This window comes from Leucopleurus acutus (genome assembly GCF_964270905.1).
Source record: "Leucopleurus acutus genome assembly, chromosome: 3".
In the NCBI taxonomy this organism is placed as follows: Eukaryota; Metazoa; Chordata; class Mammalia; order Artiodactyla; family Delphinidae; genus Leucopleurus; species Leucopleurus acutus.
In genome coordinates this window covers 43,003,294-43,064,241 of record NC_139145.1, presented here as the reverse complement: position 1 = coordinate 43,064,241, position 60,948 = coordinate 43,003,294, and the positions used below count along the sequence as shown (strand labels likewise).

General features: G+C 37.7%; 1 protein-coding gene across 1 annotated transcript; it reads right to left on the bottom strand.

Annotated features, from left to right (window-relative positions):
• Positions 1 to 1,938: 1,938 nt before the first annotated feature.
• On the bottom strand, positions 1,939 to 34,506 carry SOX30 (SRY-box transcription factor 30; the record flags this gene model as incomplete). The annotated part of the gene is made up of 5 exons (XM_082835119.1): positions 1,939 to 2,320; positions 23,194 to 23,686; positions 29,862 to 30,041; positions 31,258 to 31,497; positions 33,489 to 34,506. 5 exons carry the CDS (start codon positions 34,504 to 34,506, stop codon positions 1,939 to 1,941), a joined length of 2,313 nt encoding a protein of 770 aa, XP_082691245.1.
• Between the last annotated feature and the right edge of the window lie 26,442 nt (positions 34,507 to 60,948).

Here is a 60,948-nt window from a genome sequence, read left to right as displayed (position 1 = left end):
ATACTGTATGTTTTCACTTATATGAGGAATCTAAAAAATAAAACAAACAACTATAGCAAAACAGAAACAGACTCACAGGATAAAGAACAAACTAGTGATTACCAGTGAGTAGAGGGAATGGGAGAGGGGCAAGATAGGGATAGGGGATTAAGAGGTACAAACTACTATGTGTAAAACAAGCTACGAGGATATAGTGTACAGCACAGGGAATATAGCCAGTATTTCATAATAACTTTAAATGGAGTATAATCTATAAAAACATTGAATCACTGTTTACACCTGAAACTAATATAAATTGTAAATGAGCTATACTTCAGTAAAAAAAAGAATAAGGTCTGTGATCAAAACCCAGTTCAGTCACTAAGGTGCGATTAAAATGAAATGGGATAAGATGGCTCAAACTGTCACATACAATGGTGTAGACATCTGTCATGGTGTAGACATCAAATGTGCTGTAGCTCCAATGTGAAGTTACATGTTTATTCTCTACCAAGAAATTCAAGTTTTGGTCTTTAACCACATTCAGATGATATTGCACAGAGTAATAATAAATATAAAATGTGAAAATAAAAATTTTATTGGGAAGAGGAAATGTTACATACAATTAAGTATATGGTTGATGAAATGTATCATACAGTAACAGCCTTTGCTTAAGGAACAGGTTTAGTAAAGGAAGAAGTTGGAAGCTTAGTATAGGTTTCCATACATAATTGCCAAGCAGTTTTAAGTAAAAGAGCTCAATTTGCATAAATTATACAGATCATTGAGAGAAAAGTGTATTGGTTTGTGGTGATTTCTGATCATCAATTCACTTTGTGTCTTGTAGATCTCTTTTACCCTGATCCCAACTCTGGTGGTTCTGATCCTGTTCTAATATGGTTCTCTCCATCCATAAGTGGGCATTTACCCAGAGGCCACATCGCAAATAGGATTTTTTTGCTCATTATGAATTAAACAAATTCCAGGTGCTCTTAAATGAACTCCATGGTTTTAAAGACAGCTGCTTGAACCAAATCTGGAAGAGCTCTTCCATTTAGGGAGTGTTTAAGTCATAGGTACACATCTGTAAAGAGTTTGGAAATGGCATCATAATATGTGTACACCATCTTTGTTGATACAGTTTCAAGTAAGCTAATAGGATCTGTACAATTCTAGAGACTATTAAGTTAAAATGAGTATCGCATGTGGTATGGAACCCATTCTCATTTGAGCAATACTCATTTTGCTTATTTCTGTCTCCCAAACAGAAAACATCCAACAAGAACAATTTTCTCTATGTTTATTTAATTATAAAAAAAGTAGAACAATGCATACCAAATGTAAAAAGATATCCAAAAAAGATGATGAAAATGTTTAGGAACAGAAATGACTAATTTAGCTGAAGGAATTACTCAGGTTCCATTAAAACATATTTGCAACTTATAATTAGTTATTAGTGTAAATTAAATTTAGTAACTGAGTCCCAATTTACTACTAAAAGTTATCAAAATATTTTCAAAATGTTACATAAAAAGTGAAACATCCATAAGTATTACATAAACACCAAACAAAACATCATATAAGGAAAAATAAATGTATCCTGAGATAAAATACAAATCACACTTGTCATGCCAGATTACACACCCCCTTTCCCCTCACATATAATTGTGAGGATTCAGCGTTTTGCACGTTCCAAGATAAAGTAATGATAATATACGCTGATGCAAGTTTCAGCCATAAAAATAAACTACTTCATATCTTAAATATTCCTACGATGAAACATCAGGATTCCAGTTTCACTAATCAAAAGTTTATGAAGGCGTAAATTGCATTTGGTTTTGACTCCTCAGATCACAGCTGAAAACTCTCAGCAAAGCATTCTAGGCTCTTTTTTTCACATCAAGTGACCCAGAATATATTTTAAGAAATATTTATTTTCTGCACATATTTGTTTTATAATTATAAATTCTTGAGCACTTTTTCTTCTTCCTCATCATCACTGTCAGTGACATTGACTTGCTGGATGTTAGAGGGAGTTGATGTCGGGGCTGTGAAGACACTTTCCAAGGCTCCAGTGTCCAGCTGAGGCACGAGATTTAAGTATTCTTCCCCACTGTGGCTATGGCTGTTACAGTAAGAGGTCCCATCCATGCTCTCACAACTCCAAAAATCTTCGCTGTGAGCACGTTCATCTGGGTAGTCTCCATAAGGATAGTCTCTATTTAAAGCTGAAAACATAGCCTCATGGTTCTGGCATCTGTCTTCATAATAACCAAGGCATTCTGGCACTGCACTTGGAAAATTTCCATAGCCAAAAGGAGGCCGACTATAAGGGCACGTGCTGTATCAGAAAGACAAAAAAGGAATTCGATCATAACTTGTCCACATGTTGCCTTGTATACAGACTAACTGAGCAAGTTTAACTGGGGCCTAGAGAGCTCCCAAGATAACTTTCTGCAACTACTTCATGTACTCATCCACATGTTGCCTAGTCCCAACATAAAACAAAGTAAACAACATAAAGCAAAGTAAGCTTATAACTATTACCTATTATCAGCCTCAGGTTTCTTACCTTTGGCAGCCTTAAAGAAAAATTACTTATCTGGGCCTTTCTCTCATGATGCCTTATGCCATGCAAGGTTTTAGAAATGCAGACACCTGCTGTGCTGTGCTAAATATTGACACTTAGTAAGCAGTGTAACAATTGTTCTTACTAGTATTTGAAGCAAAATTTACAGGAGGTGGGGGGAAATGTGTAACTGGGTTGAAATCAAGAGCTCTTGGGGATGGGGGAGGGCACTTGAACAGAGGATAACAACTTAATTTTTAAACTCACTTTCAATAATTAATTATATTAAAACACTCAATACCAGAAAGATTTAGAACTGATATTAAACTGTGGTTTTTAGAGATCTTTTCCAAAAAAAAATTTGGAGTGTGGGAATGTGAAGAATTGAAAAGATCACTTTGCTGTTTTATAAACTAATGGTTTTTCTTGTAAGGCAAATCTAAAAATTCTGCCATTCAAACCCATTTGTCAATTTTTTTAAAAAAGTATTACTCCACTTTTCAAAGGCACAGAACAGGAATCATTGGAAGAGTTATGTAGAAAAGTCCAACCAAAAGTTGCCTGGACTCATGGACTCCATCTAGTGACAGATAATATAAGCATAATAACCATGCTCATTAGCAAAACCCAAGACAAGTTGGGTGTTTCATTTCATGCTCCCACATTTTTTTTAAAAGGTCAACTTTGTTTCCTTCCCTTTAAAAATATAAGTATGATTGACATAATAGACTATCATCTCAAATTCTTTGTAAATATAGGGTTTCTTCAGTGGTTGGTGTCCTACCCCCAAATCTCCAAGTGCTAGGGACCTTGCCCGTGTTCAATATCACAAATATGAGACCTAGTTTCTGAAACGTTTCAGGTTTCCATTCCTACTGCCACATCCTTATTCAGGCATTTTTACTTTAATACATACATCCTGAATGCATTGTACTTGCAGCTACTATGACTTTGCTCGGTAGCTCCTCCACCTTTAGATCTCTTCATCCATTGGATTCCACAAATACTTCAAGGGTGTGCTCAAATCTACTTCCTTCACAAAGCCTTCTTCTCTTCAGCTAGGAAAAATTCACCTACTAACTATTCTTTTAGGATTCAATATAGGCAAGATATTACACAAGGTTTGGTGGAGAATTTAATTTTAAAAAATCTAAAATCCAGGTAGTATATACTTGATATGTGCTAAAGTGTGCTATAATGCAAACATCACACGGCTATATTGGTGTGGTAAAAACAAGTTAGTGTTATATCTGGAGAACAAAAAGGTCAGTAAAGATAAGAGTAATCCTGGACTTCCCGGGTGGCATAGTGGTTAAGAATCCGCCTGCCAATACAGGAGACATAGGTTCAAGCCCTGGTCTGGGAAGATCTCACATGCCGTGGAGCAAATAAGCCCGTGTGCCACAACTACTGAACCTGCACTCTAGAGCCTACGAGCCACAACTACTGACCCGGCATGCCACAACTACTGAAGCCCACGTGCCTAGAGCCAGTGCTCTACAACAAGAGAAGTCACCCTATGAGAAGCCCGCGCACCACATCGAAGAGTAGCCCCTGCTTGCACAACTAGAGAAAGCCCGCATGTAGCAACAAAGACCCAACACAGCCAAAAATAAATAAATAAATTTATTGAAAAAAAAAAAGAGTAATCCTAAAAGGTTACATGGATGAAAATGAATACCTACAGAAGCATCATGGTGTAGTGGGAAAAGCAATCCTGATGGGTGTGTAGTGATATTGCAATGTTGTTTAAAGTTGCAATTCCCTAATGATATATGATATGGAGAATCTTTTCATATGCTTAATTGTCATCTGTATATGTTCTCTGGTGAGGTATCTGATCAGGTCTTTTGTCCATTTTTAACCGGGTTGTTCATTTTCTTATTACTGAATTTTCAGAGTTCTTTGTATATTTGGATAACAGTCCTTTATCAGATACATCTTTTGAAAATATTTTCTCCTAGTCTGTGGCTTGTCTCCTCTTTCTCTTGATACCATGTTTTTTGATACAAAGTAGCTTTGTAGTAAGTTTGAGGTCACGAATTGTGAGTCCTCCAACTTTGTTTTCCTTTTTCAAAATTGTTTTAACTATTCCAGGTCACTTAAAATTCTATGTAAATTTTAGGATCAGCTTTTCTATTTCTGCAAAAAAGCTGCTGGGATTTTGAAAAGGATTATATTGATTTTGTAAATCCCTTTGGGAAGTATTGCCATCTTAATAATAAGTCTGCCAATGCATATACACGAATACCTTTCCATTTATTTCAGTCTCCTTTAATTTATTTCAGCAATGTTTTTTTTTTTTTTTTTTTTTTTTTTGGTATGCGGGCCTCTCACTGTTGTGGCCTCTCCCATTGCGGAGCACAGGCTCCGGATGTGCAGGCTCAGTGGCCATGGCTCACGGGCCCAGCCGCTCTGCGGCATGTGGGATCCTCCGAGACTGGGGCACGAACCCGTGTCCCCTGCATCGGCAGGCAGACTCTCAACCACTGCGCCACCAGGGAAGCCCCTTCAGCAATGTTTTATAGTTTTCAGTTTACAAGTTTTGCATCTCCTTGGTTAGATTTATTCCTAAGTATTTTACTCTTTTTGATGCTATCGTAAAAAGAATTGTATTCTCAATTTCCTTTTTTGAGTGCTTATTGCTTGTGTACAGAAATACAAGTGAATTTTGTATATTGATCTTATACCCTTCAACTATGCTGAATTCATTCATTCACTCTAATAAATTTTTGTGGATTCTTTAGGATTTTCTATATATAGGATTTTCCATATATAGTATCATGTGTGAAAAGAGGTAATTCTACTTCTTTTCCATTTTAGATGTCTTTTTTTCTTGCCTAATTGCTCTGGCTGGAACTTCTAGTACAATGTTGAACAGCAGTGGTGAAAGCAGACATCCTTGTCTTGTTCCCAGTCTTAGGGGGAAAGCTTTTGGTCCTTTGCCATTGAGTATGATGTTAACTGTCGGTTTTTGATAAATGCCTTTTATCATGTAGAAGAAGTTCCCTTCTACTCCTAGTTTGCTAAGTTTTGAAATCAGGAATTGATTTTTATCATGAAAAGGTGTTGGATTTTATCAAATGCTTTTTTGGCATCAATTGAAATGATCAGATGGTTTTGTTCCTTCATTCTTTTAATGAAATGTATTACCCTGATTGATTTCCTGATGCTGAACCACACTTACAATTCCCGGGGAAAATCCCACTTGGTCTTGGTGTATAATCCTTTTAATATGCTGCTCGATTCAGTTTGCTAGTATTTTGTTGATTCTGTAATTTTCTTTCTTGTGATATCTTTTTCTAGCTTTGGTAACAGAGTAATGCTGGCTTTAGAATCGTTCCCTCTTATATATTTTGGAAGAATGTGAGAAGGATTAGTGTTAATTCTTCTTTAAAAGTTTGGTAGAATTCACCAGTGAAGCTATCTAGTCCAGGGCTTTACTTTGTTGGGAGGTTTTTAATTACTGATTCAATCTCTTGATATATACTTATTCAGATTTCCTATTTCTTCTTGAGGCAGTATTGGTAATTCAAGTATTTGTGCATTTCATCTAGGTTATCTAACTTGTTGGTGTACAATTATTCATTATTATCCTATAATCATTTTTTCTATGAGGTCAGAGTAATGTACCCAGTTTCATATCTGATTTTAGTAATTTATGTCTTCTCTCTTTTTTTTCTTAGCTTAGCTATAAAAGTTTGTCAATTTTGTTGATCTTTTCAAAAAGCCAACTTTTGTTGACCTTTTGTTCTCTGTTTCATTAAACTCTCTATTGTTTTTCTATTCTTTATTTCATTTATCTCTATTCTAATCTTTATTATTTCCTTCCTTCTGCTAGCTTTGGGTTTTATTTGCTCTTCTTTTTCTAGTTCCTTAAGGTATAAAGTTAGGTTGTAATTTGACATTTTTCTTTTTAAATGTAGGCTAGGGCAGCTATGAATTCCTCTATCAGCACTGCTTTTGCTATATAATTCCTTAAGTTTGGGTATGTTGTGTTTTCACTTTCATTCATCTCCAAGTATTTTCTAGTTTTCCTTGTGATGTATTATTTGACCCATTGGTTAAGAGTGTGTTGTTTAATTTCCAATATGTGTGGATTTTCCAGTTTTTCTTTCTGTTATTGATGACTAGTTTCATTCCATCATGGTTAGAGAAGAAACTTTGTATGGTTCCAATCTTTTAAAAATTTCTGAGACTCATTTTGTGATCTAACATATGGTCTATCCTACAGAATATACATTTTCACTTGAGAAGAATCTATACCCTGTTGTTGGGTGGAGATCATGTATTTCTGTTAGATCTAGTTGGTTTAAAGTATCATACAGTCTTCTATTTCATTTTTGATCTTCATCATTTTTGGATGGATGGTCTTCCATTCATTATTTAAAGTATCCACAGCTAATATCATACTCAATGGTAAAAAGTTTAAAGGTTTTCCTCTAAGATAAAGAACAGAACAAGGATGCCCACTCTTGCCACTTATTCAACATAGTACTGGGAGCCCTAGCCACAGCAATTAGGCAAGTAAAAGAAATACAAGGCATCCAAATTGGAAAGAAAGAAGTAAAATGGTCTCTATTTGCAAATGACATAATAATATATCTAGGAAAACCTAAAAACTCAACCAAAAAAACTGTTAGAATTAGTCAGTGAACTCAGTAAAGTTGCAGGATACAAATTCAATATGCAAAAATCAGTTGCATTTCTATACACTAACAGCAAACTGTCAGAAAAAGAAATTAAGAAAAACAATTCTATTTACAATTGCACCAAAAAGAATAAAATATCTAGGAATAAATTTAATAAGCAAGGATGTGAAAGACCTGTACACTGGAAACTATAAGACACTAACGAAAAAAACTGAAGAAAACACAAATAAATGGAAAGATATTCTGTGCTCATGGATTGGAAGAAATAATATTGTTAAGATATCCGTACTACCCAAAGCTATCTACAGATTCAGTGAAATACCTATCAAAATCCAATGGTATTTTTCACAGAAATAGAACAAACAATCCCAAATGCTTTCTGGAAACATGAAAGACAGTGAATAGTCATAGCAATCTTGAGAAAGAAGAACAAAGCTGGAGGCATTTTACTCTCTGATTTCAAACTATATTACAAAACTATAGTAACCAAAACAGTATGGTATTGGCATAAAAACAGACACATAGGTCAATGGAACAGAAAACAGAGCTATAAAAAAGTCCATGCATATGTGGCTAATTAATTCATGGCTATTAATTAACAAAAATAGACAATTGGGAGAAGATAGTAGCTTCAATAAATGGTGTTGGAAAAACTGGACAGCCACATGCAAAAGAATGAAACTGGACCCCATCTTACATCATATACAAAAATCAAGTCAAAATGGATTACAGACTTAAACATAAGACCCAGAGCTTTAAAACTCCTAGAAGAAAACATAGGCAATAAGCTCCTTGACAACTGAATTTTTCTTGTTCTTTTTCTTGTTCTTTTTTTTTTATTTGACACCAAAAGCAAAGGCAACAAAAGCAAAAATAAACAAGTGGGACTACACCAAACTGAAAAGCTTCTGTACTGTAAAGGAAACCATCAACAAAATGAAAAGGCAACCTACCGAATGGGAGAAAATATTTGCAAATCATACATCTGATAAACAATTAATATACAAAATACATAAAGAATTCATATAACTCAATAGCAAAAAAAAAATCTGATTTAAAAATGGGCAGAGGAGCTAAACAGACATTTTCTTCCCAAAGAAGACATACAGATGGCCAACAGGTACATGAAAAGGTGCTCAAGAACTTCCCTGGTGGTACAGTGATTAAGAATTCACCTACCAATGCAGGGGACATGGGTTCAACCTCTGGCCTGGGAAGATCACACGTGCCGTGGAGCAACTAAGCCTGTGCACCACTCACCACTACTGAGCCTGCGGTCTAGACCCCGCAAGCCACAACTACTGAGCCTGCGCACTACGACTACTGAAGCCCACGCACCCTAGAGCCCATGTGCCACAACAACTGAGCCCGCGTGCTGCAACTACTGAAGCCTGTGTACCTAGAACCCGTGCTCCACAACAAGAGAAGCCACCACAATGAGAAGCCCACACACCTCAATGAAGAGTAGCACCTGCTCGTCACAACTAGAGAAAGGTCATGTGCAGCAATGAAGACCCAATGCAGCCAAAAAAAAAGGTGCTCACAATTATCAGGGAAATACACATTAAAACCACAATGATATCATTGCTGCCATTTGCAACAACATGGATGGACCTTGAGGACATTATGCTAAGTGAAATAAGTCAGAGAAAGACAAATACCATATGGGTTCACTTACATGAGGAGTCTAAAAACAAACAAACAAAAAACAAAGAAAACCAAATCATAGATACAGAGAACAGTTTGTGGTTGCCAGAGATTGGGAGTGAGAGGTGAGCATAATGGATAAAAGTGGTCAAAATATACAAACTTCTTATTTATAAAATAAGTAAGTCCTCAGGATGTAATGTACAGCATAGTGACTATAGTTAATAATACTGTATTGTTTTTTTGAAAGTTTCTAAGAGATTAAATCTTAAAAGTTCTCATCACAAGAAAAGAATTATGTTGTATACTGAGACTAATATAATGTTATATGTCAATTATATCTAAATAAAAAATAAATAAAATTAAGTAGTGAAGTCTTCAACAATTATTGCATAACTGAGTATTTCTCCTTTCAATTCTGTCAATTTTTGCTTCATATATTTTGGGGTACTGTTGTTATATATGTATGTGATTATAATTGTTATATCTTCTTAACATTTTATTATTATTTTTGGCTGCGTTAGGTCCTCGTTGCTGCGCACAAGCTTTCTCTAGTTGCAGCAAGTGGGGGCTACTCTTCATTGTGGTGCGCGGGCTTCTCATTGTGGTGGCTTCCCTTGCTGCAGAGCATGGGCTCTAGGCACACGGGCTTCAGTAGTTGCAGCATGTGGGCTCAGTAGTTGCGGCACATGGGCTCTAGGTGCACAGGTTTCAGTAGTTGCAGCATGCAGGCTCAGTAGTTGTGGCACATGGGCCCTAGAGCACGTGGGCTTCAGTAGTTGCAGCGCCTGGGCTCAGTAGTTGTGGCACACAGGCTTAGCTGCTCCATAGCATGTGGGATCTTCCCAGACCAGGGATCAAACCCATCCCCTGCATTGGCAAGCGAATTCTTAACCACTGTGCCACCAGGGAAGTCCCTTCTTAACGTTTTAAAATAGATATGTGGGAGTTCCCTGGTGGCCTAGTGATTAGGATTCCAGGCTTTCACTGCTGTGGCCCGGGTTCAATCCCTGGTCAGGGAACTGAGATCCTACATGTTACGTAGCGTGGCCAATAAATAAATAAAATATGTAATGTCTTTGTCTCTTGTAACAATTGTGACATAAAACCTATTTTGTTAAATACTATTATAGCCACCTCAGCTCTCTTTTGGTTACTACTTGTAAGGAATATCTGTTTTTATTTTTTCACTTCAGCCTATTTGTGTCATTGGATCTAAAGTGAGTCTCTTGTGGGAATTCCCTGGTGGTCCAGTGGTTAGGGCTCTGCACTTCCATTGCAGGGGGCACAGGCTCGATCCCTGGTCAGGTAACTAAGATGTCCACAAACCACATGGTGCAGCCAAAAAAAAAAAAAAAAATCTGCTCAGTGAATATCATGTTTATTTTTTAAAATAAATAAAGTGAGTCTCTTAGAGACAAGATTTAGTGTGATTATTTTTTAAATTCATTCTGCCAATCTACCTTTTAATTTAATCCATTTAAGGGGATTACTGATAAGGAAATACTTACTCTGCCTTTTTTCTATTTTTTGGCTGTACCATGTGGCATGTGGGATCTTAGTTCCTGAGCTGGGGTGCAGGGGTGCAGTGGAAGCACGGAGTCCTATCCACCACCGCCAGGGAATTTCCTCAAATATTTTTAAGTTATTTTCTTAAGTGGTTACCATGGGGATTATAATTAACATCTTAAATTTATAACAATCTCGTTTGAATTGATACTAAGTTACCTTCATTAGCATATCAAAATTCTGCTTGTATACAGTGCCTTCCTTCCTTCGTATTGCTACTGTCATACATTTTATATCTATTAACAGATTTTATAATAGATGTTTTATGCATTTGCTTTTTAAATCACACAGAAAAAAGTTGTTAACCAAAAATACAATAGACTTGGCTTTTAAAAACAAAAGAAGGACTTCCCTGGTGGTCTAGTGGTGAAGACTCTGTGCTTCCACTATAGGGGGCATGGCTTTGATCCCTGGTGGGGGAACTAAGATCCTGCATGTCTCTGGCTTTTCTATCTGTTATTTTAGTAACTATACTTGGCTTTTCTATCTGTTATTTTAGTAACTTTTACCAGTGTTCTTTATTTCTTTGTCTGGCTTTGAGTTACTGTCTACTGCCTTTTCATTTTATTCTGAAATACTTCCTTTAGCATTCCTTTAGCATTCCTTGTAGGGTAGGTTTACTGGTGATGAACTTCCTCTACTTTTTTTTTTTTTTGGCCACACTGTGTGGCTTGTGGGATCTTAGTTTCCCAACCCGATATCATATCTGGAGCCCTGGCAGTGAAAGTGCTGAGTCCTAACCACTGGACTGCCAGGGAATTCCCTCTCCTTCATTTCTTTTCTTTCTTTCTTTTTTTTAAAATTTTTGGCTGTGTTGGGTCTTTGTTGCTGGACACAGGCTTTCTCTAGTTGTAGTGAGCGGGGGCTACTCTTCCTTGTGGTGCGCGGGCTTCTCACTGCAGTGGCTTCTCTTATTGCAGAGCACAGGCTCTAGGCACACAGGCTTCAGTAGTTGTGGTGCATGGGCTTAGTTGCTCCGCAGCATGTGGAATCTTCCCAGACCAGGGATCGAACCCGTGTCCCCTGCATTGGCAGGCAGATTCTTATCCACTGCACCACCAGGGAAGCCCTCCTTCATTTCTGAAGGGTAATTTTGTTGGTTATAGAATTCTTGGTTGATGGTTTCTTTTCTTTCAGCACTATGCTATGCCACTGTCTTTTGACTTCCCTGGTTTCTGATGAGAAACTAGCTGTTGACCTTATTGAGAATCTCCTGTGCAAGATTAGTCACTTCCCTCTTGCTGTTTTCAAGATTCTCTCCTTCTTTGGCTTTGATAGCTTGATTATAATGTATCTCTTTGAATTTATCCTACTTAGTGTTCATTGAGCGTCTTGGATTCCTATCTTTCTTTAAATTTTGGAAGTTTTGGGTCAAGCTATTTACAAGTCTTCTTCAGCCTTGATTTCCTATTTACATAGAGCCTAAAAAGCAGTCAGAGGTGAAAGCTTAGGGTCTTCTCCAGTGTTTGCTGAACATGTGTTTAGCTCTGGATATGCTAGCTCTGGATATGTTTGTGCCCTTGTGTACTGATTCCTCAGTATACATGGGAGATTTTCAAAGACTCTATTCCCCATATATCTCCTTTCCCAGTCTCTTCTAGGCTTTTCAGTCTGTCTGCTGCTTGTCCTGTCTGTTGTCCCTTAACCCAGGCAGCTGTGGACAGTACATACCTTTAAATATTTTCCACAAACACTAGCTGTGAGGCCACTCCAGCTCTACGGGAATGCTTGGGAGAGTCAAACTAAGGTAAGCCCCTGAGCCAATTCCCCAGGAAGTCACCAGACAGGTCAAAAATGCACAACCATAATGCTTTAAGAACAAGGTCTGTACTGCCTCCTCTAATAGCAACAAGTCACACCAGGAACATGGGTCACCATCCCCTCGGCCATCACTGAAGTAGAAACTGTGAGATGGCTGTGGCAAAAATACCACAGTGCTCTCTTATCAGAATTTAGCAGCTTCTTTCTTCATTAAACACCCCTCCAGCTGATTCTGACAGGTTTTGCCAGCTTACTTATTGCTTCAGTGGAGAGAGAGATTCTTGGGGCTCCCTATTCTGTAAGTCTCAGTGACATTCTACCTCAGTGGTGTTTTGTACTTTTCAGAATATAAGTTTTGCACTTATTTTGTTAAACTGATTCCTAAGGTTTTAAATTCTATTTTATTGTAGATGGAATTGTTTCCTCAATTTCATTTTCTATTTATTCACTGCTACTGTACAGAAATGCAACTGTTTTATATATATTAGTCTTATATCCTGAAAACTTGCTGAATTCATTTGTTACTTATAATAGCTTTTTTTGTGGATTCCTCAGGATTTTCTATATATAAGACTGTGCAATATATAAATATAGTTTTATTTCTTCCTTTACAATCTAGATACCTTTTATTTACTTTTCATGTCTAATTGTCCTGGATTAAACCTCCAATAAAATGTTGAATAGAAGTGGTAAAAATGTACATCCGTGTCTTATTCTTGATCTTAAGTGGGTCTTGCTGATCTCCAGTCTTTGCCATTAAGTGTAATGTTAGTTAGGGGTTTTTTTGTTAGATGCCCTTTAACTAGTTGAGGAAGTTTCTTTGTATTCCTAGTTTGCTGGAATACTTCATGTTCAACATGAAGAAGTGCTCAGTTTTGTCAAATGCTTTTTTTCTGGGTTTATTGAGATGATTGTGTGGTTTTTGTCCCTTATCCTATACTACATTAATCGATTTTCAAATGTTAAACAACTCACATTCCTGGAATAAATCCAAGTTGGTTACAGTGTATAATCCTTTTGTTATGCTGCTGAATTCAGTTTGCTAGTATTTTGTTGAGGATTTTTGTCTCTGTATTCATTAGAGATATTGACCTGCAGTTTTTCCTTCTTATGTTGTCTTTCTCTGGTTTTGGTAGCAGAGCAATACTGGCCTCATGGAATGAGGCCCTCCCATTTTTCGGAAGAGTCTGACTATGAAGTGTGTCTACTGTAGACAACATATAGTTAAGATCTTGATTTTTATCCAGTTATACAATATCTGCCTTTTGATTATTTAATCATTAACAGTTAATGTGATTATTGAAACAGCTGGATTCATGTCTGCCATTTTATTTTTTGTTTTCTCTGTGTCTTGTATTTTCCTTGTGGCCTTCTATTCCTTCTTTACTGCTTTCTTTTGCATGAAGTAAATATTTTCTAAATAACTTTTTAGTTCCTTTAACAACTTTTCCACTATTTTTTCGTTATTTTCTTAGTGGTTGCTCTAGGGCTAATCATATAATCTTACCTTACCTGAATCAACTTCAGATTTTTACTAACTTAATTCCAGTAAAATATAGAAATTTAAAAAAAATATGTGTTTATTTTGGCTGCACTGGGTCTTAGTTGCAGCATACAGGATCTTCATTGCAGCATGCAAGATCTTTAGTTGCAGCATGCATGCGGGATCTAGTTCCCTGACCAGGGATTGAACCCAGGCCCCCTGCGTTGGGAGCGTGGAGTCTTACCCACTGGACCACCAGGGAAGTCCCAAAATATAGAAATGTTGCTTGTATATAGCTCTACTCCTTCTTCCCCCTTTTTGTACTACTATTGTTATATAAATTATAGCTATATGTTATCAAACCAGCAATCTATTGGTATGATTATTAATTTATATAATTTTATGCCTATTAAATAAGCTGAGAAGAGAAAGGAGAGCAAGTATATACTTTGAAGTTTGTTATATTAACCTTTTTATTCACTACTGCTGGTTCTCTTCATTTGTTCCTGTGGATTCAAGTTACCATCTGCCATCATTTCCTTACTCTAAAACAACTTTGCCTCCACCTACTTCCTTATGCTTTTATTATCAAATATATTACATTTCTATATGTTATAGGTCCCCCAAAACAATTATTTGCATATTGTTTTATACAACTGCTTTTAAAACCAGTCAAAAGAAGATTTATACTGTCTTTTTTATACTATCTTTTATTTATTTTTTTATTTTTATTGGAGTATAGTTGCTTTACAATGTTGTATTAGTTTCTGCTGTACAGTAAAGTGAATTGGTTATACGTATACATTACATATATCCACTCTTTTTTAGATTTCCTATACTATCTTTTATAATTGCATTTTTACCTTTACTGGGCTCTTTGGCATTTTGTTTGTTTGTATTCCAACTACCATTAGTGATCACTTACTTTCAGCCTGAAGAACTCCCTTTAGTATTTCTCACAATGCAAGTGTGCTAGCAATCTCAGTTTTGGATTATCTGAGAATCTCTTTACTTTGGCTTCATTTTTGAAACATGGCTTCACTAAATGTGAGTTGACAGGTTTTTTTCAGTACTTTAAATATGTATTCTGGCCTCCATTGTTTCTCATGGGATGTCAGGTGTTCATTTTACTGGGGTTTCCTTGTACATGATGAGTGTCTGTCTGTCTGTCTGTCTCTCTCACTTTGATTTTCTCTTTGGCTTTGGATTTCAGTATTTTACTATGATGTGTCTCGCTGTGGATCTCTTGGCTTTTACACTACTCATAATTCATTAAATTTCTTAAATGTGTAATATTTTTCATCATATCTGGGAAGTTTTCAGCTATTAGGTCTTCAAGTACTTTTTCTGCTTCTTTCTCTCTCCTCTCTCCTTCTGATACTCCTTTTATAGATACACTGGTACACTTAATGATTACTGTGTTCTGAGGCTCTGTTCATTTTTCTTCATTCTTTTTCCGCTCTATTCTTCAGATTGTATAATCACTACCAGTCTATTTTCAAGTTTTCTGATTCATTCTTGTGTCCGTTCAATTTTACTGTTGAGCCCCTCTAGTGAATTTTTCATTTTGGTTATTGTACTTTTCAACTCCAGAATTTCCATTTGGCTATTTTTATAACTTCTATGTCTTTATTGATAGTATCTCTATGAAGAGACATCATCATCATAACTTCCTTTACTTCTTTAAGAATGGTTTCCTTTAATTGTTTGAATATATTTATAATGGCTTGGAAGCCTTTGTCAAATTTGAAATCTGGGCCCTACCACAGGTAGTTACTTTTGCCTGTTTTTCTCCCCCATGTACAAATCGTGCTTTCCTGTTTCGGTGCATGTCATAATTTTTGGTTGAAGTCTGGACGTTTTAGGTAATATACTGTAGGAACTCTGGACAATGACTCTTTCACTTCTCCAGGGCTACTTTTTTGGGGTTTTTTTGGCTTGTTTTTTGTTTACTGACTTGACTAGACTATTTTATTTTTTATTTAAAAAAATATTTATTTATTTATTTATTTATTTATTTATTTATTTTGGCTATACCGGGTCTTGGTTGAGGCATGCAGACTTCTTAGTTGCAGCATGCAGACTCTTAGTTGTGGCATGCAAGCGGGATCTAGTTCCCAGACCAGGGGTCAAACCCAGGCCCCCTGCATTGGGAGCACAGGGTCTTACCCAATGGACCACCAGGGACAGACTATTTTAGTGAAGTCTATTTCCTCTGCAGTGTGAACCTTGAGTGTCACTCCTCAGAGGGCACAGACTTGGACATGAATACAGTCACCCTAGGATGATATTGGTTTTAGCAGGACTCTCTTTGACTATCTCTTTCCCTGATTTTTGTGTTAAGCTCTCTGACTCATTTGTTATCACATACAGCTTTTAAGATTCCACTAATTGCTGGTTGATTGCTCTGTTTTCGAAATGCCTTGGGGCAGAGATTGTTCCACAGTCTGATCCAATTAAATTCAGAAGGGGTAAATTTTGAGGAGTCTTTGAGGTTTGTTCTGACTGCAGGAGGGCTCTTCTTAGCTGTTTCTTTCCCTAGTTCTCTTTGGTGTACTAGCTGGCATACAGTAGCTGCTTGGTCTCAATTAAGAGGAGTCTCTTTTTATTTGCTTATCACCAAAATCTCATTGTTTTCAAGAGTGTCCTTAGGGTTGAACTTCCCCACACTGTTTCAGATAAAGTCAAATTCCTTTGGGGGAAAGCTTCTGAGCTCTCTGTTCTTATGGCAAAATCTCTGGTCTTCTTGGCTTGCCTCTGCCAGCATAGAACATCTCTTCTACAAGTGACCTGGGTCAAGCGTGTTCAGGGTTGCAGTATTCTCTGCCTGTCATCCTTAGAGTTAAGTGGCTATCCTGTTAGTAGGGGCTGAGCGAAGAAAAGGAACCCCCAACCTCTTGGTCACACTCACCATCAACTTAGTTTCTTTAACTCAAGAGCTGGAGAGGATGAGAAATGCTACCATTCTCTGTAAGATATTGTATCCCTTGATTAGGAGCTGAGGGGAGTGAGAGCTACCTTCTTGGCCATACCCACCCAGAGTTGGCATTCCATCCAGATGAACTGAGGGTGGGAGTGAGGGATGGTATTTGTCATGGCTCAAGGGTCATAGACTCTTGCTGTTCTCACCAAGTTTTAGGATGTTTTCTTGAATAAATGTTTCTTCATTTGCTGTATGCCCTTAGGACACTGCCCAGAGAATTTAAGCGGTTAGTTTTTTAAAATAGTTTTCACGAGTCATGCTTGTTTGCTTGGGAGCAGCTTCACAGAGCTCCTCATGCTGCCACCTCAGAAATGAAACTCCCTCTCACTTATCTTTTTAATCATACTATTTCTATTAATATCCTTGAGCTTTGTTTTGGATGCAGTTAATTACTTGAAAACAGTTTGATCATTTCAGATCTTATGAATTTTTAGATAAAATTTTTTAGATAAAAATTGATTAGAAATTTTTAGTCTAGGCCTAGCTGAAACAAGACTCTCTAAGTATTTAATACCCCATCAAGGTTTTCCAATCTGTTTGGTGAGAACAGGAACTATTTCCAGCCTGGTGTGATTGCTGGGAACTGTTGTTTCTGATTTTTCAGGTAGTTTTTCCACTAGCCTTGGGTAATTTTCCTCACAGGCATACACTGATCAGTATTCAGCTGAATACTCAAGATGGAACCTATGCAGAGATCCAGAGTTCTTGCACTGTGCAGCTTTCTTCTCTCCAGTACTCTATCCTGAGAATTCTAACTGACTTGGTTTCACTGGTCTCTCAGCTCCATCTCCTCAACTCAGGGTGTCTGCAAGGATCTGCTTGTGCCACGGTTTCCAGGTCAGTAAGCTGGTTAGATTGCAAGGCTTACCTCATTTATTTTCTGTCTCTCAGGGATCTTCATATTCATTGCCTGGTAAATAGTGTCTTGAAAACCATATCTTCATATATTTTGTCTGTTTTTTATCATTTCAGATGAGGGTAGATACAGTTCCTTATATTGCATCTTGGCTGGTACAGAAGTCCTCTTTAAACATTTGAAATATTGATTTTTAGTCTCTCCCTGATTTTCAGTTATTTCAAATTCTTGGGGCGTTAATTCTCCTATTTGTACCATCTACTGACTCTTGTTCTTAATGAATACTTTCCTCGTGTTCCATAATTTTCTAAAGTTCACCTTTAATAACAATTTCCTCCCTTTGGAAATTCCAAGTGGCTTGAATGGTGGAAATGTTCCTCTAGAATAGTTGTCCCAGGTAAGTCATCCAAGAACTAATTTCTATGTTCATTTCTCAGTTTATTTTTTTTTATTATTTTTTAATATTTATTTTATGGGGGGGCTGCATCGGGTCTTAGTTGTGGCACGTGGGATCTTTGTTGAGGCATGAGGGATCTTTCGTTGTGGTGCCCAGGCGTCTCTCTAGTTGTGGCATGTGGGTTTTTTCTCTTTTCTAGTTGTAGTGCACAGGCTCCAGGGCACGTGGGCTCTGTAGCTGTGGCACGCAGGTTTCAGAGCATGTGGGCTCTGTACTTTGTGGCACATGGGCTCTCTAGTTGAGGCATGTGAGCTCAGTAGTTGTGGCACGTGGGCTTAGTTGCCCCACAGCATGTGGGATCTTAGTTCCCTGACCAGGGATTGAACCCATGTCCCCTGCATTGTAAGGTGGATTCTTTACCACTGGACCTCCAGGGAAATCCCTAACTTCTCAGTTTATCAAGTGGATAGGTTGATTTCAGATTCTCAACCAGTGTGCAGTATAATCTAGGGTTTTGATTTCTAACAGAAGACTTTTTTCCATATATAGCCCTGAATAAAAACAAGTTTCCTTTGTGCTTTCTCTGGGTCAATGATAAAAATCTTCTATTACTTTATCAAAGTTGAGAGGCCTTTCTAGGGTCTTAGCTTTTTTTAAAAGTTATTTATTTATTTATTTAGGCTGCACTGGGTCTTCATTGCTGTGTGTGGGCTTTCTCTAGCTGCAGCAAGCGGGGGCTACTCTTCATTGCAGTGCATGGGCTTCTCATTGTGGTGGCTTCTCTTGTTATGGAGCACGGGCTCTAGGCACACAGGCTTCAGTAGATGTGGTGTGTGGGCTCAGTAGTTGTGGCTTGTGGGCTCTAGAACGCAGGCTCAGTAGTTATGGTGCACGGGCTTAGTTGCTCTGCAGCATGTGGGTTCTTCCCGGACCAGGGGTCAAACCCATGTCCCCTGCATTGCCAGGCGGATTCTTAACCACTGGGCCACCAGGGAAGTCCTCTAGGGTCTTAGCTTTATGAAGAGGTTTTAGTTTCAGCTCCTCACCTTGAGCAGAGTCATGACCTCATATCCTCTCCTTATGTAGGCATTAAAACCCAAGTTTATAAATGCTGAGACTATATGAACCTGCAAACTACCCCCAAGACCACTGTACTAGTTTTCAGCTCGTTTGTCATTTTGACGAAGGGGGATTTATTTTCCTTTCTTGTGATTTCAGCTAGGTATTAAATTGTTCATATATAAATTCAACAGTTATAGATAGTTACAGCAGAAGGTATTCCATATTAGCTAAATCTATCATGTTTTGGGACTATAAATTCTATCCTCCAATAAGGATTAGGCAAAATATTGTATATGTATGTAGATGTGCATTGTTACAGAAAATAGGTCCAAAACTTCAATTAAATTCTTAAATAGGTCTACAAACCAAACAAGGGTTAAGGATAATTGCTTTTAACTTTAGATCTGTTTGTCTAAAATTTTACAGTTAAGATGCTATATAATCCCACAAATTTAGAATTCTTTGGACTTACCTTCCCTAATAGATACATAGATATAGCTATGTCTGATTATATTTTTTTATACATTTCAAGCTAATAAATTCCCATTTATCATTCGTATCTTTTCTATATCCCTAACTGCAATACACTTTTTTAAAATTAATTAATTAATTTGTTTATATTTTTGGCTGCATTGGGTCTTTGTTGCTGCGCGTGGGCTTTCTCTAGTTGCGGCGAGCGGGGGCTACTCTTCATTGCAGTGTGCGGGCTTCTCATTGCAGTGGCTCCTCTTGTTGCGGAGCACAGGCTCTAGGGGCACAGGCTCCAGTAGTTGTGGCACGTGGGCTCAGTAGTTGTGGCTCGCGGGCTAAGAGCGCAGGCTCAGTAGTTGTGGCGCACTGGCTTAGTTGCTCCATGGCATGTGGGATTTTCCTGGACCAGGCCTCAAACCCGTGTCCCCTGCCTTAGCAGGCAGATTCTTAACCACTGTGCCACCAGGGAAGTCCCTGCAATACACTTTTTGAACACATTTATTTACTCAATGGCCAAGAGAATGAAGATCCTAGATATCTCTTGTGCATATGAAAGTATAAATACTACAAGAAGGCGGAGGTATAGAAGAAAAGGTGGGGCTTCCCTGGTGGTGCAGTAGCTGAGTGTGCCTGCCAATGCAGGGGACACAGGTTCGAGCCCTGGTCAGGGAAGATCCCACATGCAACTAGCAACTAGGCCCATGAGCCACAACTACTGAGCCTGCACGTCTGGAGCTTGTGCTCCGCAACAGGAGAGGCTGTGACAGTGAGAGGCCCGCGCACTGCGATGAAGAGTGGCCCCTGCTCGCTGCAACTAGAGAAAGCCCTTGCACGGAAACGAAGACCCAACACAGCCAAAAATAAATAAATAAATATATAAATAAATAAATAAATAAAAAGAAGAAAAGGTGGGGAGTGAAAAGAATAACTAAGAAATTAATATAGTACAGAAAGAGAGTGTCTCAATAAGCACAGTATGAAGATGGTTAATATTTGAAGGTAGGAGGATATTAGCCCTCACAGCTAGGGATCAGCATTTCTTAGTGTCCATCTGTTTCATAAAGTGACTCCTTGATTAAACTGCCTAACCTCCTTGATTTTTACTCTAGATACACAGGGCAAAATATCAAATATGTATATTTGGTATATATTTAATATATATATCAAAAGTCATTACAATTATGGTATTGAAATGGTTGAATAATTCACACGTAAATGGAATAGATTAGGGAGGAAATATTCTTTATAGAAGACTATTATTAGTTGGGAGAAGAGACAATAGAAAAATTGAGAGGAAATCAATTAATTTTGTTATTTAGCCAGGCTGGATTTTACTGAAATATACTATCTAAATAAGCATAAATAAGACCATCCCTATCCTTGGGAAAATTATCATCACACACATACAGGTAGAAGTTAGGAGCAACTTAATGTTTAAAGCTGACATACTTGTTTGAAATTCTTACATGAAATAAAATTCAGTATAAAACTACCAACTCACTTCCTTTGGTTCCTTTAATAGCATTGTTTTTTTTTTTTGTTTTTTTGCGGTACGCAGGCCTCTGTTGTGGCCTCTCCCGTTGTGGAGCACAGGCTCCAGACACGCAGGCTCAGCGGCCATGGCTCATGGGCCCAGCCGCTCCGCGGCATGTGGGATCCTCCCGGACCGGGGCAACGAACCCGTGTCTCCTGCATCGGCAGGTGGACTCTCAACCACTGCGCCACCAGGGAAGCCCAATAGCATTATTATTAATTAGCAATAATGGTAGTAAAGATAAAGGTATAGTTTCTGTCTTCTAAGGACATACTTTTCAGAGTTTCTTTTCAAAATGTTCTTTAAACTATCAGATGATTTGTACATTAATAGCTAAATCCCATAAGTCTTGTCATGAGTAAGGAAGAGAAATTTCCTATGATTTTATCTATTTATTATATAAGGAAACATTTCCTGCCCAAAAGTCTACTTGACTACATGATTTTTCCATTCAAAAATACAGTATGTATTTTCCATGTGATTCTCTGCTAGCAACTAACAGCTACCAATCAAGAGAAGCCATTATATTGAGAAGCCTTTACTGATACAGTGAAAAAAACAAACATGGAATTCAAAATCGGACAGCAAATCTAAGTTTGACTACTGGCTCTGCCATTTACTAGTTGTGTGACCTTAACAAAGCTATTTAACAGCTGATCAGTTTCTTTATCTGAAAAAGTAAAGGGATTACTATGCCTAAAACAAAGGATTGTTGTGAGAATTATAGATAAAAATGCCAAGTTCTCAAAATGCTAAAAAGAAAAAAACAATAACAACTAGAGTGAGATTGTGGTACACAACCTGTTCTAGATGCCTCTTTTTCTCCTTTAATGTGAGTAAATACTGTCTAAGTCTTTCCTTTATTACAAAATGAATTATGTAACAAAGATAAAATTTCCGCAGTTTTAGTTTGTGGACCTCGAGGTTCTAACTAAGGCTGATCTTCTCAAACCTACTCACTTATTAAATTCCAGCTATGTCCTAGCCCTCTTCTTATAACTAAAAAAAAACACTGTAAAATTCTCTAAAATTCCTGCAACATCTCAGATCCTAGGAAGTAGCAATGAGAAGAGATTATCAACCCCTGTCCTTAGGAGTCTCTTGAAGTTTGATTTCTTGAACTAAAAGACTTCTGAAAGCTATTAAAGAAGAGCCTATTGCGAAAAACAAAACAACAAATAGCAAAATCTCCCTTTCTCCTGATCTGATCCCCTAGTTCCACTTTCTTCCAGTTCTGGGCTAAGGACTTGAAAGCAAGCAATCCCATTATGAATTGAAGCAACATAATATATACCTCAAAAGTTCTTTGAGGCCTTGGTACCCAAGTGGGGAGTAGTTTTACTTTCTAAGTAAGTAACCATAAAAGATTGTGTTAAACACGTAACACTCCATTCTCAACAGAAACCATCTCTGTCTACACACTTAACAGCAACTGAAAAGTAGAGGTTAATGCCACTTTATTAGAATGCTTGCAAAGAAGTTAAATTCTATCACTCCAAAATGAAAAGTTACAAATTTGTTTTCCCTAGATACTTCCCTGTGAAAATAAATTCCTTTACTGGTAATTTACGTAAGAAACGTTTTGGTTTGTTAAAAAGGGCACTGAGAGGGTATATAACTTCAGACAAGTCATTTAACCTCTTAGATCAAGTGCTCTCTATATCCCTGCTACTCAAAGTGTGGTCCACAATCAGCAGAACTGACATCACTTGGGAGCTTGTTAGACATGCAGAATATTACGCTTACTATAACTCAGTATAGGAAACTACTATACCCCAGACCTGCTGACTCAAGAGTCTTCATTTTAACAAGATCACATGTGGTTTATATATATATATGAAAGTTTCAGAACCACACCTCTATACAATCAGGGGTTTTGACTAAATGATCTTAAATTAAGGTCACGTATAACTGATTATTTTTTCAAGAGAAAAATCAGATCTGACAACACTGGCGCCTGTATTCTCATGCGGCAACAGTAGGCTGGAACTGAGTAGCAGCTGCCTCATAAGATGGGGCATGCACTCTCCTTGGCTTCCCCAGTCCTCATCTGGCCCCTCCATGTATTTATATTAACTGCTTGCCCCCTACTTAGCCACTAATCTAAATTATATAGATCCCAAGCAGTAATGAGGAAGTTCCTTTTTCAGTAAATAAGAGAGGCCTTCAGAGGTAAAAATTCATTAGCTATAAGTAGTTTTAGGTGAAAGGAAATAAATTGTTCATTTACCTTGATGGGAAGTAGTGAGGTCCAGGTAGGAAGTAAGGGTGATGAAAAGCGAATCGCGGTGGCGTCCCAAATAATGTGGCTGCATGGCCAAGGGGAGGGGGCTGGCAGACATGTGAGTGTGGAATAGGAGGAGCTTGGGGGATTGGAGCACTTCTGGGACAAGTGGAGATGCTGGGATACTCCTCGGGAGGCTGGATGGTAGAGGCTGCAAATCTGGCGTGGGCAGTACTTGCACTAGTTGGAATCCTGCTGGTGCTCTCCAGAAAGACAGGAGTGGGTCTCTTCACAGAGTGACTGGCTCCAGAATGCAGCTGATGAGTGTCCGTTTCGGAGGGCCCAGCAAAGCACTGGGGTAGGAGTGGTGGACAGAGGGGCAAACTTGGAGCCTGGACAGCCACCTGGGCAGTACTGGAGATGCTTGGCTGGAAAACTGTGATGGGGCTTGGGCGCTGGACTGCAGGTGTGGGCAGCGGGATGGCAGGTGGAGCTTCATCTTTGGAAATAAAAATAGCATGGGTCAGGCATGAACTGAGTCACTCCATATTTTTCTTTTTTCAGCAGAACTTAATAAACTATACAACCAGAAGCCTTCACTAACCACCTTACCTAAGAACATCACCACTCTATTTTACCATCTTGAACAAACTGAAGCCGTCTTGTTCATTTATTTTACATTCTTGTCTCTCTTTCCCACCTAGATTCTAAGTGCCATAAGAGGAGAGACCTTTTCTGTTTTGCTCACTACTGTATCCCCAGGCCTCAAAATTCTGCCTGGCACAGAATAGGCCCTTAAAAAATATTTTTTGGATTAATAAATAAATGAATAAAATGATTGAGTGATTGAGTGAAAGACAAATACACACAAATGCTGGCACATATATAAAAATGTTTCTAAAAGAAATAGTATGAAACTACTGATAGTGGTTACTTTTAAAAGGTGGTCATCTGGAATAGGGGACAGGGCCGTGGGACGCCAGACTTTCATTTTATACCTATTGGTACTATTTGAACTTTCTATTCTCTAAATATATCAATTTTATTTTACATATTAATAGAGGTTTCATCCTAGTGGTATGGGTCATTTTTCTTTTATTTTGTATACTTCTCTATATTAAACTAAATTATAATTGACATTTAATTTTTTAATTGGAAAAAACTAAAGAAACAATCAGTAAAATTATTTTGCTTTATTGTATTCAATATGAATACATAAGGAAATTCCCAAGTGAGACTAAGACTTGCCATAGGTCAGCAATTTGTGACAGATAAGAAAGGAATATTATCGCAGCAGGGCATGCTGGATATAGCAGAATTTTTAGAGGCAAGTGAAATAATCATGTATTTGATCTTTTTGATCCTGAAGAAGAGAGGACTGCTGACCGAGTTGCTGAGTTATCCAAATGACACACTTAGCCTAAATTTAACTCAAGTTTTCCACAGAAATAGAAAGAAGCCAAAGCAATAGATTCATGATCTAGTTTATTTCCATGCAGTTAGGTCTCTGTTAATATAGAAGATGCAGTCCAAGAACAGACCCTGTGGTTAGAAATGTTTCTGTCAGAGGCCAAAAGGATTGTGAATCTTCTCTCAGCCTTGGCCAGATAACACCTTCCTCTCCTTCCTTTTCTCCAGATAAGTCAAATAACTACCCCTCCTCCCCCTTAAACCTGGAGGTAGGGAATTAAGGGGTATATCTGTTTCAAGTTGGCCTCTGACCCAGTGAAGTAGAGGCAACACAGGAGCAGGGTGTAGATGAAGCTGTACTGATTCTCAGTTAATGGGGTTACATGGACTAGCCCTCCAATCTGTGAGGCACAGGCCTTAGGCCTTTCCTGATTAATCAAACATAATTTCCCTCTTCAGGTTCCCTCAGAACCTATAAATCTATCAAACATCACAAAATAGTGTAAATTTGCAGGTCTGCCACCCTTACCACAATCACAAAACTGGGAGCTCAAGAGCAGGAACAGTTTAATTCATGTTTGTATCCCCATTACCTGGCACAGAACTTGGTTAATAATAGTTAAGAAAGGTATGACTAGATGAAAGAAAAAACAAATAACAAATAAACAAATAACAAAAAACAAATAACAAATAAACAAATAAACAAAAAACAAATAAACCTATAGCTGACAGAACCTCTACCACTCATCTGGTATAAGGAAAATCTCCTCCTCTATGCAACTATGAAGCCAGGCTGACCTGTAAAATCTCTCAGTTTTATTCACTGAATTATCACTGCACTCAAGACATCTGCTCCTAAAATCTACTCTGATGCAGATTTCTTTTCCCTGTACAGTACAAGAGGCTCTTAGTCCTCAGAAAAGAAGTATGGTCATTTTAGGCAAAGGAAACACAAATTATAGGAGCCATAGAGAACAATGATATTATTTCAGTTATTGAAGAAGGAAGGGACTCATCCTTTAGCTGATACAAATGTTCTTTTCTACCAAAGATATTTTTATAAAATAAGGGGTACCAGTGAGGCATGAGGTGATAAAATCATGCATCTATTTAACTAAACAAATATTCACTTAGCAACTAACATGTGTCAAGCACCATTTTGGCCTGAGGTAAAAAATCAGATAAATCAGGTACATAGAGAGTTATATGGTAGTATAATGAAGATGTCCTAAATGTCAAAATTCATGTTGCTAAACAAGAGGTTAAAGTCTGCAACACCTAGTCATCACTGATTTACTGTCAGTGAATAGGAAAGACTTGTGGAACGGGCAGAGATCTAATGTATCACACTGTAGATAAAGTATGGAAAAGACCAGCCAGTCACCTGGTTTCTCTCCTTCTAGCATACAGCTAGGTTACATTTCTCAGCCTCCCTTGCAGTTAGGAGCGGTCCTGTGGCTCAGGCTAACCAATGGAATGTAAGAAGAAGTGATATGCACCACTTCTGAAACTGGCCCATAAAAAACTCTCATGCATGATCCTCCATGCTCTTTTCCCTTCCGCAGGTCATGCACACTTGGATGCTACATATCAAAGATGGAAGAGCCATAGGTTAGAAGAAAACTGTGTCCATGAATCCCTTGGAAGAAAGCCAGAAATACTTATTTTGGACTTTACATGCGTAAAAAAGTAAACCATGATTCTGTTTAAACCGTTATGTTTAGGTGAGTGTTGAAGCAGCTAGCATTATCTAATTGTTACATGAGGTACAGAGCAGAATTTTAGATCTATAGTACAATATGAGAAGAAAAGAAAAAATTTAAAGTTATTAATAACTTTCAACAATTCTGGCAAATCTCTCCCACCCACTCCTAAAGAGGAAGACTCTACTGCCTGTGTTGAATGGATGAAGGATGCAACCAGGCTTTTGTTGTGTGACTGGGATAAACAGGAAGGAGTAGAGAATGGCATAAACCGAGGACAGACCAAATTTCTCTACAAGAAAAAGTTGTATAGAGGTAGAAAGAAGAACAGGAGGACGAGCATATGGCTGAGGAGAGAGAAACAGAGGCAGAGAGAGGAGGAGAGGACAGAGAGAAATAGAGTAAGAGCAGAGACATAGAGACAGAGATGGGAAATGGAGACTTGGGAAGAACAGTTAGACAACTGCTAAGAAAGATGGGACTTTGGGGACAGAAATGGTAATGAGGAACCTAAGAAGACTTACTATAGTTTGAACCATAAGATTCCATCTTCCTTGCCTCATAAGAAAACCTACAATAATGAGCTACATCATTTTTCAAGGAATTTTCAAGCCATATCTTTGTTTCTTATGGATATAAAACTTTGCTAGGGGACTTCCCTGGTGGCGCAGTGGTTGAGAGTCCACCTGCCGATGCAGGGGACATGGGTTCGTGCTCCGGTGCGGGAAGATCCCACATGCCGCGGTGCGGCTGGGCCCGTGAGCCATGACTGCTGAGCCTGCGCGTCCGGAGCCTGTGCTCCGCAACGGGAGAGGCCACAACAGTGAGAGGCCCGCATACCGCAAAAAAACAAACAAAACTTTGCTAGAACTGATCTTAAGTCAGGGACAAGACCAGATTTTTTTGCATTATAATAACAGTATCAGAACATTGGAGGGTTTTTTTTGTTCTGTTTCTGTTAAATAAGAACAGATGGGTAAACCAAAATCACATCACTTGTTTACTACCAAAAAATTAAAATAGTAGTAAACATTTTTAAAGTAAAAATTTAGAGAAAATGTATGAATTCAGAAGAATGAAAGATGTCAACTGAGTTTGGATGTAATAAGGAAAACCCATTTCAGGTTTGAGAAATAAAATGTAGAAAATGAAATAATCTCACCAGAAAATTCCTAAATATATAAAACTGACATTTAAAAGCCAGGCTAAAATAAATATAGCTTCTACCAAACTTCCAGAATCCTTTAAAATAAATTTGACCACTTAATGTAAAATGAAAATGCTGGCATAACTGGCATCAAAGACATATGATAAAAGAAAGTATCTAAAAAGTATTCTGGACTATTTGGCTGTAAGTACTTTCAGAAACTAGAAACAGGAGACAAGCTCACAAGATCAAAATATCACAAGATCTTAGGTAGCATTCACTGAAGAACTTTAGAGAAACTCAAAGTTAGAGCTGAGAAAATATTAGATGAAGTAAATACAAATGGTCTCTCTGCCAAAAATGCTATGCCAGAGCATTTTCCAAGTTACTGGAAGTAGTGAACTTGTTATTGGAAGTAGTGAACTTGAGAACTATAGTTTGGTAAGTCTATTTTCTACACTTAAAAAGCTGATGAAATCTATACAATGTATTAGTGTATAAAGGTTGCTAGGAAAAAAGAGAGCAAATTTTTTCTGATAAGAGATAAATTATACCTCACTCCTCACTAACTTGATATCTTTCTTCCATGGGAATAAACAAAACAAGTTTGAAAAACACAATTACCATGACTTTATGTTTAGAATATAATATAAAATTAATTGAAAGAAACAAAAAAAGGGGTGGTGTAAAAATTTGTATCTGTAGGTAATAAGCGATTAAAAGTAGATTCTCTTAGGGATTTGTGCTATAATTTGTTCTTATTTAACAATTTTATAAATGATTTAGAATATAAAATATATAGTGAAATTTCCAAATTTGCAACTGATAACAACTCCTCCAAGTAATATAATGCCACACTGATGAGTACAAACTAAAAGAACATATTTCAAAAGTTGTATGATTGGGCAGCAGAGTAGCCAATAAATCTCAACATAACTATTATATAACTATTAAATATATATATCATAATTATTATACATATAACTTTATATATCTGGGAAAATAATTCCCAAATTTTATACTTAAAAGATAATGATTTTTTTAATCATTTGAGATCCAATTAAATCTTTACTGACACTACATATTACTAGAAATAAGAGAAATTTAAAAAGAAAAAAGCAAACAAAAGATCATTTTCCTTAGATTTGATTACTTTGTATATGGCTCTGAAATGCTTCCTATAATTCTGCTTCTCATACTTAAATAAAACATCATGGATGCGAGAGCTCTACCACTTTCTATCTCCCCAAATCTTTGCTCAGAATTGCATAAAATTAATATATTGTATAAAACTGTCAGCTGTCTCAAGTAAGAACACTGATAAATATATTTCTGGGGAGAGAAAACATACAGCATTTAACTGTGGATAGAATGACATGGAAGAGGGGTCTTAGAAAAAGGGGTAAAAAGAAGAAACAGATGATAAAAGTGTAAATCATAAATAACAGATAAAACAAGGTAAGTTTTTAAAAAAAGCACAATTAAGCCTAGATTGAAATACAGGATTAAAAGAGATACTACCAAATAGCAAAGGGTGAAAGTGCCTGCCTGTTCTGGGAGAGGACAGGGTGATAGGATCAGCTTTCTTTGCCTTGAGCCTAGATACCCTGAAAGTGGCTTTGTTGGTATCCATTGCTACAATGATACACAGGAAAAAAACTGAAAATGTCTAAGATCCTAATAAGTTAATTTTCAAGATATCTAAACCTCTCATCACATAGATATGAGGAGGCAGAAACTGGAAAGAACAGTAGTTTCAGGACAAGTGATAGCAAGTAGTGAACGTACAAAGCTCTGCCTAAGAGATGACTAAAATAGGCTCTGGAAGAACAAACTAATGATGGATAGACCTATAACAAGTTCTTAAGATACTAGATTCTCAATTTTGGGTTCTTAAAAGCAAAAGACAGGAATGTTGTGAAGAACTGATAACAGAGGAGAAATTTAGGGAAAGACAATGTAATGAACGAAATATCTGGTAGAAGATAACTTCCATTGCTTTTCTAGGGCAGCAAAAAAAAAAAAAATGGTCTTAAGAGATCAGTCACTACTACTATATTCCAGGACAGGATGCCTCATACCCCATCAGCAAGGCATTCTTTTATGCTAATAGTAAAAACATATTTCCTATTGAATTACCTCAGTCATTTCCTGCATTATCTGCATAATCTATGGACTCATCCTGATTTGCTTAAAAGGTCTGACACAGAATATTTGCTACTTTAGCAAACCAAGGGTTTTGATGTCTACTGAAATCTTTCTTTCCCTGATTTAATGTTTTCACTCTATTTTTGATTTTTTCTTAACATTGTTGTCCTAAACTCTTAAGCTAACAGAAACAAAATTTCAAGTTAAGAGGTAAAATGATCACACAGCCATTAAAAAATTTGTAATCTACAATAAAATCAACTCACCAACTGAATGAGTGATGGGGTTCTGTAGGCTGGGAATTACCACAGAGTAGGTAGGTGAGCAATAAGGATAAACTGTTGTTGAATTTGTAGAGATGATATTCTGTGTGGTACCAGAAAGTACATTGGAAACGCTTAGAGGGAAGCGTTTTCGCTTCCCTGGACGAGGCTGATAAATCCAACCTAGAGAAGATAAACTATTTTTAATTTGAACATATAGATCCTATTTAGCCTTTAAATAGTTCTTTGCACATTAAAAGTCCAAAACACTTCTAAGTCTTCATTGTCTAAAGTATCTTTTCCAGCTCTATGATACCATTTCTGTGCATTTTAGCATATATATCCATATGGCTCCTAAGTAGTGACCAATGTTGTAACCCATAATACAAAGGAAGAGGAAGGGCAAATGTCTTTTATCCAAAGACACATAATGAATTTATAGTAAAATCAACATTAAAGGCACTGAGTTTGAATCCCAAAGCTTTTCCTCTACCCATAAAACAATGCCCCAGTAAGATACTATTTGTCTCCTCCTGTTTCCTCACTTTCTATAAGACACAATTATCTATATCTTACGATGAAGTGGTTACTAATGACCAGTCACTATTTTTATGCCTTCTTCAGAAAGAGTCACTCTCTTAGACTTGGCAGTCTCCAAGTCCACAAACCACCCAATTTCCTTCCAAACTCAGAAAAGTGGAGTTAGGGCAGTTGTAGCCACTGCATAACCAAGAGAATCACTGGTTCCCTGTAACCACTGCTCTGACGATTCCCCCCTAGAACATTTCTCCTACTACTTTAGAAAAATAGTTATTCTTTTCCCACCATGCACAATATGTTGGCCATACACTGTGCTTTTACCAAGCTTAATATCAATTTCCTCACTGCTGGGGAGAGAATCAGAATTTATTTCAAACTACATCCTGATGAGGATAAATTTATCAATCAGAAGGCAGCACTATATTCTGATAATCATATAATATTAAAATGGAGCATGGTGTTAATGCCTGTAGCATGCCCTGCATATTTTCTCTGTTGCTCTGATCTGAACTTCATTTTCTAGCATATTTGAAAAATTATAGCCTAGAACTCTGGAGCTTTACCTTCATTACGTTTATATTTATATATTTAATCAAAATGACAGTAAAACTGTTTGTCCCCAGGTTTGCATTAGTTGGCAAATATGAGACCAGATATCCCTCTACTTTGTGCTGTTTAAGGAAACTTATGCCCAGTATCAATTAAATCATTACTGTAATATTAGCCAGTATTTTCTCTATTGTACATATCAGATTAGAAAAAAATTACATTTTTGTATTTCAGTCTGAAACTAACCTATTCTTTACCTAAATAAATTTAAAGAAATTAGAAAGAGGCTTTGTTCATTTCATTTGATTACCAGGAAATTCCTCTCTGTGCTTTTCTTTAATCTTTTGTGCTTCATCATAATAGGGTTTCTTTTGTTCTTCACTAAGTTTGTTCCACTCTAACCCGAGCTGGACACTGATTTCTGCATTGTTGGCTGCTGGGTTAGCTTTGGCTAGTGCTGGCCGGTGGATCCTTGCCCAAACCATAAATGCATTCATGGGTCGCTTCACATGACCATTTCTGTCCTTACTGAAGGGAGTGTCTGGTATTCCTACATGACAAAAATTAAGAGACTAAATTAATGTGCCACACACACACACAATTTTAAAGTGAAGTGCACTTCCACCTATATTTACTTTTTAAATATCTGGAGAAAATATACACTTCAATATAGCCAAGGAACTGCCAGTGTTCCAGAATTCCTCATAACCCCTGAACTCTGAATTCTAAACTGTGGCTTAGAAAGACTCTTCTCTTCCTCAAAAAGAATAATATTGTTGAAGATACTGTGGAAGTAATAATGTTGAAGACACAGTAAACTGCTGGCTTACTACTTCTTTGAGCTATATTAATAACTCTAACAATAATTAACATTTAGTTTATTTCCCATTAAAATATTCTAGTACTGGGGGACAGGAATTAGGACTTATTAATGACTATAATCCCAGCGCTAGGTGGGTGTACCCTAAATGTTTAAAGGAATTCATTTACATGCCACTGGAGTGCCCATTCAAGCAAAAATACTTATAATATTAATATACTATATTATTTATATTTTGTTATGAAGGTGAAGCACCTGCCAAGGTGGGTCACTAACACTAGTTCCATGTCCCAGGAGAAAAAATAAGAGGAAAATAAGAAAGGTGACTTTTTGAAAATCACAGAGACAGCTGAAATTACAATAAAGGAAGTTGTTTAAATTCACATCTCTTACATAATTCATCAAAAACCACTGCCTATACACTTCATATACTGTTTCTCTTTATTTTAGGGTTACTTGATATATAAAATTTTAAAATGCACAAAGGATGAAATAAGTATTATAAAGAAAGCTTCCCCTTTCTCTCCTTTAGAAAATGAAAACAAAGTTTAAAAATTACTGACGATAAAAAGCAAGAGTATGGGGTACAGATGAACTTATTTGCAAAGCAGAAATAGAGACACAGATGTAGAGAGAACAAACATACGGGTACCACGGGGGGGAAGGGGAGGGTGGGATGAATTGGGAGATTGGGATTGACATATACACACTACTATGTGTAAAATAGATAACTGATGAGAATCTACTGTATAGCACAGGGAACTCTACTCAATGCTCTGTGGTGACCTAAATAGGAAGGAAATCCAAAAAAGGGGATATATGTATACGTATAGCTGATTCACTTTGTTGTACAGCAGAAACTAACACAACATTGTAAAGCAACTATACTCTAATAAAATTTTAGAAAAAAAAAAAAGCAAGAGGGTGGGGTGGGGAGGAAGAATCAGTAAAGAAAATAAGAAAACAATGAAGATAAAAGTCAATGAAGATATGAACTGAAGATTAATATGACTTTCCATTGACATTTACTGCCATAGTATTCTGTCTGAATTACATCTTAAAATAAGAATTTTCTAGCTATATATTTGGAAATAACGGATAGAAATAAAATATCTACTTGTAATTGTTACTACTGTAACTGTGGTCATTTCTTTGAAAACAACTTATTCTACAGTGTTTTCATTTTCTATATTTCTGTAAGTCCTTAGCTTTTAGAATACCATTACAATTAATTATGTACTGTTCTCGCCTAGAAAATGTTTACTCTTCATTTTTAAAGAAGATAAATCACCTCTATATCCAGTATAAACTTTCCTGTTTATTTTTTCATTAAACACTGTTTTTTCTTGTTTCTTGATACATGTAAAAATACTGAGCTACTATAATACAATATTTTAAAATGTTGATTATCTGTAGCATATAAACTGAGGGCTTTGTGTTATCTAGCAAGAATATTTCTATTTTTGTGTATAAACATTAGTCACATCTAAATCTCATCCTCCACTGGGCCTTAAAAAAATAATTATTTTTAATGTTTGGGAATCCTGAACGTGTTAGCGTATTTTACTGGTATATGTACAAGTCAGAAGTGATCTTTGCAGACTTTGCCCTGAACCCATGATTTTATTTTTCTAGTTTATGCTTCTCAACAGCTGACATGTCAGCTACGGGGCAACAGCCGAAGTTTAAAAAACCAGATTGTTTCCCCTGCCGTCTAATACCTGCATCTGAGGGAAGCACGGTGAGTGGGACATCTTTGGTTTCAATTTTTACAGAAGGCTCCAGTAAGGACTGCATTTTAATAGGCACTGGTGTCAAGGGGACCTTGGTCAATCCTATCAGCTCTGAAGGTGGAGGTCCCTGAAACTGGATCCGGGCTCCAGGGGGCACGGTAGGAAGAGTCAAAGGGATCCTGAGGTCTTGCTGGTGCGGCCCAAAGGCAATGGACGGCTGGGTCAGGATGACATCCTTGCTGCCATGGACCAGGCCACTGGACGCGGGCTCTGTGCCGAGCCTGGAGTCCTCGCGGAGTCTCTCAGGCTCCTCCGTTTTGATGACTCCTTCGCTGATAGCCGCCAGGCTTTTGCCTTCCCCTCCTTTCGCCGCCATGTAGCTCATGACCTCCTCCTCTTCCTCCATCTTGCCCTTCTCGTCCCCTCGGGGGCTGTCGATGGCCGGCCCGGGGCCTCCTGCCTTCGCCGCCTTGGAGGCCTTAGGGCCCGCCTTGACGGCCCTCTGAGGTCCCACTGACGGATCCAAGCTGGGGTCCAGCTCCTGCTTCTCTGCCTTAACGTGCACCGGCAGGGGCTGCCCCAGGTGCAACTGAGGCCTGCAGGGGGAGCCCTCGGGCGGCGGCGGCGGCGGCGGCGGCAGCAGTAGCAGCTCGGGCCTCAGCTGCAGCAGCCGCGCCTGCGCGGGAGAGGCGGCTGCGCCTTCCTCCCGGGCCTGAAGCAGTGGTGGCCCAGGCGGCAGCAGTAACACCTGCTCCGGGTTCACCTGCAGTACCCGCCGTGCCGCGGGCTGTACGCCCGACGCCGGAGCCTCCCCGCACGACGAGGCTAACGTCACAATGGCGGCCGCGCACGGGGCGAGCGGCGACGCAGAGGGCTCCGCGGCCGCTGCCCGAAAGAAGGCGCCCTCGACAGCCACCGGGGTTGGAGCGGGGCGCAGCGGGCGCGGCGGGGTCGCCCGCGGCAGTTGGCGCGGCTGAGGCGGCGGCTCCGGCCTGGCTCTCTCCATGGGGGGAGGGGGACGCCCCGGCCTACTCCCGGCCCGGATTGTAAGCTCAGCCGTTTGTTGGCGACCTTCTCCCCTCCCCCTTTCAGTTAAGACCCTTCCACGGCCTTTGCTACCCAGAACCCTACGCGGTTCAAAAAGCAGCCCTTGGTCTTGGCCTCGCCCAACCACAAGTGTCTTGGTACCCCCCCACCCGCGGTCCGCCAATCACAGGCACGTTCTCCGGCTCCTCCCGCCCTCCACGCACCCCTGGTACCGAGCCCTCGAATCGCCCGGTACGGCCGGGCCGCGGCACGTGCTGCCCATTTTCCCCCTGTGACTCTCCCTCTCTTCCGGTGTTCTCTAAAGTCCGTTGTCCTTAGTTACTTCTCCCCAGTCCGGAGCGCCCGACAATGGCGTTGCCCACGAAACAGAGCGGTTCCACGCCACTGACCTCCAGGAGATAAAGCCGTGTGAGTTCTGCACAAGAGCTGGACATACCTGCCTTGTACACGCGGTTTGCAATTCCAGAATACCTCGTGGGCCCTGACTCTCACCGGGGTCTTTGGATTTGTGCCAAGGGAAAAGAAGGCAAATTTTGCAACTTCTCAATAATCCCCTTAGCTGATCTTGCTGGGAAGAGTGTTCGACTTGGCCATTACTGTGCTAGTTAAACTTTATATTTATCACCACTCCTGTGGGCCCTGCTTGCAAAATACATCCCAAATTCATCCACCTCTTTCGGTTTCTCCCACCATTACTCTGTTCTGCTCTTACATCTGGATACTGCTATAGCAGTATCTTTTTTTCACCTTTCCCCTGGATCTTTCACCTGGATACTGCTATAGCTCTGTAAATAGTCTCCCTGCTTTTCGCTTTTGTCTCACTACGCTCTAGCTGCCAAGAATCTTTGAAAAATACAAATCTAGTCCTCCCACACCCTCTCTCCAAAAACAAATCTTCTCAGGCCACTCAGTAAAGGTTTAAAGTCTTGGCAAGGTCCGTAAGGCCCCAAATGGCTTGGGCTGTAGTTCTCCTATTTACCACTCTAGCCCCAGCTTTAGCTACACTGCCTCTCCTCATTCTTTATCCTACTTCAAAGATGTTTGAATATGCCTTCACTTGTATTTCTCCCTTGTGTCTCCTTAACACCTGCTCCTATTCCGAATTGCACCTCAACTAGTACTTCCTCAAAGTCGTGTTCTCTGACTCTGAAAATCAGGTCAAATCTCCTTTATGGACTCGTACCTCTATCACCTCTTTTAAAGTTCTTACCACAATTTGTAATTACATATTTCTTTATGGCATTATTCTGCTGCCTCCTCCACTTTACTTATACTCCTTGAGGGCCGACTGTGTTTTGTAAATCTCCAATGCCAATCATAGAGCCTGGCGTATAGTAGACATTCAGTAAATACCTGTTGAATGAATAAAGACTGTCGTAGTCTGATAATAAAATAGTAATAATCACTACCTATATTAAGGGCTTACTTTTATGCTAGGCATTGCTTCAAGTCCTTCGCATGCTTATGCCTCTCCTTTTACTAGTACTGTATTGTGTTTGTTTCCATTAAATATCACCAAGAGAAAGAAGAAATCTTGTATTAACATTTGTTACATTTCTAAGTGATGTCCTGATTAAAAGCTATAAATTTATCTTGAAGCAGATAATTTTTTGCCACCAGAACAAGTTAGCTCTCAAAGAAGACCTGACCCAACTCTCTTTCTAATGCCCTGTTGTCAAATGTGGCAAATAGGAGTTCTTACAACTGGCAGGTAGTCAAGGGCAGTGGTTCTCAAATTTTTATCTCAGGAACCCCTTATATCCACAAAAATGATTTAAGATTCTAAAGAGCTTTTATTTATGTGGTTTTATCTGTCAATATTTGCCATATTATAAATAAAAACTGAGGACTAGTTATAGTTATCAATTCATTTTAATTCATTCATTAATGAATAGTTATCAATTCATTTTAAGTATCTATAATAAACCCATTACATATTAACATAACACATTATCATGATAAAACTATGTTTTCCCCAAAATTAGAAGAGTGGAATTGTGAATCTACTGTCTTAGTGGAAAAAAAAAGTTGGATTCTCATGGCTGCTTCTGCATTCAGTTTGTTGTAATTCATGCCATATAGGCTCTAGAAAGCTTCACTGTGCACTCATGAGAGCATGAAGTAAAAAAGGCAAATATTGTCTTAGAATTATTATGAAAGTACTGTTAACCTAGCAGACACTCTGAGTAAGTCCCTGAACCACACTTTGAGAACCACTGACAAAACAAAGGCTAGTGAAAGAGGCAAAGGAATAAATCATGTTAGTGTTGATTTTGTGCAAGACTAATACATATTCCAATCTGAATTAGTAATTCAAGGCAGGTGATGTGTCAGTCCTCTGTGGTAGCAGTGCAAATAGTATATGGGGAGTATATTTTAAGCAGAAAGCAATCTTTTTAAAAAACAAAAAACTGTTTTACTGAGGTTTGATTTATATATAATGTTTACAATTAAATGTACAATTTGATGTGTTTTAATAAATATTTAAAGTTGTGTAACCATCACTACAATCCAGTTTCAGAACATTTTCATAAACTCAAAAAAGTTGGGGTAAGTTAACTCTAAAAGTCCTCTTGTTCCCATTTGCTCCCACCTTCAACCCCAAACAACCGCTTGTATGCTTTCTGTCTCTATAATTTTGCCTTTTCTAGAAATTTCATATAAATAGAATCAAATAATGTGTAGGCTTATATGTCTGGCTTCTTTAACTTAGCATAATGTTTTTGAGGTTCATCCAAGTTTAATGTATCAGTAATTATTTTATTACAGTGTAGTATTCCATAGTATGGAAATACCTAATTATTCAGGGATATTTTATTGTAAGATGTCTCCCACTCATTTTGTTTATCCACTGACTTGCTGATGAGCATTTGGATTATTTCTAGGTTTTGGCTGCTATCAATATGATGCCCATTCATGTATAAATATGTGTGGGGACATAGGTTTGCATCTCACTTGGGTAGGCACCTAGGAGCAGACTTACTAGGTTATGTGGTAAGTTTATGTATAACATTTTACAAAACTGCCAAACTGCTTTGCAAAATGTATCATCTTACATTTCCACCTACAACATATGAGGGTCCCAGTTTCTCTACCTCTTCTCCAATATTTGGTGTCAAAAGCCTTTAAAATTTTATCCATTCTATATAGTATATATAGAATATATTATAGTAGTATATAATAGTAAATAATTGTTTTAAAACAGTGAATAATAATTCACAGTGAATAATAATGTTGAGCATCTCTTCATGTGCTTAGTTGCTATTCATATATCTTTATTGCCTAGTTCTGTTAAAGTTTCTTTTGCCTATTTAGATTGTGTTGTTGATTTTCTTATTTTTGATTTTTAAGGATTCTTAATATATTCTGGATATAAGTTCTTTATTAGATATATATTTTGCAAATATTTTCTTTCAGTCTGTGGCTTGTCTTTTTGTTCTGTTTTTTTTTTCATTCCTAGTAGTGTCTTCTGAAGAGCAACATTTTTACCTTTGATGAAGTCTAATTTGTCAATATGCCATTGATTATATTTAAGAAATCATTGCCTAACCTAAGATTAAAGATTTTTCTCTCGTGATTTTCTCTAGAAGAGTTTAGTTTTAGTTCTTACATTTAGCACTATGATCCATTTCAAGTTAATTTTTATGCAAAGAAAGAACTAGTTCGTTACCTAACACTCTACAGTTGTTTCAGTATCATTTGTTGAAAAAACTATCCTTTTCCCATTGAATTACTTTCTTTTGTTGAAAATTAATTGACAATATATGCATGACTTTATTTCTGAACTCTGTTCGGTTCCTCTGATCTATGTCTGTCTTTATGCTAATACCACATTGTCTTGATTACTATATCTTTATGGTAAATTTGGGGATTATGTCATATAAGTTTTCAAACTTAGCTCTTTTTGAAAATCATATTGGCTAGTCTTGATCCTTTAGATTTTCATATAAATTTTAGTATCAGCTTATCAATTTTCACCAAAAACAAGCCTGCTGATTTAGGTAGCCTGCACTGGATCTATAGATCAATTTCAGAAAAATGGACTTCTAAGCAATATTGAGTCTTCAGTTTGCAGGCATGGGATATATGTCCATTTATTTCAGTCTTTAATTTTTCTTGACAATGTATAATATTCAGTGTACAGTTCTGCACTTCTTTTGTTAACTTCATTCTAAATACTTTAATTTTTGATGCTATTATGAATGTAATTGTTTTCTTAATTTCATTTCTAGTTGGTTATGTACTGATTTTGCATTCATTGCCTTACTGCACTGGCTAGAAGCTCCAGTCTAGTGTGGAATACAAGTAGTGAGAGTGAACATCTTTGCTTTGTACCTAGTGTCAGGGGAAAAGCAATGTCTTCTATCTTTAAGCGTGATGTTAGTTATAGGTTTTATGTAGCTGCCTTTTATCAAATTAAAGATGTTTCTTTCTCTCTTTCCTAGTTTGTTGAGAGCTTTATCATGAATGTTTGTTGCATTTTATCAAATGCTTTTTCTTTTTTTAAATTCACATCTAAATTTTTTCATTTTAAATTTACACAGTTGCAAATGATTTGATTTCTGATGTATTGTAAATATTGATAATTTATCGAAAGCTTTTTCTACATATTTTGAGATTGTCATATTCCCCTTTAGTCTAGGGGTCAGCAACATTTTCCAGAAAGGGCCATATAGTAAATATTTTTGGTTTTGTGAGCTATATGATCTTTGTTGCAACCGATCAACTCTGTTATTGTAGAATGGAAGCAATTATAGAGCACGTGTAAATGAGTGGGCATGATTGTTTTCCAATCAAACTTTATTTAAAAAAACAAAAGTCATGCCAGATTTGGTCTCTGAGCTGTGGTTTGCTGACCCCTGCTTTAGTCTGTTACTACTACATGTATTACATTAATTGATAGTCAGATGTTAAACTAGCCTACCTTAGTGGATACACCTATTTGGTCATAATGTATAATCTTTTTTATACAGTATTATACACAGTTACTATTCTAAGAATTTTAGCATTTATATTCATGATGGATATTGGTCTGTAGTTTTCTTGTGATATCTTTGAAACTTTGGTATCAGTAAAATGAGCTGGAAAGTGTTCCATTCGCTTCTAGTTTTGAAAGGATTTGTGTTGTATTGGTATTATCAATTCCTTAAATGTTGATAGAGTTCACCAGTAAAGCCATCTGGGCCTGGACTTGGCTTTGTAGGAAGATTTTTTAGTAAGTCAAATAATTTAATGTCTTTGATATAGGTCTATTCAGATTTAATATTTCTTCTCGAGTCAATTTGATAATTTCTATCTATGAATTTGCCCATTTCAGCTAAGTTGTCAAATTGTTGGCATAAGGTTGTTCATAATATTTCTTCATAATCTTTTAAGTTTCTGTAGAGTTCAGGATGTTTCCTTTTCATTCCTAATTTTGGTAATCTGTATCTTTTCTCTTTTTTCTTGGTCATTTTACTAAAGTTTTGTCAATTCCATAGGTCTTTTCAAAGAACCAACCATCAGTTTCACTGACTTTTCTCTATTGTTCTGCTAGTTTTCTTTTAATTTCTGCTGTGGGCACTATTATTTTGTTCATTCTACTTACTTGGGGTTTGATTTGCTCTTCTTTTACTAATTTCTGAAGATGAAAGCTTAGTTGATTTTTTAAGTTATTGATTTTAAATCATTTCTTTTCTAATAGAAGCATTTAAAGCTATAAGTTTCTCTCTATGCACCGCTTTACCTGCTTTCCATTACTTTTGCTATGGCATGATTTTGTGTTCATTCAGTAAAAGATATTTTCTAATATCTCTGGTGATTTCCTCTTTGACCTATGATTTATTTAGAAGTGTACTGTTTAATTTCCAACTCTATGGAGATGTTCCAGATTTCCTTCTGCTCTTTATTTCTAATTTAATTCTACTGTGGTCAAAGAATGTTCTTTGTATGATTTCAGTCCTTATAAATGTATTGTGACTTGTTCTATCACCTTGCATATGGTCTATTCTATAGAATGTTTCATGTGTACTTGAGAAGAATGTATATTCTACTGTTGTTGGGTAGAGCATTCTAGCTGTTTAACAATATTCAAGTATTCTGTATCCTTTCTGATTTGCTTATCTATTAGTATTATCAATTATTGAGAGAGAAATATTGAAATATCAACTATAGTTACTGAATGGTCTATTTCTCCTTTGATTTTGTCAAATTTTGCTTCACATATTTTGGGGCTCTCTTGTTAGGTGCAAGTATATTTGTAATTGTTGTAACTTTTTGATGAATTAACCTTTTTGTCATTATGAAATATCCCTCTCTGTCTGTAGCGATATTTTTGTTATTAAAATCTATTCTAATATAGCCTCTCCAGTTTTCTTATGGTTACTGTTTGCTTGGTATACCTTTTCCCATCCTATACATTTGATGTGTTGTATTTTAAATATAAAGTATTTCTCCTGTAAACAGAATATGCTTTTTAATCCCATCTGATTGTTCTGCCTATTAATTGGAGTTTTTAGTCCAGTACAATTTAATGTAATTATTGATATGCTTAGAATTGTGTCTGTTGTTCTGGAATTTTTCTCTGTGCTTTTTGTTCTTTGGTTTCTCCTATACTGCTTTCCTTTGGTTAAATATTTTTAGCTTACAATTTTAATTCCTCTGTTGATTTTTTTAGATGAGTTTATGAGGTTTAGTGTGTGTGTATGAGAGTATATGTGTGCACACAAATGTGCATGCTCTTTAGATTACAATATTCATCTTTAACCTATCAGAGTCTTCTACAGTCTTCCTATACTGACTTGATTCTGATAAAATATTGCACTATTTCACCAGTAGAACTCCATTTCCTCCTCCTTCCTTTATGCTATTATAATATATATTATAAACCAAATAATAGAGTAATATATTTATTGCCTTAAACAAACTTGTGGTTTTCAAAGAAAATAAGAGAAAAATTATGTAGTCTTTTATATTTACCCACACATTTACTATTTCCCACGTTCTTCTTTCCTTCCCACAGATCCAAGTTATTGTCAAGCATCATTTCCTTTAGTATTTTTTGGAAGGCAGGTGTGCTAGCAACAACTTCTCTCATTTTTGTTTATCTGCAAATATTTTTATTTCACCTTTATCTTTGAAGGCTAGTTTAATTGGATGTAGAATTCATGGTTGACTTGTTTTTCTTTCAACACCTTGAATATGTCATTCCATTACGCTCCTGTTTCTGAGAAGTCAGCCAGTAATTATATTTTTGTTTTTTCCATACATAGTGAGTCATTTTTCTTTTGCAGCTTTCACAGTTTTCTCTTTGTTTTTGGTTTTCAGGAGTCTGGCTGTAATAAGTTTAGGTGTGGTTCTCTTTATTTTTATCCTACTTGGGATTTGTTGACATTTGGATTGTATGTTTTGTTTTCTCTTAAATCATATTTGGAAAAGTTTTAACCATTATTTCTTCATGTATTTTTTTTCTACCCATTGGCTTTCTCTTCTCCTTTGAGGACTCCCATTAACACATGTTGGGACCCTTACCATTATCCTGTAAGTCTCTGATGCTCTGTTCATTTTTCTTCAGTCCTTTTTATCTGTATTCTTTGGATTAGATCATTTCTATTGATGTAATCTAATCTTCAGGCTTGCTGATTCTTCCTTCAGCCATCCCAATTCTACTTTTGAGGTGTCCAGTGAAATTTTCATTTTAATTGTAGTACTTTTTAACTCTAGAATTCCAAATTTTAATAACTTCTAGTTGTTGATTTCCTATTTGTTTATTATCATACTTTTCTATAATTCTTTGAACATATTCTTAACAGCTCCTTTGAAGTTTTTACCTGCTAAATTCAATATCTGAATCCCACTCACATACAGTAAGTTTCTATTCACAGAAAGCTATCTTTTCATTTGCTAATGGATCTGATAGACTCTTGCTCTCTTCTCTTATCTCTCATGGAAGGGCATCAATAATAATTGTCAAATAACATAAAATATTAATTTCAGTAGTTGGTTCCTTGACAGTTTATATAAGGCATAGCATGAAGTGTTATTTATTTATTTACTTAATGATGGAAATCTATCTACCATCAGATTCCTTGTAGTGTTCAGAACTTCACAATGTGACCTTATTTGGAAATACGGTCTTTGGAGATGTAATTACTTAACAAGTGAGATGAAATCATACTGGATTTGGGTGAACCTTAAATCCAATGACTAGTGTCATAAGAAGAGGAGAGGACACAGAGAAGATGATATAAAGATGGAGGCAGAGATTGGAGGGATGCATTTACAAGCCAAGAAATGCCAAGGATTGCTGAGAGTCACCAGTAGCTAGGAAGAGGCATTGAACAGATTTTCCCTCAGAGCTTCCAGAAGGAATCAGTCTTGATTTGAATGTGCTAGTCTCCAGAACTGTGAGAGAATAAATGTCTGTTGTTTTAAGCCACCTAGTTTGTGATACTTTGTTATAACAGCCCTTGGAAACTAATATATTCCGTTTTCTTTTCTTAATAGGTAATGTGTTACAGAAAGTTCTGGGATTGGTTCTTTTCCATTGACCAAGGAAGGCTTAGAGGAGCATTTCCATTCGCTGACTGACTGATTTATTCATTCCGTAAATATTTACTGAACCCCTAGAATGTGACAAGCTCTGTGCTAGGCACTAGGAATATAACAGAGAATAAGACAAATGATTCCTCTTCCCTTACACAACTTACGTTTTTAAGAGAAATTTTAAATTCATACCAAAACTGTTCAGGGTCACAACAGTGTCCTCAAAGAAGGTTACTTAAAATGAATCGAATAAAACAATGTTGTGGACAGAATGTTTGAGGCCCCCCAAATTTCTGTGCTGAAACCCTACACCCCCACCCACAGTGTGCCTATATTTAGAGATGGGATCTCTAAGGAAGTAATTAAGGTTAAATGAGGTCATAATGGTGAGGTCCTGAACTGACAGGATTAGTATCTTTATGAGAAGAGACACCTGAGAACTCTTTCCATTCCTATAATCACCTCAAGAACACACTGAGGAAAGTCCATATGTGGACATAGTGAGAAGATGACCATCTGCAAGCCGAGAAGAGAGCTCTTACCAGGAACCACCTCTACCGGATGTTGATCTGGCACTTTCAGCCTCCATAATTGTGAGAAAATAAATGTCTGTTGTTTAAGCAAGGCAGTTTGTGGTATTTTGTTACGGCAGCCTAAGCAGATTAATACAAACAGGAACCAAATATCCATGGAAATTAGTGGAAAAGGTGTATTTTTATCTTTTAAAAATTATGAGTTTAATTGAACTTACATTTTAGAAATTTCATATTATAGGTGCCACGGTAATTCTTAGAACAGACATAGAATGAACCAAGTGCTAATTGTTTATGGGGGAAGATAGACTTTGGTGGGGAGGCTTTCAGTGCAGAGAATTGAGTTAACTGTTTCCCATAGACCAGCAGATTATTATTTTTGGTTTGTACAAGTCCCTGTATTAGCTCCCTATTGCTGTTGTAGCAAATCACCACAAATGTAGTGCTTAAAACAACACATACATAGTTCTTTAGGTAAGAATTTCGAAATGGGTCACATGGGACTAAAACCAAGATGTCATGAAGGCTGCATTCTTTCTGGAGGCTCTAGGAAAGAATCCATTCCTTAACTTTTCCTCTTTCTAGAGGCTGCCCACATTTCCTGGCTCATGAACCTCTCCTATCTTCAAAGCTAACAGTTGGATCGCTCCGACCCTGCTTCCATCACTACCTCATCTTCTCTGGCTCATTTATTTCCCTTTCCATCTTTTACATAACCTTGTGATTACATTGGACCCACCCAGATAATCTAGAATAGTCTCACTATTTTAAAATCCCTAATCACATTTGCAGAATCTCTTTTGTCATATAAGGTAAAACATTCACTCATTCCTAGGATTAGGACATGGACATCTTTGGAGGTGCTATTATTCTACCTACTGCAGTCCTCATTCCTGTTTTATTTTATGTCATGTCATATCATGTCATTTTTTTATGACACTTCTCCTTCATTCACCATTTCTATTCCCATTCCAGTTCTACTCTCCCTCACCTCCATCCCCCAGGCATCCACTTTATTATTTTTTTAATAAATTTATTAATTTATATATTTATTTTTGGCTGTGTTGGGTCTTTGTTGCTGCATGTGGACTTTCTCTAGTTGCAGAGAGCAGAGGCTACTCTTTGTTGCAGTGCACGGGCTTCTCATTGCGGTGGCATCTCTTGTTGCAGAGCACAGGCTCTAGGTGCACAGGCTTCAGTAGTTGTGGCACGCAGGCTCAGTAGTTGTAGCTCACAGGCTCTAGAGCGCAGGCTCAGTAGTTGTGACACAGGGGCTTAGTTGCTCTGCGGCATGTGGGATCTTCCCGGACCAGGGCTCGAACCTGTGTCCCCTGCATTGGCAGATGGATTCTTAACCACTGCACCACCAGGGAAGCCCCCATCCCCTTTAAAATACTTAATGGAACCTCGGTTATATATGTACCATTTAGTGATATACAATGTTTTGTGTATACATGTATTTGTTTTTTAATTTACACATGTCATCCTAGATATAGACTCAGTTTGTTTCTTTTTTTTTTTCACTTAGCATACTTTTTGGAAATTTTTTTGCTTATCTGTATTTTCTACAGTGGATATGTTCACTGATTTTTTTAAAAACTTTTATTTGTTTTTATTTTTGGCTGTGTTGGGTCTTCGTTGTTGCGTGTGGGCTTCTCATTGTGGCTTCTCTTGTTCCGGAGCACGGGATCTAGGCACATGGGCTCAGTAGTTGTGGTTCGCGGGCTCTAGAGCGCAGGCTCAGTAGTTGTGGTGCATGGGTTTAGTTGCTTCACAGCATGTGGGATCTTCCCGGACGAGGGCTTTAACCCGTGTCCCCTGCATTGGCAGGCAAATTCTTAACCACTGCACCACCAGGGAAGCCCTGATTTTTTTTTTTTAGTGTTTTTTTAAGTGTGTAATTTAGTGGGTTTTAGTATGTTCACAACATTGTGCAACAATCACCATTATCTGATTCCAGAATAGTTTCATCATCCCAGAAGTAAACCTCAAACCCATTAGTAGTTACTCCCCATTCCCCTTTTCCCAGGCCCTGGAAACCACTGATCTACTTTCTGCCCTTATGAAGCACAAGTTTAAACAGATTACCCTGTTGTATAGGTATATCTGGTTCTGAGCTTCTGAATTATGCATTCTGTGCATGACTTTTTACTTCTCCATTCCTGTAATGGTGGACTCGGGTGCCTCTAGTGAGCTCCTACCACAAGCAGTGTTGCTGTGGACAAGACCTCATAAACCTATACAGCAGTTGCTCTGCAGATATACCCAGAAGGTATGCACATACAACTCTTCACTAACAGATTGCTCTCCCAGGTGGCTATTCCACTTCAAACTTCTAACAGCAGTACATAAGGATTTCCTTTTTCCAACTTCCTTATCAACATTTGGTTTTGTTCAATAAATTTTGCCCACCTTATCAGTGTATAGAAGCATCCAATTGTTTTAATTTGCACTTCTCTGATTTTTAGATAGGTTGAGCATCTCTTATAAACTTATTAGTCTTTCACCTTTCCCCATCAATGATGTGTACATTAAGACCCTTTGCCACTTCATTATTGTGTTTTCCACTTTTTCCTTGTTGATATGCATGAGTCCCTTGTTTATTACAGATATTCAAACATTGAAAATATCTTCTTATCTGTGACTCATCTGTTCATTTGTCTCTGACATCCTCTGTTGAACAGAAATCCTTAATTTAACGTGGTTGCATCCGCCATTTTTTCACGTTATATTTTAGGCTTATAGGGTCTTGTTTAAAAATATTTTTCCATCCCAAATTTCTCAAAGAAATTCTATTATATTTTCTTCCATTAGTTCTATAATTTTACCTTTATAGTTAGGCCTTTAATCTATATGGAACTTTTATGTGATATAAAATAGGGATCCAAGTTAATTTCACACAGTAATCTAGTTATACTAACACCATCTAATGATTCATGTTTTCTCTGCTAATTTACCCTGCTTCTATGTATCAAATAGCCCTATGAAGAGATCACATGGAGAGGGCTTAAGCTTCTTGCCAACAGTCATGTAAGTGAACCATATTTGAAGTAGATCCTCTAGCCCCATGCAAGCCTTCAAATGACTATACACCCAGCTGACATCTTAATTACAACCTCATGAAAGACCATGAGCTGAAAGCACCCAGCTAATCTACTGAATTTCTGACTTACAGAAACTATGTGAGATAATAAATGTTTATTATTGTTTTAAACCACTAGGTTTTGGGGATAATTTGTAACACAGCAGAGGATAACTAATATAGTTTTAATACTGAATAACGAGTAAGTAGAGCTCTTTGGTCTCTATTATATGGTGCCCTTCAGTTTCTATTTCGTTTCTATCAGAGGAATAAAAGTAAGTGATAGCTTTTCAATTTTGGTGTTCCCTAAGAGTGTAAGATAGTTAATAAATGGAAAAGATGGGAAAAGAGAGGAAAGAAGCTGAGAAAGGAACAAATATTTAAGGCCCCTTACAGTGTGCCTATTATGTCCTTTATTACCTTATTTTGATCAAAAGAGTATTTGGTCAGCTGGCAAAAATGTGGTTATCGCATTTATTTTATCTTGGACCTCTTACTACATATAATCACTGTTGACCAAAGTGAGGAGGCCAAAGCACTGTTGGCTTTGACTTGGCTGGAGGCATAGGTCATAGAAAGGAATGAGGCAGATTTGGAAAATACTGTGAAGGAAATGCATGTGTTGAATGGAGTTTGCACTAAATACTCTTTAAGATCCATCATCCCTAGTGTTCTGAGATATTCATCCTTTGCCTGGTAAACTCCTATCTACCCTTCAAGACTCAGCTTAAATGTACCAGTCCTCAAAAAGTCATTAGTTCTACATACCTCAACGTAATAAAGGCCATATATGACAAACCCACAGCTAACATTATAGTCAACAGTGAAAAGCTGAAAGCATTTCCTCTAAGATCAGGAACAAGACAGAGGATGCCCACTCTTGCCACTTGTATTCAATATAGTTTTGGAAGTTCTAGCCACAGCAATCAGAGAAGAAAAATAAATAAAAGGAGTCCAAATTGGAAAGAAAGAAGTAAACTGTTTGCAGATAACATGATACTATACGTAGAAAATCCTAAATATGCCACTAGAAAACTACTAGAGCTCATCAATGAATCTGGTAAAGTTGCAGGATATAAAATTAATGTACAGAAATCTGTTGCATTTCGATACACTTACAGTGAACTATCAGGAAGGAAACTAAGGAAACAATACCATTTACCATTGTGTCAGAAAGAATAAAATACCTAGGAATAAACCTACCTAAGGAGATAAAAAAAACCTCTATTCAGAAAACTGTAAGACACTGATGAAACAAATTGAAGATGACACAAACAGATGGAAAGATATCTCATGTTCTTGGATTGGGAGAATTAATATTAAAATGACCATAGTACCCAAAGCAATCTACACATTCAATGCAATCCCTATCAAAATACCAATGGCATTTTTCACAGAACTAGAACAAATAATTTTAAAATTTATATGGAAACATAAAAGACCCTGAATATCCAAAACAATTTTGAGAAAGAAGAACAGAGATGGAGGAATCACACTCCCTGACTTCAGACTATACTACAAAGCTACAGTCATCAAAACAGTATGGTACTGGCACAAAAACAGACATATGGGTCAGTGGAACAGAATAGAGAACCCGGAAATAAACTCAGGCACTTGTGGCCAATCAATCTGCAATAGAGGAGGCAAGAATATACCATGGAGAAAATACAGTCTCTTCAATAAGTGGTGCTGGGAAAACTGGACAGCTACATGTAAAAGAATGAAATTAGAGCATTCTCTAACCCCATATACAAAAATAAACTCAAAGTGGATTAAAGACCCCTAAGTATAAGACCAAATATCATAAAGCTCCTAGAGGGGAATATAGCCAATATTTTATAATAACTATAAATGGAACATAATCTTTTAAAATTGTGAATCACTATATTGTATACCTATAACTTATATATAAACTATACTTCAATTTTTAAAAAAGCCAGTAGTTCTAGCCAGAGTGAAACATTTCTTTATCTAATAAATGCTTTCACAGCACTTTCTGTATACCTCTATTTTGGCACTCATATTGGAAAGGGGATATGGCAATACTATTGGTTGCCTATCCTCCATCTTCTTCCTTGCTAACAGAACCCTGCTTTTGTTCAGAAGGCACTGTGCCAAGTACTGTTCCCCATAGTCAGAGATTGGTATAGTGGTGGGCATGTGACCCAAGCTCTGTCCACTGAGACATAAAGAGCAGTATGTTGGATGCTTCTGGAGGGAAATTTTTTTCCCTGTAAAAGAGCAGATATACAAAAAAGCTCTTTTCTGTTCATTTCCTTCCCTCTGCTTTAGATGTTATCGTGTGAGGATGTTATGTCTGGTACCATGGCAGTCATTTTCAGAACACGAGGAGAGAGCTCTCATATATATTGTGTGGATAGTGAAGCGGAAGAATTAAAAGTGTTCCAATCCTTGGCATCACTGAGCCACTGAATGGACCATGGAACTGCCAAACTCCAAACTTTTCTGTGATGTAAGTAAATTTCCCACGTTGTTTAAGTTTTTGTAAGTCAGGTTCCAAGTTATTTTCATCCCAAAGCATGCAAATTGATAGAAAGGGAAACAAAAACAACATTTATTAAACACTTGTAATATGCTTGAATGTTTTGTTAACGTGCTTCTCTCCCTAAATTGTTAGAGTAGGGACCTTGTCTTAATCAATTCCTAGCTCCTTCTATAGTCTCTGATTTAGAATGATTGCTTAAGAAGTGTTTGTGCAATGAATAAATAATAAATGAATGGATAAATCTGTAAATCAATGTGATGATGTTATTAGGAGGCAGTATAGAAAAAATGGCTAAGAGCATAACCTCACGTATTACATTTCCGGCTTCCAACCCTGGCTATACCACTTACTAGCTATGGGACCTTGGGCAAGTCACTTTATTTCTATAAAGCTGTTTCCTCAGCTATGAAATGGGTGTAATAATAGTCTATACCTAAAAGAATTGTTGTGAGGATATTAAATATTCTATATAAAGGGCCCAATACAGAATTTCACAAGTAACAAACACTAAACACGTTAGCCATTATTATTAGAGAAAAATAGGGAAGAGCCAACAATGATTCCAAATTTTCAAGCCTGGTTAACTGGGAAAATAAAGATAAGCTGGGCCAAAATTCAGTGTGGAAATGGAAAAGATGATGTTCATCTTCAGACATATGTAAAACAAAGCCTAAATATAATTAGAGAGTAAAGGTATTTTGGATATAGAGAGAGTTACTCTGCTTAGATTCTGATTTAATTGCAGTTACTCATCCTGAAATTCTATAATCACAGAATTGTACTTTTAAATATAGTAATTTAAAGAGGAGGATAACTTCCAGATTGCATCCATGATGAGTCAAATCCAAGGAGGTAGTAGTTTCTGAGATTCTGCCTAAAAATGTGTTCTCAAGTAGTGATCTTCAAAAACAAAATATTATAGAGAGAAAAGATTTCCTTAAATGGTGTAAATTCATGCAGTATCAGTGATGTGATGTGGTTTAGTCTCTGAAATCCCTTGAATTCTCTTCCCAAGTTGATGTGTCTTCACGGAAACAGAGGAAAGCTATGCTGGAAATATTTAGAGGGGAAATTCTGTGTATTAGCATTCAACCACTTTTGTTCCCCAGCTAGTCAGAACCAGTAATAAAAGTCAAACATGGAGGAGGTGTGACTAAGATGGCAGCGTAGGAAGACCCCGAGCTCACCTCCTGCCATGGGCACACCAAAATTACAACTATTTACAGAGCAAATGTCTAAGAGAATGACCTGGAGACTAGCAGAAAAGGTTTTCCACAACTAAAAATATAAAGAAGGAACCACAATGAGACGGGTAGGAGGGGTGGAGATGCAGTAGAGTGAAGGCCCATATCCCCAGGATAGGCAACTCATAAATGGGATGAAATAACTATTACAGAGGCTCTCCCCAAGGAGCAAGGGATCTGAGGCCCACATCAGTCTTCCCAGCCCAGGGGTTTTGTACCAGGAAGATGAGCCCCCAGAATGTCTGGCTTTGAAGCCCAGCAGGGCTTGCATGCAGGAGAGCCAGATGGCTATAGGAAACAGATACTCCCCTCTTAAAGACTGCATACAAAATTCACATGCTCTGAATCCTAGTGCAGAGGCAGCAGTTTAAAAGGAACCTGGGGGACTTCCCTGTTGGCACAGTGGTTAAGAATCCACCTGCCAACGCAGGGGACACAGGTTCGAGCCCTGGTCCAGGAAGATCCCACATGCTACGGAGCAAATAAGCCCGTGCACCACAACTACTGAGCCTGTGCTCTAGAGCCTGTGAGCCACAACTACTGAAGCCCGCACGCCTAGAGCCCATGTTCTGCAACAAGAGAAGCCACCGCAATGGGAAGCCCACGCACCGCAACGAAGAGTAGCCCCACTCACAGCACCTAGAGAAAGCCCACGTGCAGCAACAAAGACCCAATGCAGCCAAAAATAAATTAATTAATTAAAAATAAAAGGAGCCTGGGTCAGACCCACTTGCTGATCTTGGAGAACCTCCCAAAGGGGTGGGAGGCAACTAGGACTCCCCCGGGGACATAGTTACTGGTGGCAACCATTTTTGGGAACTCTTTCTACCACAAGGACACTGGTGCTGGAAAGCACCATTTTGGAGCCTCATTCCAGCCTTTTAGCACCAGGGACTTACCTGCCCACCAGCAGGCCAGCACCAGCTCTGGGCCCCAAGGGTCCCACAGCTGGCCATTTTGGGGTCTGAACCTGCCCACCAGTAGACCAGCAGCCACCTTATGAGGCAAGGCCTAACAGCCAACCAAGCTGGGGGCCACTCCCACCACAAGAAGGGCCCATGCAGCCCACATAGGGGGCACCCCAGAGCATATAGCTCTGGTGATCAGAGGGGAATGTATCACTGGGCCCCACAGGACATCTCCTACACAGGGTCACTTCTCCAAGGTCAGGAATCATAACCAACTTACCAAAAACACGGGAACAAACAGAGAATTAGGCAAAATGAGGAGACAGAGGAATATGTTCAAAACAAAGGAACAAAACCCCAGAAGAAGAGTTAAGAGAATTTGAGAAAAGCAATCTACCTGATAAAGAGCTCAAGGTAAATGATCATATAGATGCTCAATGAACCCAGGAGAAAAATACATGAAAACAGTGAGAAGTTTAACAAAGAATTATAAAATATAAAGAAGAACCAAATAAAAACTGAAGAATATACTAAAAGGAATCAACTGTAGATTAGATGGAACAGATCACCAAACTGGAAGAGAGAATAGTGGAAATCACCCAAGCTGCACAGAAAAAAAGAAGAATGAATTTTTAAAAATCAGATCTCTACAATTTTAAGAGACCTTTGGGACAACATCAAGTGTACTAACATCAAGTGTACTAACGTTGGGTCCCAGAAGAGAAGAGAGTGAGAAAGGGGCAGAGAACTTATTTGAAGAAATGATAGCTGAAAACCTTCCTAACGTAGGAAAGTAAACAGATATTAGGGTTCAGGAAAACAGAGTCACAAACAAGATGAACCCAACCCAAAGAGGTCTACCCCAAGATACATAATAATTAAAATGACAAAAAATAAAGAATCATAAAAGCAGCAGAGAAAAGCAACTAGTTACATGCATGAGAACTCCCATAAGACTCTCAGCTGACTTTTCATCAGAAACTTTGCAAGCCAGAAGGGAATGGCATCATATATTCAAAGTGATGAAAGGAAAATGTCTACAACCAAGAATACCATACCCAGCAAGGCAGATCTGCTTCAGATTTAAAGGAGAGATAAAGAGTTTTACTGATAAGCAAAAGCTAAAAGAGTTCAGCACCACCAAACCAGCTTTAAAAGAAGCATTAAAGGGACTTCTCTAAGTGGAAAAGAAAAGGCCACAACTGGAAATATGAAAATTATGAAAGGAAAAATCTCATTAGTAAAGGCAATCATATAGTAAAGGTAGTAGATCAACCATTTATAAAGTTATTTGGAAGGTTAAAAGACAAAAATAGTAAAAATCCTCTATATCCACAATAAGTATTTGGGGATGCACAAAATAAAATGATGTAACATATGATGTCAAAAACATTAAATGTGTAGGGGGGAAGTAAAAATGCAGAGTTGGGAACCAAGATGGTGGAGTAGAAGGACATGCTCTCACTCCCTCTTCTGAGAACACCAGAATCACAACTAGCTGCTGGACAGTCATCGACAGGAAGACACTGGAACTCACCAAAAAAGATACCCCACATCCAAAGACAAAGGAGAAGCCACAAAGAGATGGTAGGAGGGGCGCAATCACAGTAAAATCAAATCCCATAACTGCTGGGTGGGTGACTCACAGACTGGAGAACACTTATACCATAGAAGTCCACCCACTGGAGTTAAGGTTCTGAGCACCACATCAGGCTTCCCAACCTGGAGGTCTGGCAATGGGAGGAGGAATTCCTAGAGAATCAGACTTTGAAGGCTAGTGGGATTTGATTGCAGGACTTCGACAGGACTGGGGGAAATAGAGACTCCACTCTTGGAGGGCACACACAAAGTAGTGTGCGCATTGGGACCCAGGGGAAGGAGCAGTGACCCCAGGGGAGACTGAACCAGACCTACCTGCTAGTGTTGGAGGGTCTCCTGCAGAGGCAGGGGTGGCTATTGCTCACCATGGGGACAAGGACACTGGCAGCAGAAGTTCTGGGAAATACTCCTTGGCGTGAGCCCTCCCAGAGTCTGCCATTAGCCCCACCAAAGAGCCCAGGTAGTCTCCAGTGTTGGGTTGCCTCAGGCCAAACAACCAACAGGGAGGGAACCCAGCCCCACCCATCAGCAGTCAAAAGGATTAAAGTTTTACTGAGCTCTGCCCACCAGAGCAACAGTGAGCTCTACCCACCAACAGTCCCTCCCATCAGGAAACTTGCACGAGACTCTTAGATAGCCTCACCCACCAGAGGGCAGACAGCAGAAGCAAGAAGAACTACAATCCTGCAGCCTGTGGAACAAAAACTACCTTCACAGAAAGATATACAAGATGAAAAGGCAGAGGGCTATGTACCAGATGAAGGAACAAGATAAAACCCCAGAAAAACAATTAAATGAAGTGGAGATAGGCAGCCTTCCAGAAAAAGAATTCATAATAATGATAGTGAAAATGATTCAGAACCCCGGAAAAAGAATGGAGGCAAAGATTGAGAAGATGCAAGAAATGTTTAACAAAGACCTAGAAGAATTAAAGAACAAACAAACAAAGATGAACAATACAATAACTGAAATGAAAACTACAATAGAAGGAATCAATAGCAGAATAACTGAGGCAGAAGAATGGATAAGTGACCTGGAAGACAGAATGATGGAATTCAGTGCTGCAGAACAGAATAAAGAAAAAACAATGAAAAGAAATGAAGACAGCCTAAGAGACCTCTGGGACAACATTAAACGCAACAACATTCGCATTATAGGGGTCCCAAAAGGAGAAGAGAGAGAGAAAGGACTTGAGAAAATATTTGAAGAGATTATAGTCGAAGACTTCCCTAACATGGGAAAGGAAATAGCCACCCAAGTCCAGGAAGCGCAGAGAGTCCCATACAGGATAAACCCAAGGAGAAACATGCCGAGACACATAGTAATCAAATTGGCAAAAATTAAAGACAAAGAAAAATTATTGAAAGTAGCAAGGGAAAAAAGACAAATAACATACAAGGGAACTCCCGTAAGGATAACAGCTGATTTCTCAGCAGAAACTCTACAAGCCAGAAGGGAGTTGCATGATATACTTAAAGTGATGAAAGGGAAGAACCTACAACCAAGATTACTCTACCTGGCAAGGATCTCATTCAGATTCGATGGAGAAATCAAAAACTTTACAGACAAGCAAAAGCTAAGAGAATCCAGCACCACCAAACCAGCTCTACAGCAAATGCTAAAGGAAATTCTGTAAGTGGGAAATACAAGAGAAAAAAAGGACTTACAAAAACAAACCCAAAACAATTAAGAAAATGGTCATAGGAACATACATATTGATAATTACCTTAAATGTGAATGGATTACATGCTCCAACCAAAAGACACAGGTTTGTTGAATGGATACAAAAACAAGACCCATATATATGCTGTCTACAAGAGACCCACTTCAGACCTAGGGACACATACAGACTGAAAGTGATGGATGGAAAAAGATATTCCATGCATGGAAGTCAAAAGAAAGCTGGAGTAGCAATACTCATATCATATAAAATAGACATTAAAATAAAGAATGTTACAAGAGACAAGGAAGGACACTACATAGTGATCAAGCGATAAATCCAGAAAGAAGATATAACAATTATAAGTATATATGCACCCAACTTAGGAGCACCTCAATACATAAGGCAACTGCTAACAGCTATAAAAGAGGAAATCAACAGTAGCACAATAATAGTGGGGGACTTTGACACCTCACTTATACCAATGGACAGATCATCCAAAATGAAAATAAATAAGGAAACAGAAGCTTTAAATGACACAATAGACCATATAGATTTAATTGATATTTATAGGACATTCCATCCAAGAACAGATTACACTTTCTTCTCAAGTGTGCACGGAACATTCTCCAGGATAGATCACATCTTGGGTCACAAATCACCTTAGTAAATTTAAGAAAATTGAAATCATATCAGGCATCTTTTCTGACCACAACGCTATGAGATTAGAAATGAATTACAGGGAAAAAAGCATAAAAACACAAACACATGGAAGCTAAACAATATGTTACTAAATAACCAAGAGATGACTGAAGAAATCAAAGAGGAAATCAAAAAATACCTAGAGACAAATGACAATGAAAACACGATGATCCAAAACCTATGGGATGCAGCAAAAGCAGTTCTAAGAGGGAAGTTTATAGCTATACAAGTCTACCTCAAGAAACACGAAAAATCTCAAATAAACAATCTAAACTTACGACTAAAGGAACTACAGAAAGAAGAACAAACAAAACCCAAAGTTAGCAGAAGGAAAGAAATCATAAAGATCAGAGCAGAAATAAATGAAATAGAAACAAAGAAAACAATAGCAAAGATCAATAAAACTAAAAGCTGGTTCTTTGAGAAGATAAACAAAATTGATAAACCATTAGCCAGACTCATCAAGAAAAAGAGGGAGAGAACTCAAATCAATAAACTTAGAAATGAAAAAGGAGAAGTTACAACAGACACCACAGAAATACAAAGCATCCTAAGAGACTACTACAAGCAACTCTATGCCAATAAAATGAACAACTTGGAAGAAATGGACAAATTCTTAGAAAGGTATAACCTTCCAAGACTGAACCAGGAAGAAATAGAAAATATGAACAGACCAAGCACAAGTAATGAAGTTGAAACTGTGATTAAAAATCTTCCAACAAACAAAAGTCCAGGACCAGATGGCTTCACAGGTGAACTCTATCAAACATTTAGAGAAGAGCTAACACCCATCCTTCTCAAACTCTTCCAAAAAATTGCAGAAGAAGGAACACTCCCAAACTCATTCTATGAGGCCACCATCACCCTGATACCAAAACCAGACAAAGATACTACAAAAAAGAAAAATACAGACCAATATCACTGATGAATATAGATCAAAAATCCTCAACAAAATACTAGCAAACAGAATCCAACAGCACATTAAAAGGATCATACACCATGATCAAGTGGGATTTATCCCAGGGATGCAAGGATTCTTCAATATACACAAATCAATCAATGTGATACACCATATTAACAAATTGAAGGATAAAAACCATATGATCATCTCAATAGATGCAGGAAAAGCTTTTGACAAAATTCAACACCCATTTATGATAAAAACTCTCCAGAAAGTGGGCATAGAGGGAACCTACCTCAACATAATAAAGGCCATATACGACAAAACCCACAGCAAACATCATTCTCAATGGTGAAAAACTGAAAGCATTTCCTCTAAGATCAGGAACAAGACAAGGATGTCCACTCTCACCACTATTATTCAACATAGTTTTGGAAGTCCTAGCTATGGCAATCAGAGAAGAAAAGGAAATAAAAGGAATCCAAATCGGAAAAGAAGAAGTAAAACTGTCACTGTTTGCAGATGACATGATACTATACATAGAGACTCCTAAAGATGCCACCAGAAAACTACTAGAGCTAATCAATGAGTTTGGTAAAGTAGCAGGATACAAAATTAATGCACAGAAATCTCTTGCATTCCTATACACTAATGATGAAAAATCTGAAAGAGAAATTAAGGAAACACTCCCATTTACCATTGCAACAAAAATAATAAAATACCTAGGAATAAACCTACCTAGGGAGACAAAAGACCTGTATGCAGAAAACTATAAGACACTGATGAAAGAAATTAATGATGATACCAACAAATGGAGAGATATACCACGTTCTTGGATTGGAAGAATCAACACTGTGAAAATGACTATACTACCCAAAGCAATCTACAGGTTCAATGCAATCCCTATCAAATTACCAATGGCATTTTTGACAGAACTAGAACAAAAAATTTTAAATTTGTATGGTGACACAAAAGACCCCGAATAGCCAAAGCAGGGGAAAAAAACGGAGCTGGAGGAATCAGACTCCCTGAATTCAGACTATACTACGAAGCTACAGTAATCAAGAAAATATGGTACTGCCACAAAAACAGAAACATAGGGCTTCCCTGGTGGCGCAGTGGTTGAGAGTCCGCCTGCCGATGCAGGGGACACGGGTTCGTGACCCGGTCTGGGAGGATCCCACGTGCCGTGGAGCGGCTGGGCCCATGGGCCATGGCCACTGGGCCTGCACGTCGGGAGCCTGTGCTCTGCAACGGGAGAGGCCACAGCAGTGAGAGGCCCGCGTACCGCAAAAAAAAAAAAAAAAAACCAGAAACATAGATCAATGGAACAAGATAGAAAGCCCAGAGATAAACCCACGCACCTATGGTCAACTAATCTATGACAAAGGAGGCAAGGATATACAATGGAGAAAAGACAGTCTCCTCAATAAGTGGTGCTGGGAAAACTGGACAGCTACATGTAAGACAATGAAATTAGAACACTCCCTAACACCATACACAAAAATAAACTCAAAATGGATTAGAGACCTAAATGTAAGACAGGACACTATAAAACTCTTAGGGGAAAACACAGGAAGAACACTCTTTGACATAAATCACAGCAAGATCTTTTTTGATCTACCTCCTAGAATAATGGTAATAAAAACAAAGATAAACAAATGGGACCTAATGAAACTTAAAATCTTTTGCATAGCAAAGGAAACCATAAATAAGACAAAAAGACAACCTTCAGAATGGGAGAAAATATTTGCCAACGAATCAACGGACAAAGGATTAATCTCCAAAATATATAAATAGCTCATGCAGCTCAATATTAGAAAACCAAACAACCCAGTCCAAAAATGGGCAGAAGACCTAAATAGACATTTCTCCAAAGAAGACATACAGGTGGCCAAGAAGCACATGAAAAGCTGCTCAACCTCACTAATTATTAGAGAAATGCAAATCAAAACTACGATGAGGTATCACCTCACACCAGTTAGAATGGGCATCATCAGAAAATCTAGAAACAACAAATGCTGGAGAGGGTGTGGAGGAAAGGGAACCCTCTTGCACTGTTGGTGGGAATGTAAATTGATACAGCCACTATGGAGAACAGTATGGAGGTTCCTTAAAAAACTAAAAATAGAATTACCATATCATCCAGCAATCCCACTACTGGGCATATACCCAGAGAAAACCATAATTCAAAAAGACACATGCACCTCAATGTTCATTGCAGCACTATTTACAATATCCAGGTCATGGAAGCAACCTAAATGCCCATCAACAGACGAATGGATAAAGAAGATGTGGTACATATATACAATGGAATATTACTCAGCCATAAAAAGGAACGAAATTGGGTCATTTGTTGAGATGCGGATGGATCTAGAGACTCTCATACACAGTGAAGTAAGTCAGAAAGAGGAAAACAAATATCGTATATTAACACATATATGTGGAACCTAGAAAAATGGTACAGATGAACCGGTTTGCAGGGTGAACTTGAGACACAGATGTAGAGAACAAACGTATGGACACCAAGGGGGGTAAGCGGCAGGGGGTGGTGGTGGTGGAGGTGTGATGAATTGGGCGATTGGGATTGACATGTATACACTTATGTGTATAAAATTGATGACTAATAAGAAAAAAATGCAAACCATATATGGGTTTTATACAATTTAAATAAAAACTCTTATTTGTAAAGGAAGATTATACAGCTTTTGAGGACATGGGTTGGAGTACTTTTTAAATGTAATTAATCTAAAATAAGCCAGGCAGAGGAAGACAAATACTGCATAGAATCACTTATATGTGAAATCTTAAAAAAAAAAAAAAAAAGTCGAAGGCTAGAAACAGAGCAGAAAAGTGGTTGCCAGGGTGGTAGTTAGGGGAAATAAGGAGAGGTTGGTAATAGGGTACAAAGTTTCAGTTATAAGATGAATAAGGTCTGAGCATCTAACGAAAAACATGGTGACTAGTGATAACACTGTATTGTATAATTGAAATTTGCTGAAAGAGTAGAACTTAAATGTTCTTACCTCCCCCCCAAAAGGATAAATATGTGAAGTGATGGATGTGTTAATTAACGAGATGGGTGGAATCCTTTCACCATGTTCACATACATCAAATCACCACAATGTACATTTTAAACGTCTTGTAATTTTATGTCAATTATACCTCAGTAAAGCTGAAATAATAGGTCTAAAAAATGCAGACTTGTTAGAATGCATTTGAACTTAAGAGATCATTAACTTAATATAGCTATATTTGATAATAATAATAATATATATATAGTAGTATGATCATCACAGTAACCACAAACCAAAAACCTATAATAGCTACACACTCAAAAAAGAAAAAGGAATCCAAAGACAACACTAAAGATAGTCATCAGGGGCTTCCCTGGTGGCACAGTGGTTGAGAGCCCACCTGCCGATGGAGGGGACACGGGTTCGTGCCCTGGTCCAGGAAGATCCCACATGCTGCGGAGCGGCTGGGCCCGTGAGCCATGGCCAGTGGGCCTGCGTGTCCGGAGCCTGTGCTCCGCAATGGGAGAGGCCACAACAGTGAGAGGCCTGCGTACCGCAAAAAAAAAAACAAAAAACAAAAAACAAAAAGATAGTCATCAAATCACAAGGGAAGAGAGCAAAAGAAGAAAAAAGGAACAAAAAATAACTACAAAAAACAACTGCAAAACAATTAACAAAATGGCAATAAGTACATACCTATCAACAATTACTGCAAATGTAAATATACTAAATGTTGCATTCAAAAATCATAGAGTGGCTGAATGGATAAAGAAAGAAAACAAACAAGACCCATCTATATGTGGCCTACAAGAGACTCACTTCAGATCTAAAGGCACACATGGACTGAAAATGAGAAGATGGAAAAAGGTATCCTGTGCAGATGGAAACAGAAAGAAAGTTGGGGTGGCAATACCTATATCAGACAAAATAGAGTTCAAAACAAAGTTTTGTGATGATATAATAATTGTAAATATATATGCATCCAACATACGAGCACCTAAATACATAAAGCAAATATGGAAAAACATAAAGGGAGAAATTGACAGCAACATAATACCAGCTGGAGATTTTAACACCCCACTGTTATCAATGGACAAATCATTCAAAGAGAAAATCAATAAGGAATCACAGATCTTAAATGATACATTAAACCAGATGGAATTAATTGATGTACATATAGATCATTCCATCAAAAGCAGCAGAATACACATCTTTTCAAGTGCACATGCAACAGTCTTTGGGATAGATCACATGCTAGACCACAAAACAAGTCTCAGTTAGCTTAAGACTGAAATCATACCAAGCATCTTTTCCAACCACAATATTATGAAATTAGAAATGAACTACAAGAAAAAAAACAAAAAGTACAAACAAACGTATGGAGGCTAAACAAAATGCTGCTAAACAACAAATTTGTCACTGTAGAAATCAAAGAGGAAATCAAGAAATACCTAAAGACAAATGAAAATGGAAAAAACGATCCAAAAAATCTATGGGATGCAGCAAAAGCAGTTTTAAGACAGAAGTTTATTGTGATACAAGTCTAGATCTGGGAATAAGAAAAATTACAAATAAATTAGCCTTAAATCTAAAGGACTAAAAAAAGAAGAGCAAACAAAACCCAAAGTTGGTAAAGGGAGAGAAATAATAAAGATCAGAGCAGAAATAAAGACCAAAAAAAGAAAAAAAATAGAAAAGATCAATGAAACTAAGAGCTGGTTCCTTG